At 34.3% G+C, this 72,089-nt stretch overlaps 1 protein-coding gene across 1 annotated transcript; it reads left to right on the forward strand.

The window, feature by feature from the left end:
- Nucleotides 1–13,663: 13,663 nt before the first annotated feature.
- On the forward strand, nucleotides 13,664–41,403 carry MED30 (mediator complex subunit 30). The gene is made up of 4 exons (XM_051971012.1): nucleotides 13,664–14,126; nucleotides 21,594–21,752; nucleotides 26,719–26,829; nucleotides 40,889–41,403. The coding sequence occupies exons 1-4, from the start codon at nucleotides 13,953–13,955 to the stop codon at nucleotides 40,982–40,984; spliced, it is 540 nt and encodes a 179-aa protein (XP_051826972.1). The 5' UTR covers nucleotides 13,664–13,952; the 3' UTR covers nucleotides 40,985–41,403.
- The last annotated feature ends 30,686 nt before the right edge of the window (nucleotides 41,404–72,089 follow it).

A 72,089-nucleotide genomic window follows, 5' to 3' on the forward strand; every position in this document is an offset into this window, starting at 1 on the left:
CATGGAAACTCTTTTCCTTTGAACTGGCCATGCCCATCTACAATCTCATGAAGACTAGGAGATCTTTAATAGGATCAGGAAAATGTTGCAGATATAGTTTGTTTAAATTTTAGTAAAGCATTTGGTAAACTCTTTTATTAGAAAAAATTGTGCAAGTAGGAGGATTTAAAATTGTTGATTAGCTAGATCCCAAGCATAATCATTTATGATTTGATGACAACTTGCATGGAATTCTTTAAGGAGGTACCCTAGGAATCTGTGCTTGTTCCTGTGCTGTTTAACTTGTCTATCAATGACCTGAACAACAACAGAATAGCATCTTTATACAACATGCTAATGATGCATATCTGGGAATCAAAAGCTAAAATGTTGTTTGAAAAGTCAGTTGTCAATAAAATCTTATGGGGGACAAATGTAATAAGATAAAATTTGTAGAAATAAATGCAAAGTCTCATAGGTAAGTTTTAAAATGTCATTTGTATGAGTACCAGAACAAGGAGACAAAAGTAGCTTGTGGGAGAAAAATCAGGTTTTTTTTTTTTTTAATAGCAAATTCAATATGAATACATAGTATCAAATGGCAGTCAAGAAATTTAATGTACTCTTTCAGTGGCTTAAGGGAGAAACAATTGATGGCCATAGCTAGAGAGATGATTATTTCTGTGCTTTTTCCTGGTCAAATATATTTGAAGTATTATGAGCAGTTCTGGATAGCAAAATTTAAAATGGATATTAATTAGCTGGGAAACATCCGGAGTAGGACATCTAGGACACTTAAGAACCTCAAATTCATGACATTTGAAGATTGATTAAAGAACCTAAAAATTACTTATTTTTCTCCACTATCTCTAACTAAATTCTGCTACTTATTCTCTGTGATCTGGGAAAAGTCACTTTCTCTTAGCCTCAGTTTCTTCATCTGTAAGATGAGAAATGCTACATATAATGAATTCTGCCCTTCTTTCTTTGAATAATAGGATTTAAGATCTCTATTTTTAAGACAAATTGAATTATTAGTTGTCCCTCAATCTTTTCTTGTTATCCCTGGCCTTTGTGTGTTTATCCCATGCCTAGAACTGACTCCCTCTTAGATATTACTGATTGTAATCCTCTTTTTCCTTAAGAAACAGCTTAACTAACACTTGCCTCTACAAAGTCTTCTCTGAGTCCCCTCAAGACCAAAATGACCAATCTTTCCCCAATATCTTGTGTCTTCTGTCTTTTTTTCCCCTTTACCTTTATTACATTTTAACATGTCATATCTGTAAATGTTATGTTTTATCCTTGTACTATATTATGTTTCTTAAGAGGAAGGCCTATGAACCAATAACCAATATTAATATAAGCTTTAAAATTTGAGAAGGTTTTTATGTTATGTCATTTGACTCTCCCAGCACTCTGGCATATAGGTCTTATTATTTTCCCTATTTTATGGTGTGGAACTTGAGGCTTAGTGCCTTATTCAGGGTAACATAGCTAGTAAGTGTCTAAGGCATGATTTAAACTCAAGTCTTCCTGATTTCAGATCTATGACTCTATCCATTTGCCACCTCAATGCACAGTTACTTTTCCACCTCTGTTTCTCTAGTACAATGCCAGGTAGATAAATAACAAATGTTTGTTGAACTGGATTGAAGAGAATCTCTGTTTGTAAGAAATATTGCAAAAGAAACAAGGAAAAATGCTTGTAAGATAATGCAAGTCAATGGGCAGAAAACAAGCCAGTAATTAGTTTCAGGCTATTACAATGTCTCCCAAGAGGCACAATTTTAAGTGTTAAATAATCTACCAAGTCCTATATCATTCGATTCACCAAGCATTTATTATTGAATTATTTGTTGACATGAATTTCTTTTTGTTTACCCTAGTTACTCTCAGTCTTCTCTTTATCAGTTGAAAAGATTGTGAGTGTGCTTTAGGGACAGATGTTATGAGAATGTTCTACATCCCAAATGGTTCCCAAAGTCACTATTAGTTATAGTAGTAGTACTAATTACAAATATCTATTCAGCATTCCCTGTACAAGAGACTGTATGATATAGACAATCAGTTTATAAACATTTATTGTACCTATTTTATACTAGGCACTATGCTAAGTGTTGGGAACTCATATAAAAAAAGAAAGACAAGCTTACATTCTAATGGACAAAAGCAAAACACAAAAGGAAGTTGAAAAGGGGAGAAGAAAGTGGATGAATATAATGGACACTGCTGACACTTGGCTATGTGACCTCAGTGGGCATTTTATTTAGTCTCTCTGTGCCTTAATCCCCAAAATGGAAGTTAATAATTCTTGTAGGAATGACCTCCCTGGGCTACTGTGATACATGAAAAAATCTATAAAGTACTTTGCAACCTTTAAAACATAGTATTATTACAAGCATCATGTTGGGTGCTGAAGATACAAAGATATAATCTCTTCTTTTAAGAAGTTTAAAATCTAGGGCTACAGAGTAGCTTGTACATAAGGATAGAGGGACTGAACCTGTGATTTTATTGGAAATCCCAGATGAGCAAACACTCTCTACTGGTGGAAGTTGCCATGTTCTCTACAATACATATTCTCAAAGGGTTGTCTAAAAGTACCCTGTGAGATTGTAAATTACCTAGGATGACACAGTATGTGTCAGTAGCAAGACTCAAAATCATGACTTCCTGGCTTTGAAGACAGTTCTCTATTCAATATTCTATCATGTACTTAATAATAATAAAATATGACATATACATCTAATGAATGGCACAGATAGTCAATGCTATAATCCCGAAGACATCTCTTAGGATGTTCCATAATGTTTCATGAAAAGTTAGGTACTTAAATGCATCTTGAAGGAAGCAAAAGACAGAAGAAAATGTGGGAAATCTATTTTTGCATACATATGTGCCATGAGAAAAGTTCTGGATTGGAATATTTATGGGGCTAAGAGATGTTGACTCTATCTTATAAAACATGAGGAAGCACTAAAGATTCTGAGCTAGGGCAGTGAGAGTGGGTGACATGACTATAGTCAGTCACAACGTGATTAATATTGTGTGTGTGGGGAAGAATCTAGAGGTAGCAAAATCTCTAGGTGAAACTTGGATTAGGGAAAAGAAAGAATTCCCACAATCCTTCCCCTCAAGGACCTTTCAATCTACTTTCTATCTTATCCCAGACAAAAGCAAGTTAAATCACAGCATTATAGAATAGCAGAGTTGTAATCTCATCTGATCTAATCAATTTTTTTCTCTCCTTTGTAAAGAGGTGACAGGGTGTAGTAGATAAAGTACTGGATTTGAAGCAGGAGGACCTGGGTTCAAATCCTGCATCAGGCCCTCACCAGCAATATAGCCCTCAGCAAATTATTTAACTTCTTTGGGACTCACTTTCCTCATCTGTAAAATGAGGGGTTTGGGTTTTATGGTTTCTCTGATCCCTTACAGCCTTAAAGTCTATCATCCTATATTGAACATATCATATTTATTCAGCTTGTATCAGAAGATTTCTAGTAAAGAAAAAGGTATTTGCTAGCTTCTAAAAGCAGCCCATTTCATTCATTTTCTGAAATTGTTTGAATCAATTAACCATTTTGTGATTTCTTCTGAGTTTTCCTACTTCTAGCCTCTGTGAAGTAACTAGAAGACTAATCCCTCTTCCACATTTCTGATAGAAATATATTTTAAGACAGTTCTCATGTCACCCACATGTCATGTCTTTTCATTTGCAGACTAAGCATGATCCTTTCAATGATCCTTGTAAGGACAAGTATGAAGCCTTTCACCATCCTGATCATTTTCTGAATCCTCTTTACTTTATCAAGGTCTGTCATCATCATCTTCATCACAAGCATTTATATAATGCGTTAAGACTTGCAATTTGTTCAATTATTAAGTTGTATCCAACTCTTCATGACCCCATTTGAGGTTTTCTTGGCAAAGATACTTTTGTGATTTGCCATTTTCTTTTCCAACTCATTTTACAGATGAGGAAACCAAGATAAACAGTGTTAAGTGATTTGTCCAGAGCCACATAGCCACAAATCTGAGGCCAGATTTGAACTTGGGGAAAATGAGTTTTCTTTACTCCAGGCTTGGTGCTTTATCCATTATACCACTTACCTAACCCAAGGTTTGCAAAATGCTTTGCAAGCATTATTGTTTGATCTTTATAATAATCCTGGGAAAGAGGTGCTATTATTCTCTCTGTTTTAAAGACAAGGAAACTAAGACAGACAGAAGGTAAATGACTTGCCCATGGTCATACAACTAGTACGTATCTGAGGCTGGATTTGAATTTCTCACTGAAGGCCCAGTACTTTATGCATTACTTTTATTTTTCTGGGTAGAGAAAACAAGCTAAATAAAACACAGAAAATGCTAAGTACATATGAAATAATGCTTTGCAATGTAATAGTTAAATGCATTTGCTATTATTATCGTGATTATGCAATTGATTATTTGAGAAGGCAGAGATTACTAACAAATCTGGGGATAGAAAAGGATTCCATAGAAGATAGCATGTGAGTTGTTCTGTGATGCAATCCCAAGGTTCTCAGAAGGAAAACCGAAAAGGGAAAGCATTTTAGACATAGGAGATAGAATGCTGACTTGGGGCAGCAGCAAGTAGGCTGATTTGGCTGGAACATGAAGTGTATGAAAGAAAGTTATGCGAAATAAGCTTGCAAAAGATTATTTCTGGTATCTGGGTTGAATCCAGATTGTGAAGGACTTCAAATATCAAAGATGCTATATATTGGATTTTCACTTAGTGAGTCATGCTTAGCTACTGAATTCTATTTATTGTAATTCTTAGCATATTAACAACTATTTCATATAACCTTTAAACCAATGTGCTTCAAACACTGCAAAATAAGTATAAATTAAAATGTTAATAGAGAATAATCTCCTTAAAATACTCAATTTTAGAAATGTTTTTCTTTTAAAAAGGAGTGTGTTAATTAATTTAGTGATAATCAGATTACTATGATGTTTTATTGTCCCCACAGTAAAGACAGCAATCTCTATTTTTTTCATTAACACTTTAAAAGTTATATCCAAATCAATTCTGTCACCTTTCTGGATGCCTCTTGTGATTAATTAATTTCTGAAAGAGAAAGATGTAGCATTGAAATGTCCAGTCCTGGAATAGTCCTGTTATCTTTTCTAGGGCTTTTACCTGTAAAGCATCATCTAACAATTGATCTAACCTGATCCAACCTGATCTAACAATCAGGAAATTGAAAGATTATTTCCAAATTGACATTTTGTTCCAGATGAGTGGTTTTGTTTATTTGATGTCTGTGTCTTCATTAATACACACCAAAAGGTTAATGTCTTGAATCTTGCACTGGGTTTGTAGTTAATATTAGCTAATATTTGTATATCACTTTAAGATTTTCAAAAAGCTTTTTATACAGTATTTCACTTGGTCCTCAAATAATCCAGTTATGTAAGCAATATTTTTATTCCCATTTTATATATGAGGGAAATGAGGTTAAGTGACTTACTTATAAAAGATGGATAATTAAGAGGTGTCTAAGGCAGGATCTGAACTCGGAAACTGTCTCATCTAGAAATGGGGGTGGGCTGGGAACTTGAGCTAAGCTTTGAAAGAAGGTAGGATTTTTAAGAGGCAAAGCCAAGTGTTTTCTAAACCTGTTCAGAAGCACAAAAGTGATAAAAGTATTATGTCCAAAAAGCAAGAAAGTTTGGCTAGATTTTAGAGTATATTTAAGAGGAATAATGGATAGTGCACTTAGAAAGATAGGTTGGAGCCATATTTTGAAGCGTTTTACATGATAAAAGGAGGATTTATATCCTATTCTTTAAGCAATAAGGAAGCAATGGAGTTTATTGAATGGAAGACTGATGTGGCCAGACCTGTTTTAGGAATATTAATTTCACAACTATACGGAATATGGATCAGGGAGAGCAAAGTAAATGGTTGATTCTTATGTCTGGTCATACAACCTGTTCATGAACCCATATCTTCCATCCTATCTACAATAATAACACAAGATAGAGTTTTTTGAATTGTGAAGTGCTCTATCTCCTCTATCTCATACATCCAAGATGTATGAGACCATCTTGTGGGGCACAAATTATTAGATGTTTTCTAATACAAAACTTGTATAAATGAATTACTTTTTAGTGAATACAGAGTTCAAATCAAAGTCAACAAAAGTGAGTCTAACATGGCCTATTAGCGTCAACTGACAATGAGCACAACTGCATAACAGAGTATTCTAACCCTTGCAATTGTCTTCTGGCCCAAATAATATATGCAATACATTCCAAGGTATGAAGTTATAATGGGGGACTGGTCTGTTCTGACCCTGGAGTCTTTCCCAGTGCAGTGTTTGCAATTCACTGAGGATCTGAGGAGCAAGTCTTTGGCCTTTGGGATTCAGCCCAGCAGTAGCTGAGATAAAGACTCACCTAGCACTGATACTATATTTAGGTGTTCCCTTGGTGGGATCAATGCTATGTAAAAAACTGCTATGTCTGACTCTGCTACTCCCCATGAACTGAAACACAATAAGACTGCAAAGTATTGGGGTTGCAAAGGAGAAGAGAAGGCTAACTTCTGCTTTTTCTGTACCTTGGGAGTAAATGACTTTTTGTAATAACTAAGTAATGTTAATTTGTTAAATGGAACTAGACTCCTAGGTAAATGGCAACTGCCACTGCTGGGGAACATACTGGAATTAGTGCTGAAGCTGATACCACTGTAGAAACACTGTAACCACTGAGAAGTATCTCTAAAATTTTGAGTGAGAGATGTAGTTCGTCTTGCTCAGTAAGTGAGCCCAAAAAGTATTTACTATAAAATACTTTTAAAAAGTCAGAGAGTCAATCTTATCTTGTTCTTACCACTCTGTTTCAGAAACCAGAAAATGGCTCATTTAAGTTAGGAAGAAACTTAATGCCAGTTGTTTGTATTGTCATTAGACCTTTTTAATGACTAGTTTTTTGAGGGATGAGCTCTTCTGCTTTAGGGATGGTTTCATAGTTCAATCAAGGCCGCGAAGATGGCATCTATCTTTATGAGGAGCCATTCAAATTTAGTCATGGTATGTCACACTTTCTCTTGTCCCCTTTCCCACCACCACATTTTCTGCTGTTCCTCCTTCACTTCTTAAATGAATCATAAAGTTGTAGTGTAGATTTCTGAAAAGATATAACAAATAATATCTCATTCCCCACCAATCATTGCCCTATACAGGGGTCCTCAAACTTTTAAAATAGGGGGCCAGTTCACTGTCCCTCAGACTGTTGGAGGGCCAGACTATAGTAAAAACAAAAAGTTGTTTTGTGGGCCTTTAAATAAAGAAACTTCATAACCCTGGGTGAGGGGGATAATCATCCTCAGTTGCCGCATCTAGCCCACGGGCCGCAGTTTGAGGACCCCTGCTAGTAGAACCTCTGATAAATGATGAAAATTGACTATCACAGCCAGAGATAGGACTTATACTGAAGAAAAGGAGATAATTGGGAAACCAACTTTGGTAATATTATTGATATTACTATACCAGCTTACTATTCACTTCCTCCACATAGCCACAGAAATTGTCCTTGACAATAATTTGGAGATTTGCAGTATCTACTCATTTTCCCATCTAAATTCATTTCTATATAAAGAATATCCTTTAATAATTCTCATTTGGACATATTTATGTATCTATATATTTTTTCTTTTCACTTAACAGGAATGCTAAATTCTTATAAATTATTCATTTGGAGAAGTATTTGGTGTTAAATGTGGAAGTAAGATGTGTGAGAAAACTTGATCTTTTTTTCTTTTCTTTTTCAGAAAAATCCTGTGAAATTAAATAAGTCCAATTTGAATTAGTGCTCCTTTAGTGGGGAGTGATTCTGCTGTGCTACTATCTGTAGATAGCATGAAACTTAATACATTAAAATGGGACCTTGAAAGTGGATATTCAGAAGATGTTGGCAAGACAAGAGAACTTTTCTACAGAAAATTAAATGCTTTTAACAAGCAAAAACAAAATTTTTCAGGAAGCATATCTGTGCCATCAAAAGGATGACTTGAGTCATTGGTTGCAGAATTGTTAAGTATAAAAGCTTCATTAGATCAAAGAAATGTTAGTGCTAACTACAACCTCTGTAACCTTATTGAAATAATGCTCAACTAATCATTTACAAAGTGACTTCAAATGATTCTTTTTTCAGACAATAGAATAGAAAGGAGAATGGCTTATATATCTAAAAATGCTATTGATCAACTGAGAAACAAAAATCTTATTTTGTGTAGCAAAGGGATGAAAGACACAGGTGGGTAAAATTTCTCATCTGATTACATATGTATGACATGTTGCTGAAATCAATGTTTAGAGATCTGTTACTTGGCAAATCTATTGTTGACAATGACATGTGAAGAGAAATTTTCTATAAGATTGACAGATTTTTAAAAAATCAAAATGACATAATAGATTAAACTTGCACTGACAGAACTCAATCAATGTCAGGAAGAAATGAAAGTCTATAGCAGTGCTTTAAAATGTGGTTCTTCATTTAATCTGAAATCACTGCATGACTCAGAGCCAATCATCTGTTTAAAAAAATACATATAGTTCAAGTTTTTACAACAGTAATAAACTTTTTCTTGTTTTAATTAGTGTATTAAAAGAAAAACTCCTTGTACATTTTAACAATGACATGAGGATAGAACATGGGCTGTTTTTATATTGGAGGGAATATACTGACTTTCATGTCAAAGTACTTCAAAGAATGTTTGAGTTAAGAGAGAAATCATTTTGTTGACAATAATAACAATGATGCAAATACATTTTAAAACAAAAATTTCTTCCTAAAACTTCTGTATATAGTGAAAATTTCTGAAAAAATGAGCACTATATTCTGCATAGATCACAATAAGTTCTTAAAATTCATAGTTGGATAAAAAATGTAAAGTGACTACATATGAAAAAGCTGGATTTCAGAAAATAATTAACTTTCTCAATTTAGAAAATATTTTCCCTGAAAATAAAGTAGAAGAATTTTTTTTTTAATTATTAACCACTTGGCTGACTTACAGAAGCAATCTTGTTTTTATTTCAAGTATCTAGATATTTCTAAAAATGTTTTGTATGGTCAAACAACATTAGTCATTTTAGATCATCTAAATAGAAATGCTAAGTGTTTGAACCTGAAAATCTTATTTCACTTGTAGGCAAATAAAAAGTTTTCTGGTTTATGAAGCAAAGTGAAACAAATTTTCATTTAATTTTTAATATCGTTTGTTTTGTGGGACATGGTTTTCTGATGTAACTATTATAAAGACAAAATATCCATCTTGAGTAGTGTTTGAAAGAGAATTACAACTAGCACTATAATCAATTATACCACATTCTGAGAAACTAAATCCCAAATTAAGTCCAGTCTGCAAATCATTGCATTTGTATATATAAAGCATAGTAATCTTAATAAATAGTGATATATTGCATTATTTTACTATGTTCCCGATATTTTTGTGTTGTTATAAAACTAACAAATTCATTTTATTTAAATACAATGTATATGAAGAAAGTTATTTTTATATATTTTCTTAGGAAAATAAAGTGACAATTTTAAGTAATAAAAAAAAAGACATTACTACATAAAATTTGTAAATCACTTTACATTGTGAAATGCCTTGTTGCAATCTAGGGATACTATATTCTTCCCATGGAATTCATTTTATTTGGTAACTGTCAAAAAAAAAGTAATAAAATTAGACTTATTACCTGTTTTAGATAAACAATTCTGGCTTTTGGGGATCATGGTTAATTTATTTTTTCCTTTTTAAAGGCCCACACCATCTTTTTATTTACATTATAAATTTCATATTTCCTGGTTCAAAGAAACTGAGCTGTAATTTTGAAAACTCAAGACATCTCACTATACCTTTAATTTTGAACCACCTCCCTCTTTCTCTTTTGCTCCAAAAGACAAGGGCGGGCACACACACATAGATAACCTTTTAAATAGCTTTCCCATTTTTTCCTTACTGGAATTGTTTCTGTTTATGTTATCAGAACTTAAAGGAAAGATAAGAAACAAGTATTAGTGTATTAAGAGTTATGTTCTGGTTTAGGCTAAGCACTTTACATTTATTATGTCAGTATAATAAGATATAGTTCTTTTAAATATGTTGATTTCCTCTTATTGAGGACAGCTAGATGCTCCTATCTTATTCACCTTGAGATTCAATGTCCTGTTAACTATTTTCCCCTGTTCTTCCAAGTTCAATAATAGATATATGTGTATGTGTTTTCAAATATATATACAAACATATATATATACACACACATGTGTATAAATATACACATATTCTACATATATTTTATTAAGTATATATGTATATACAAAATAATAAATCAAATAGCTTTGCTTTCTCTTTCTCATTTATAACCATCTCACAGAAGAAAAATTTCATACTCTTCAATTTTTAAAGACAAATTCAGTAGAGACCTTTTTATTATCTTCAATGATTGCTACTTAAAGGATCAAAGGATAGAATGCTCTTATTGAAATTCTCTCTTATAACCAACATTCTCTTGAAATTCTTAAGAACCAGGAAACAAAGACAAATTAAACATCAAATTAAAGGTTAACTTTTAGTTTTCCCCCCTGTCAATTTGCTTTTTAAAAAATAGCAATGATAATATTAAGAGATGATCTATCTTATTCCAAGCTTTAATTGTAGAGTTAACAGAACTTGAGAGCTGGGAAATATCCAAGCAGCCCTCTAGACCCTAGATCATTATGTGACAATGAAAATATTAAGAGAGATAAAGACTAGCCCTGTATGTTTGAGAATATCTTCAGAGATGATAATTAATGGGAGATGATGAAAGAGAAAAAAAGAGGAAGGATGAGGAGGAGGAAGAAAAGAGAAGAAGAGAAAAAGACACGGGTTTTGAAAACACTCGTGGTTACGTTGGAAGAGGGAAGATGAAGGATAATTTAGAAAATGGGACTCATACATAGCCAGATAGACAACTAGAGAGACAAAGAGAGAAATGTTCCAAAGGAAAGCAAATATCTAGCAGCAGGTAGAGTCAGAAGGGAGAATTGGCTATGTGGGGTTAGGGAGAATAAGTTGGGACAACGATGTCAAAAGCTGAAAAGGTTAGAGGAATTAGAATTGAGAAGGTCATGTGATTTAGGAGTTAAGAGAGCATTTGGTAACTTTGATGAGAGTAGTTTCAGTCATTTGGTGAGGATGGAAGCCAGAATACAAGAGACTGATAATTCAGGGAAAGACAGAAATGAGAGAAAAAGATGTGATAGCTGAGGGAGAAGGATGAATTGAATGTTTTCTTAAGGAGGGCAGAGACCTGGTAATATTTGAAGGCAACAAGGAAGGAGCCAATCAATAAGGAGATATCAAAGACTGAAAATGAAAAGACAGGGTTATTAAAGGATAAAGCCTTCCAAAAGATGGAAAGAGGAATGGAATATAAAAGTAGAGAAAGAAAAGGACCATTTCATTCTAGAGCAAAATAGAGTATGGAGTTTGTTGAAGAAGGATTCTGAGTAATGGAAAAGAGATTCATGACAGGTATTCTTTATTTTCTCATTGAAAGATGTAAATTCTTCTGCTAAAAGAGAGGGGAAAGGGATGATGAAGCAAGCTTGAGGGAAGATGTGAAACAGCTTCCATGGAGAGTTAACGAATCAATACCATATTTAGTTAACTCATTTCCACTTCTCTGGGTTTCAATTTTCCTGTAAGTATAATTGACTTTATTCCTCATCTGTAAAATGTGAGTTAATACTTTCATTACCTCACAGGATTGTTGTGAGGAAAGCACTTTGAAAACTGTGAATCACTATGTAAATATTAAGCAAGTTATTGTCTGTAAAGTGAAGGGATTAGATCAACTTTTAAGCTTCTTCCATGATTATAGATGTGCACATCTCTTGTTAGAAAGTACAATTATACAACTTAAGCACAAAATAAATAACAGCTTTCAAACAAGCACAATCTTGAGTATCCACATAAGTGTTAGAGAAAATTGCTGGGGTTGTAAGATCCTTTTCTTTTTGGGAAAAAGAAGGAAAAGGAAGAGCAGGAAGAGCAGGAAGAAGAGCAGGAGGAGAAAAAGAATAATCTACAAACTGGAATTAGATATAGTAATCCTTAGGGTCCATTCCTACCTTTATGTTCAAACTGTATGTTTATATACTTGTGAAAATGTACTATCCTCAATATAGAGTTCACCCTCATAAGAAAGCACTTCACAAATCAAACACCCTGGGGAAAAAAAGTGAAACTACTGTAGTTAATGAAATGGTTTAGTGTGGTTAATTCCTGTAGTCAGGGACTTGAGTTTACATTCTGCCTCTGCCATTTAACTGTGTAGTCCTGGAAAAATCACTTAACTGCTTCAGCTTCCCCATCTGTTAAGTGGGGAGATATGGGTGTATGATAATAGCATCTCCCTCCCAAGATCACTGAGGAGAAAATGAAATAATATTAATGAAGCACTTTCCAAACTTGAAAAATATTACATAAATGCTATTATTACTCCATGTTTTTGGGTCACTAATTTCAGTTCTCAAGATTTAATTTTCTTATCTATAAAACAATTTAAAAATTTTATTTTATTTTTTTTTATTTATTATATTAAGATCTGCGTTCAAAATTTATTATTATTTTAAAAATCCACACAGCTGTTGCTGGATGATTACTCTGTGAATTATAAAGCTTGATATAAAGGTTGCTTTAGAGTCATTAGATATTGCTTCAAATCCCATCTCTGCCATTTACTAAGTGTGTGACATTAGACAAGTCACAACTTCTCCATGGTTCAGTTTATTTAAATGTAAAATGGTGCTGGCATCAGACTGGCAAAGTTGGAAAAAAAAAAAAAAAGGAGGGAGGGACATGACAAATGTTAGAGAACGTTTTAGTCCACAGAAAGTCATTTAATTGTGCATATCCTTTGACCCAGCAATACTACAAGGACTGCTAGTAGTATTCAAAGCCATCAAAGAAAGGGAGCAAAGACCCCATGTACAAAAATATTTATAATAGCACGTTTGTAGTGACAAAGAAGTGAAAATTAAGGAGCTCATTAGTTGCTGAATAATTGAAGATTTATGGTATATGAACATAATGCAATTCCATTGCGATATAAGAAATGATGAGGGGGACAGTTTCAAATAAACTTGAGAAGCTTTGAATGGACCACAGCCGAGTGAAGTGAGCAAGATCAGTAAAACAATTTATACAATAACTACACTGCAAAGAAAAACTTTGAAAGACTTAACATTTAAGTCAAGGCAATGATAGATTCCAAAGGACAGGTTACGATACCTACTGCCCACCTTCTAACAAAAAGCTCAAGACTGAGAGGTATTTTTAGACACGAATAAGGTGGTAGCACAGTGGATTAACTGAGGAGACTGAAGTCATTTACATCCGAAAGTTAAATCGGGCCTCCGTCTTCTTCAGTTTCCTCAACTTTTCCTATCGCCTTCTTGATGCACGTTTACTAAATGCTCATCGATGTACTGGTCCCCAAAGCTCCTATCAGAGCCAGCCCCGGAGCCGAATCCGGGCAACCCACTCTCACGCTAGTCCAACGCTGACGCCCCCTTCTGCATCCTTTGCTCCGCTACGAGTCAGTTTCTCTTTACCCATGTGCGACGCTGACTACGACGTGATGACGTCACTCGGACGTTAGCGTCCCGAAAGAGCGGAAGCCGTGGTAATTGTTTGGAAGTTGTTCTCGAGCTGCTTTTGACTCTCCCGCCATCTGTTAACTCCAACCCCCCGCGCTTCTCCGTACAATTTTGTTTAACCCTTCGTTTAAGGGAGGAAGGCCCTGAGGTGAGGTCGCTCCCCGGCGCCTGGCGGGCCACAGTTTAAGAAAGCTGAGCGTTTCTCCCTGCGGCGCTGCCAGGCGTGGGCCCCGCCGCTTTCCGTCCTTCCTCTTTAAAAGGGGTCCGCTGGGGTCAGCATGTCTACCCCGCCCTTAGCCGGGGCCGGGATGCCTCCCGGAGCCTTTACGGGTCCCCAGGCCCAGGCTGCCCGCGAGGTGAACACTGCGTCCCTCTGCCGGATTGGCCAGGAAACCGTGCAGGACATCGTGTATCGCACCATGGAGATCTTCCAGCTGCTCAGGAACATGCAGGTGAGGGAGGGCGGGGAGGCCCACTGATGCTGAATAAAACCTACTGTTTATATAGCGTTTTAAGGCTACCAAAACGCTTTACAGATATCTGGTGTGATCCTTTGACCAACGCAGGTGGGTAGGTATTATTCTAGTCCAGACTTTCTTAAACTTTTTCTATTTGCCACTCCCCTTTCTCCGAGAAATTTTTAGGAGACTTCTGTATGTAGATATATAAAATTGGCATACTAATCAAACATTTATTGATAATAAATCACAATTTCGTGACCCCCATATTCAGTTATATGACCCAATAAAGGGTCGAAACCCAACACTCTTAAACTTTGTTCTAGTCAACGACTTCATTTAGTTTTTTTAATTTAATAGTATTTTTTTCCCCAATACATGCAGAGTAGGTTTTCAGCATTCACTTTTTGCACAATCTTGTGCTGCAAATTTTTCTCCCTCTTCCGGGACTGAACAATCTGATATAGGTTAATTAAAGGGGTGCAGTTCTTCTAAACACATTTCCCTATTCCTCTTGGATATTTAACATTTATTAAGGGCCTGCTGTATTCCAGGCACTGTACTAAGTGCTAAATGCCGCAGGTGCAATTAAAGAAGTTTAAAATTTACACAAAACACCAAAGGAAGCTGAACCGGAGTATTAGGTGGAAAAGTCAGCATATCCCGGTGAGGAAAAAAAAGATATTTGGTTTGTAGTTGATGGACCCACTCTCCAATCAGAAGCAGGGGTTACTTACTTAAATCCAATTCTCACACATCCCAATAAGGAGCTTCCTGGCTAGTTGGACAGAGCCCCAGACCTCGAGTCAAGAAGATCTGAGATCAAAATCCTGTCCCAGACACAGCTGGGCAGGTAACTAAAACAGCATTCTGATCCCTGTGCTACTTACTTAGTTACCTAATGTTTATCATGTGATAGACTTTTAAATGCTGGACACACTCAAGAATTCCCAGTCGAGTAAGCAATATATTCAAACCATATACATATGGCATATATACAGAGGAAATTGGTGGTAAGCTTAGAAGTACTGGTATGGAGGGAGTCCAGGAAAAGCTTAAAGAAGGTAAGATTTTAGCTGGGATTTGAAGAAAACTAGAGAAGTCAAGAGTCAGGGAAAGCATTCCAGTCATGGGGATAGTGGAAAAAAATGTTTTAGTTGTATTATATGTTGTTTCCCTGTGATACTGATACTAGCTTTAAAGTTTATGTAAATTATTAAGGATTTAATATTCTACTAAAGCACTTTACATATGAAAAAACTTCAAAATTTGACATCTTATTTCATCCATAAAGCTTTCAAATGACATTTCATTTTTTCCCCATGCTTTGTTTTTATTTTCTTGTGTCTGTTACTGTCTGTCATCCAGTTTAATTCCAAGAGTCTTCCTTTTAGTACTTTTTGTTTATCCTGCAAATATTTATCATTTTGTTGCTCCTTCATGACAGTATATTTGCTGTTCAAGGAAGACTAGCACCTCTGCTATGAGAGATTGCTAAGCCCTTTTCAGGGTGCTTATCTAACTTTGGTGTCTACCAGCACCCCAGCTGTGGGACCACTTGTGGTCCCAAGCCACACCCTGATAAATTATCTCAGCAGATATGAACCAGATTAAAGGTAACTAACAAGCCTCAATTCCCTTGGTGAATTAGGGGATATCTACCCAAGCATGTGAAGATTTCCCCCAGCAAAGTGGGAGAACAATTTGTTCCTATAACCATGTAGACAGCTGAATCAGGCACTGTGGAGTGCTTAGAGCTTGGTCAGATAATGAAGACGCCAAAGTCATCTACTACATCTGGGGCTATTGCTAGTCATCTTGACTTTTTTCTTGTCACTGGACTTTGGTGACTCCAGAGAGAATGAATGCAACTCTGCCTCACTTAAATCCAATTCACACATAAGTCAAGACATGACCTTGTGAAACAGAAGCAACCTTCTCCAAAGTTACCAGTGGGTCTTTTCTTAATCCTTGTCTTTTTTTTATCACACTATCCCTCTTCTTGACACTTATACTGTTATTTCTTGGTTCTCCTATCTTTCTCACTTCTCTTTTGAATCTTCATCCAGGTCACATCTATTAATTGTAACTGTTCCCTAAGGCTTTATCCTGCCTTCTTTTCTCACAATATATTGTTTTGTTTCTTGAACTCATCATTTCCCATGGATTCAATTATCTTTATGCAAATAATTCTCACATGTATTTATCCAACCCTAATCTCTCACTTGACCTCTTCCAACCAGACATCATAAATTCATTGTTTAGTATTTAAGCTCAACATGTTTAAACTTGAACTCATATTTCCCCTTAAGCCCTATCATTTTCCTAACTTTCCTATTACTATCAAACAGCACCTTTTTCCCAGTCACTCAGGTTTTCAGCTTAAGTGTCATCCTCAACCATTCTCTTTCAATCTCTACTCTCCTCCCCTTGGTGCAAACCTTCATCACCTTAGGTCCAAACTATTGAAATAGCTTACTGTTTGCTCTCCCTTCTTCTAAGTCACTCTCCACTCGAGTCTATCTTTCACTCATCTGTCAAATTGATTTTTCTGATGGCACTTCCCTATTCAGTTAACTTCAATGCCTCCTTTTCATCTCCATGACCTGTTTGTTTGACTTTTAAAGTCTTTTAAAGTCATTCATTTCTAGACCTCTTCTTATATTTCCAGTCTTCTTACACCTAATCCTTTTTATGTACTCAGCACTTCAATAACATTTGTTCCCTTGATATTCTGTGCAGTGACTCTCCTTCGGATTGCATTTTCACTGGATGTTCTCATACCTGTGGTTCTCTCCCTCATCTCCAAGCTTCCTTTAAATCCCAGCTTAAAAATCTCACCTTCTATAATAATTCTTTCCTAATTCTACTTAATGCTAGTGTCTTCCCTCTGATTATTTCCAGTTTATACTGTCTGTATATCTTGTTTATACAAAACTATTTTATATTGTCTCCCCCATCAGACTGGGTTCTTGGAGAACAATGATTGTTTTTGCCTTTTTTTTTTTTAATTTCCATTTTTTAGCAAGATAAATGTGTGCTGACTTGAAAATAGGAATGTAGGGAAAATGGCACTTTGAGATTTCAGTTTTTATTGTCACAGAATAATCAAAAAGATTTGCTACTCTTTTAGAAAATAGTAAAGTAGATGAATGGAACAGCTTAGATAATGATGGTTCAGTATACCAGTGTTTTGATCAAGCTAAGAATATGATGTATTTGGGATAAGAACTCCTTATTTGAAAAGAACTGTTGGAAAAATTGGAAAGACTTTTGGCAAAAGTTTAAGTTGAAGCCAACATTGTACACCTCATACTTTAATAAACTTGAAATGTGGGCTGCATATTAATGATCGTAGTATTTAACATTTAGTTAAAAAGAGCAGATCTTTTTCATAACTCTGGTCAGAATATGGCTTTTTAATTAAGTTTAGGATGGAGTCAACCACAAAAGATAACGTAAACAACTGCAATTATGTACAATTAAAAAGCTTTTGAAACTGATAAAGTAAGCTCATCTTTAACAAACAAGAAAATATTATATTTGGGGGGGGAAGAATTTGTATTTAATAAGTTTCTGATATCCAAGGTAATTGGGAACTAACATTGACATGTAAATATGTGTGTATATATATTTATATGTGTGTGTGTATACACATACATACACATATACCCACATAATAAAAACTATTCCTCAAATGAATAAATGAACAAAAGATATGAACAAACATTTCACAAAAGAAGAATTATAAAACGTGTTGTTAAGTACAAAACATAGGTTCAATGTTCCAAGTAAAGTTCAGGTTTTAAAAATCACTTTCACCTCTAGCCCCAGCATATTAGAAAAGACAACAGGAGAAAGGGATAGGTCATGTTTGAGAAGCTATGGAAAGGGAGACACATTAATATGCTCTTGATAAAGTAGTGAATTTGTCCAACCACAATGGAAAGTCATCCAGAATTGTGCTGTAAAAGTGATTAAAACATCCATATTTTTAAGCATATATCCCAAGGAGGTCAAGAATAGAAAGGTTCTTAGAATATACCAAAATACACACACACACACACACACACACATGTATGTACAATTAAAAAGCTTTTGAATATATATGTATATGTATATGAATATGTATGTATATTTTGGTGGTAGCAAAGAATTGGAAACAAAGTAGATAATCTTTAATTGAGGGATGAATATAATGGAATATTATTGTAATCTAAGAAAGAATAAATATAAAGATGTAAGCACATCCAGGAAACAGTATACACTGTAACTATCTTGTTCTTCAATCATATTTAACTTTCCATCATCCCACATGGGGTTTTCTTGGCAAACATACATGTTTGCCATTTCATTTTCCTGTGGATTAGGATAAATCGAGGTTAAATGACTTGCCCAGAGTGGGCAAAGCTAGAGTGTCTTGAGACTAGATTTGAACTTGGGTCTTCAATACAGTGCTCTCTTCACTGAGCTATCTAGCTTCCTCATACACTATAATTAGAACAAGAACAATAATAGAAGTTAAAACTGAATGATTGGCCCCAAAGGAGACTGTGGAATACTCCATATGTCAGACTTTTTCATGTGTTTAGTTTTGCTTTAAGCATCTTGTTTTTCATTTACTCTGCAAAGAATAGCCAGAGAGGGAGATATGTTGAGAAATGTAGACAGTAAAAAATTAACATACATTCATTCGTTTGTTTGTTTGATTTTAAAGATTGATCAGACTAATTCACAGCTTCACCAGCAGGAGAGTGAACTTATCTTCCTTCAAAGTAATTTTTATTTTTTGCTAAATGTGAAATGAAGCTTCTTGGTAGTGGTTGTTTCAAAATTTGAATTTCATTACTAGTAGTATGGATCAGTCTTCCTGTGGTTGTAGTTTGCAATTCTTTTGAGAACCATCCATGAATTTATTTTTTCATGTCTTTTGCTCACTTACTCATTCTCAAAGTGTGATCTGTAGACCTCTGGGGGTCCTTATAACCTTTTTAGCCGCTCTGTGAAGTCAGACCTATTTTCATAGTAATACTGAGATAGTTATATTTCTAGTGTGATATACATAAAACTTCCTTGGGTGAGTAGATTCTCAATAAATTATAAAAGTTAAAGGGGGTCTTTGAGAACCTCTATATTTGAGCATGTTCTTGGTCACAAATATTTGTGTTAATTTTTTTCTCACTATAAATTTCCTTATATTTATTTTATATATGTTCTTTGTAGACTTACATATGTACATGGTATCTCCTACAATAGAATATCAGTCAGCATCTTGAAAGTAGGGATTGTTTTTTTTGTTTGTTTTTGTTTTTGTTTTTTCATATATCCTCTGGTCAACACAGTATCTGGCATGTAGGAGGAATGTGATAAGTTATCTTATTGATTGATTGTTGAATACTCTATATATATGTAGAGTATTAGACGTTTATTTAAGACATTTTCTAATCAGAATTTTCCCTTTATCTTAGTTATATTTTAGACCTGCAAATGCTTTCAATTTCATGTAATTTTAAATGTGTGTATGTATATATATTTCCATTTTGTTTTTAAGATCAGTTCCAACATTTATTTAGTTAATAATTCCCATGACCATAGTTACTAATGATATTGCCATCCATTTTTTGTATCCATTTGCAACTTGAGATGATAAGATGCTTATTTTTTTTCCAAACATAAATTTCTTGTCACATAGTGAGTTTTTCTCCAAGGATTTTGTGTTATAAGATTTATTAAATACTGAATTATTTATTTTTTGACTAGCTTGTCTTTTGCATATATCTACTTTTGTCTTTTTAAACTAATTTTTTACCCAACCTTAATCACTGAATAGGTGATTGCCTCAGTCAAACTAAGTTAAGACTTTAGCTTAAAAAGGCCAAAGTCTCCCACTGCATCCCAGACCATCTCCCATCTTCCTGATCTATATCTGTCCACTAAATCCAGATGGCTTTAGAGAAGAAAATGAGGTAATGATCTCGAACAGTCTTCCCTCAGCTAAATCAAGTTGACTTGCATGTCAAGGCATCACCTCTATGATGTCCTTGGTTGTCTTTGAGAACTAAGGACAAACAAGTACCAAGTAACTTTGATGGTCATATTTTCTTAAGTAATTTGAGGTAAGAAAGTTCTTTTCTCTTTAATTCCTCCTCTTTTTTCATCATTCCTCTTGAGATATTTCCCTACCCCCCCATTTGTTCATGGTAAGAGTTCCATTTAATGTCCATATCTGTATTTTATTTTTCCTTTTATTTCTTTTGCTAGAAATGGGTATAATAAATATATAATATAGCTTTGGGGTACTTAAAATTGATATGAAGTTTTAAGTAGCAGACTTTACTGGGTATATTTTTAAAATAAAGTTGAACAAAATGTTAAGGTAAGAACTACATTTTATTGTCTTCCTTGAGCATCTTAATTGTCTCATTAGTTTTGTCTGGATATTTGTGAATTGGTATTTTTAGCTACACATTTAACTTTTAAATAGAGCCAAGTATTTTTCAGCATTTCCAATTTTAATTAACTTGGTAGAGCAGCTACATGTATATGGAGAACTCTATGTAATGTTAAAATAGTACTTTTTCAAACTGATTTACTTCAGAAGTTACAAAATACAGTGCAATTGAATGTAGAATATCATCTTACTGCTGAGTATGGTGGTGCATGATCATAGTAGGAGGCCCCCCATGGGGAGATCAAGGATAATGGACTAGAGATTGGACATTCTGAGTTGTAGAAGAGTTAAAGCCAAATAAGTGTTTTCAGTAAGGCCAGCACCAATACTCTCAGGCCTGAAGGACCACTAGATTGCCTGATGTAGGCAAAAAAATAGCTGAAGTTAGAAATAGAGAAAATCAAAGCTTCCATGCCAACTAGCAGTGGCATCAGGCACATGCATGACCAGTTTACAAAAAAAAAAAAAAAATATGTTGTATTACCTAGGAGTTTTACTACAAAGTTATACTTCATGACAAATGTTTATCATTTGAAGCTCATTGATTTTAGAGTTGACATTATAATAACATTTTATATCAATATCTCTTACTAGGCTGTAAGTTCCTTGAGAGCAGCAACCATATTTATTTTCTTATATTCTTCCAGCACTAAATAAATGCATTAAGAACAAGAATGTATGCCAGATAAATGAGTTGCTTCTATGGATAATTTATAGAAATAAAAATATGTTGTAACAAAAGTTTTGTGTCAGGTCAAAGGGCTAATGAAAGATCTCCCTATTTTATTTATAGGAGCAAGTTGACTTTTAAGTTTTCATGGAGCCATTATTTCTTTAGGATGGTTATTCCCTTCATAGATGCAAATGGTAATTTCTCCATGTCCTTTTATCCTATATGATAATTGTAAGAATGGTTCTATTTTATTTAATGGCTTTTTTGAAGAAAATATTTGGAATTTCAATGCATTAAGTATTTATTCTGTTATTTTTGTTTTTTTCTAATTAACCAGTTACCAAATGGTGTCACTTATCACACTGCAACATATCAGGACAGGTTAGGCAAACTTCAAGATCATCTCCGTCAACTCTCCATCCTCTTCCGGAAACTAAGATTAGTTTATGATAAATGCAATGAAAACTGTGCAGGATTGGATCCTATCCCAATAGAGGTAAGTTTTAGTGGTATAGAATGGAGGCAGTTATCAGAAAAAAAAGATGTTTATGACTTAAGTATTAATTGGAGTAATTATTTTTCTGTATCTATTATTTCAGTATAAACTATTGAAATATGCTGATTTTCATCTTTATCTAAAGAAGATTAATGTTATATTTAACATGGTTGCTATTTGTGGCATATGGGTATATATATTTTTAATTAAAGCTTTTTATTTTCAAAACATATGGATGGGTAATTTTCAACATTCATCCTTGCAAAACCTTGTGTTCCAAATTTTTTCCCTGTCTTCCCCCCACTCCTTCCCCTACATGGCAAGTAATTCAATATATGCTAAACATGTGCAATTTTTCTATACATATTTCCATAATTGTCGTGCTGCACAAAAAATACCAGATCAAAAAGGAAAAATAAATGAGAGAAAACAAAATGAAAGCAAACAGCAGCAAAAAAAGTGAAAATGCGCTGTTGTGGTCCATATTCAGTTTTCATAGTCCTCTCTGGGTGCAAATGGCTCTCTTCATCATAAGATCATTGAAACTGGCCTGAATCATCTCCTTGTTGAGAAGAGCCATGTCTATCAGAATTGATCATCATATAATCTTGTTGCTTTGTACAGTGATCTCCTAGTTCTGCTCACTTCACTTAGCATCAGTTCATGTAAGTTTCACAAGCCTCCCTGAAATCATCCTGCTAATTGTTTCTTATAGAACACTAATATTCCATAACATTCATATACCATAACTTATTCAGCCATTCTCCAATCGATGGACATCCATTCAGTTTCCAGTTTCTTGCCACTGAAAAAAGGGCTTCCATAAACATTTTTTAACCATGTGGGACCCTTTCTCTCCTTTATGATCTCTTTAGGATATAAGCCCAGTAGAAACATTGCTGGGTTAAAGGGTATGCAGAGTTTGATTGTCCTTTGGACATAGTTCCAAATTGCTCTCCAGAATGGTTGGATCCATTCACAACTTTACCAACAATGTATTATTGTCACAGTTTTCCTGCATCCCCTCCAACATTTGTCATCATCTTTTCCTGTCATCTTAGCCAATCTGAGAGGTATGTAGTAGTACCTCAGAGTTCTCTTAATTTGCATTTCTCTGATCAATAGTGATTTAGAGCACTTTTTCATATGAATAGAAATAGTTTCAATTTCTTCATTTGAAAATTGTTTGTCCATATCCTTTGACCATTTATCAATTGGAGAATGGCTTGAATTCTTTTAAATTTTAATCAATTCTCCCTTTTTTTTTTTTTTTTAGAAGTGAGGCCTTTATCAGAATCCTTGAATGTAAAATTTTTTTTGCTAGTTTATTGCTTCCCTTTAATCTTTTCTGCATTGGTTTTGTTTGTACAGACACTTTTTAACTTAATATAGTCAAAATTATCTACTTTGTATTCAGTAATGTATTCCAATTCTTCTTTGGCCACAAATTCCTTCTTTCTCCACAAATCTGAGAAGTAAACAATCCTTTGTTCTGATAATTTGCTAATAATATCATTCTAAATCATAACTATGGCTCCACAATATTCGAATTGTTTCTTTCTGTCTGATTGCAATATTTTCTCCTTGAACTGATAGTTCTAGTATTTAGCCACGATATATTACTCAAGTTTTAATTTTGGAGTCTCAGGAAGTGATCAGTGAATTTTTTCAATGGTTATTTTATTTTCTGATTCTAGGATATCAGGGCAGTTTTCCTTTATGATTTCCTGAAAAATGATGTCTAGGCTTTTTTTTCCCATTATGTTTTTAGGAAGCCCAATAATCCTTAGATTGTCTCTCTAGATCTGTTTTCTGGATTGGTTATTTTTCCAATGAGGTATTTTACATTTTCTTCTATTTTTCATTTTTTTGGTTTTGTTTGACTGATGCTTGATGCCTCATTGAGTCATTCACTTCCATTTGTTCAATTCTAATTTTTAGTGAATTATTTTCTTCAGTTACCCTTTTTAGCTCCTTTTGCATTTTGCCAATTGGATTTTTAAATGTGTTGCTTGTTCAGTGGATTTTTTTTCTATTTCACAGATTATGTTTTTCAAGTAATTATTTTCTTTTTCCATTTCACTAAATCTATTTTGTAAGGAGTTTTCTTTAGATGATTTGTATGTATTCTTTTCCAAATTCTCCTTCAATATTCTCATTTCCTTTTCCCATTTTTTTCTATCTCTTTTAAGATTCTGTTTTAGTTTTTCCAAAAGAGCCATGTGAGATGGGAACCAACTCATATCACTCTTTAGGGCTTCATGTGGAGGTGATTTGCTTTTAATGTCCTCGGGGTTTGAGGTCTGTTCTTTTTCTCCATTAAAAACTATCTATGGTCAGACTTCTTTTTGGTTTTTGGTCCATTGTTTTAAAAAGGTTGAGTGTAAGGGTCAGAGGAGTAGTCAGGCATTGCACAATCAGGAAGTAAAAGAGGCTTTGAAGTCTGAGACCCTGTAAGTGGTTTCTATGAATAAACAGAGACCTCCTCATGGGTGGGAACTCTGGTGACATTGAGATCTGCATCAATAATGGGAGCGTCTCCTGTCATTGGCTATGTGAGTGACTTCACAGACCCTATTTAAGATATGGGGACAAGGAAGTAGCTCTCTTTGACCCAGAGTTCATCAGGAGTTCACTGGGAGTCAGCAGGAGGTCAACTAGGGGCAGGATGTGAATACGTGAATAAAAGATCTTGAGCTTGCACATGGCTGTTCTGATGTTCTACTGTGCATTGAAACCATTGTTCCATGAAATGATGGCCATAGATCTCTGAAGACCTCAGACAGAGGTAAGCTTGGTAAAATTGGTTTAAGCACTGCAAAAAAAAACTGACTGGAGATTTCTCTGAGGGCCTGGGTTTTAGGAGAGACTGGGAGTGGTGAATGCAGAGTGGACATTAATATTGATATTCACAAGAGTAGTGAATGCCTTGTGGGCATTCACAGTGGAGATCTGTTCTTAAGGCAAAAGGGAGATTGTCCCAAGTTTCCTCTACAGAGACAGTGGCTGCACTGGTCTTTGATGCTGATGTATGGTGCTAGATGAGCTTGACCAAGTCCTGCATCATTCTAGGATTCAGAGGCTCCTGTTTGCCTTTTGTATTTGTATTTGTATCACAGAGAATCTGCTGATCCATTAGCTTATGACCAGGACAGAGGACTGTTGTATTTTGGCTAAGTGTCCCGATAGATTTCCCAGCTGTCCTGAATCTCTGCACTGCATACACTTGACCACCTCTATCTTGCCCCTCCCGCCCCCCAGCCCAATTGAAACAGACCTTTTTTGAAGTTTGTTCAAAATATATTTTGCTGGAAATTTGTTACATTGCAAATGTTTGTAGGTTCTGTCACTCCAAAACAAATTCAGAGATTTTATTTGGTGTTGGTGAGGGATGTCAGGAAGAGTGCAAAGATGGGTCTTCTCTCCACCATCTTGGCTCCACCCCAGTGTGTGTGTGTGTGTGTGTGTGTGTATTTAGTTATAAGCATTTATTTTTTTAATTCTTCATGTTCTATAAAACTGTGACCAAAAGAAAATTCAAGTGATAGTTTATTGATTTGTTCAATTTTTTTCTTCCCCTGTTAATTTCTGGAACGCTAATCATTCAGCATCTCTATTCCTTCTTCATCCAACCCCCCTCACTCAGGTAGTTATATCGCTATAATAAACCTGTGGATAGCAATGAGTACCCCTCTAGGAGCATATAAGCACTTATTTCTAATAAGAATGTTGAAATACATTAGTCAAACAACTTATTATATATCATGTGACCTATATATAAGACAGGATACTCTGAATTTTGAACTTAAGCCAAATCTAATTTCATCTCTCATATCTATGATTTTTAAAATCACTTTATCCACAGTCTTACCTATTCAGCAATAGAATTGTAAATGTTTTTAGAAATGTTTAAAAATGCTTCTTTTCATACAAGTTTTTTTTAATTTTCAAAGTGGCGTATAAATGTAGTTATTTTCCTCCTCGAGATTTTTATTAGTACTAATTCAGATTTAAAATTTGTATTATTTCTCTTTTTTATAGTGTAAAATAATTGTTTAAATATATGATAAAATTGAGTAATAGAGATATGTTTCAATTACATTGAGTATATACTTCTCTTTGGTAGCTCTTCATATTAATTTATACTTTTGTTTTCAAAGGTAAGGAAGTAAATTTCTCAATATCCTTATTTTCTTCTTCAGTAAACATTTATTTAATACCTAAAAGTATGATCATATTGATTAAATTGATTGATTTTATTTAAATGGAGATTTATAAAATTCATAATGGAAACTAAGTTTATTTTCAGAGGTATTCTGTTCTGAAATTTATTGAAAACATTTAGAGCTTTTCTTGCAAAATCCTAATTTTGCGATTTGATTATAACTGGTTCAACTAAGCTTCAACTTCAAATTGTCCTTAACACAACTTAACAAAAACAAGACATAGATCTTTTTGGTGGAAAAAATCTTCGACTTTGGGATCAAGACTAGAGTTTCAATTCTGTCACTTCAATTACTGGGTGACCAAAGGAATTGGACTAGAATGACTTCTCAAGGTTTCTTCTAGCCAGCTCTAGTTTTATTATCCTAAAAGTGGTTTTTTTAAAATAATAATTTTGGGAGGAGCTAGATGGTGCAGTGGATAAAGCACCAGCCCTGAAGTAAGGAGGACTTGAGTTCAAATTTGGTCTCAGACAGACACTTAATACTTCCTAACTGTATGACCCTGGGCAAGTCACTTAACACCAATTGCCTCAGGAAAATAAATAAATAAATAAAATAATAATTTTTAAACAAATTCAATATTTTTAAACTCATGAAAGTAAAATTTTTCTATGTGCTATTTTAAATAAATATATTACTTTACATACTGCAAAATATCAACATTATTCTAAGCTTTTGAGTTTTAGTTGTATTCTACACATTTTATCTAACCCCTTCCCTTCTCTCCCTCCCATATCTAGCAACTTATTCCTTATGTGGAAGAAGATGGCTCAAAGAATGATGACCGTGGTGCTTCTGGCCAACTTCGTTTTGCTAGTGAAGAAAGAACAGAAATAGCAGAAGTAAATAAAGTGAGTGATTATTTTACATTTTCTTTTTGTATTTTAGAATTATTAGTAAAATATTTAAGTGGTTTCAAGATGGCTCAAAAATCTTATTATGGAGTCATTGAAAGGAATATCTTATTTATCCAAAGATCATTTACCAGCTACTTTATTTTTATCATAATAGAAAACAAGAAATTTGCAAAAACAGTCCTTAAATTGACCAAAATAGATAATAATCAAAATAGATAATTCTCACAGGTCAAGATATGCACTTAGCACAGAAATTCATGTAAAACTTCTTTTCCTATTTGTTTTAGAAGCTTTGTCAGGACATCCACAAGTATTTTTTAAAGCCTAACATCTTAATTGTTTGGTTTTACAGGAGAATGGAAGCGAAAAATAGAAAATATCTTTTTAGAGGTGGTGGATAGCTGTAAGAAAATTCCTGAAAATGGAAAGGAGATAAAAAAAACTATTATAACACATTATAATAGTTGATGTTTATAATAATGACCTTCAGTTATTTAGAAAACATTATGAGTTATACTGTATAATATTTGAGATGTCAGGGAAACATTTTGCATTTTATTTATTTCTTCCTTGATTATTCAGTAATTACTTTTTTAAAATATCAAAAACATTTGGAACAAGCAACATAAAATGTTTTACTTCTTTTTTGCAGTGGGAAAATTAAAAGGTTTTAATTGAGTAGAACTGTTTTTTTAAATAGCTAACAAAATGATTAAAAGCTTTTAAAAATATATGTTTTAGTACTTGAGAGAATAAGCATCAGCCATTTAGGAAACTCAGTTATATAAAGTTAGTTTGCATGAATTACAGTTACTTTGTATCTACCACCATGACTATCAACCACATTACATGTTCAATAAATATTTGTGAATCTGTTTTGTTGATAAAATTGGAATAGAATCTTGAGACCATAAGTCAAAGTGCCTTTAATAAACTAAAGTTCTAAAAGAAAAGAGGTTTAGAACTCCTGGTCTGCAAAACTTCCCAGTGCTACTTGAACCTGATTAAAATATACTTGGAAAAGGTTTAACAGTTTTCATTTTTTAAGTCAGTGTGCAAGCTTTAGGGATCCAGTTCTATTTCAGTTTGACTCAACCATTCTAAATCAGCTCACACCAAAATCTATTTAGTGATCTCATCTAGATTTCATTTCTGTTTTAAAATTGTGACTTTCATCTACTCGTATTGCTGTTTTTGAAGTCTGTTTCTCTTCACAAAGACTTGTCAAGATAGTTATATTTTTTCAAGACTTTATATTTATTGCTATTAAATTTCTTTTTAAAATTTCTTTTGTTTTTGGTTTATGAAATAAAACAAGTCTTTTCATAACATAATAAAATTTAAAAAAAAAACATGATTGCATATGTTATTCCTTTTAAATATATAATTATCATATAATTTTTTTTCTTCTAACACTATCTCCTCTTACATACCCCATTTTACAGATAAAGAAACTCTTGAGTACCTACTAGATATAGACCTTGTTGATCAAATATTTCCTTTAAATGGAGAGGCTTGATCAGGATCTCACATTAGTCCAAGGCAAGATTTGAACTCAGCACTTATCAATCTGTCCCTAACCTACATTTTCAACTTTGTCTCCTGCTATTCTCTGCTGCTATGGTTTAGCTGTTCTCCTATGTTCAGAATAGATTTTAAATATTCTTCTTCCCATGATGTTCACATTGCTCACTCCCTTCATCCCTTTCTCCAGGCAGCCCAATTGTTTATCTTTCAAACATTGATTCAGAGTATGGATAGAGTAAGGGACTTAGAATGCGAAAGATCTCGGTTCTAGTATTAATTCTGACATTTGTGTAAGCAAATAGGCAAGTCATGCTGAGCCTTAAATTCTTTATATGATCTATATCTATAAAAAATGAGGGAATTAAAATTATTCTGTTTCAACCTATTATCCTCCCTAGCTCTTCTGAATTACTATAGCCTTTATTTTCCCCATCATTCATTTAGTTATTTATTATCATTGATATTGTTAGTACTGTTACATTTCAAGATAGCATACTTAATTGATAAGTACCTCACCTGACCCAGTATTTCAAGTGGGCCCCTTCACTACTTAATCTCCCAGAATTTTCTCATAAATCTATCTTCCTCACTGCCAAATATGATCTCCATAGCCCTCCCTCCTCCTTTCCCCTCTCCCCCCTCGTTTTACTTCTTTTATGGAATTATATTCAAATAAACTGCCATTTCATTGGGAAGGAATGTGCCATTTTACTCACCCTAGGCAATACTCACACCACTGTAATTTTCTGGGCTAAAGTGCTCTTCCTTGACCACCCATTCTCCAATTAGAACATAAATTCCTTATATTTAAGGATTATCTTTACTTTTACTTTTGTATTCTCTGGTCTTATACAGTGTTTAGCATAGGGTAAGCACTTAATTAATGCTCATTTATTCAATCTTCTCTCATCAGACTTTTCATTGAAATTCCTTTTTGTGGTTGAGAGTTTGGGCTAGATTTTTTTTTCCCCATTGTGGAAACCAGGAAGCACACCACCCATCTTTGATACTACCCTTAATTTGTAGTATGTTGAAGTCTATTCACATCCATTACATATCTCTTTATTTATTTATTATTTATCCTTTTTTCAGTTTCATCCTTAAATTCCCTGAAATTATTTGACTTAGATCTCCCACTATACTTTACTGAACTTGTTTTTTCCTCCATTATGAGGCACTACTGCTCATACTCTTCCACCATACTACTCTTTAAAATTTTAATCTGTAAACCTGTGTTGCTCTTGGTCTGCTAAATCCCTTCATTGTCAAAGGGATTAAGTGTGGGTTGATTGAGGTAGCATCTAAGCTTTTATTTTTCCTCCTTATCACAACAAATCAGACTTCAGAAGTCATGATAGATTATATCAAAATTTGTTATTTTATCCAATTCCCATTTTTCCTTCTCACAAACTTACTTGAAGGAATGTCACATGTTAGAATTGCTTCATATGTTTTCCATACCTTTTCATTTTCTAATTTGGTATTGGTTTTTTTCTTTTTTTCTATTGTGTCTGATCTGATTACAAATGTCTAGTTTGGAAAAGATTCCTTTTTTACTAATATGTTATCTGTTTATTATTTTCATTTTTTGTGGTGTTATTTGGTATTCATAGTATCTAGTACCTCTTGACTCTTGAAAAAAGCATGTATGATGTAGAAATGTAAGGTTTCTGTATAGTTTCCAACATTAGCCTCTTATGCCTCCTTTGTAAATCCAATTTTTCACTAAGTAGTAAAGTATATGAAAATTTGGTGGGTCTTGTCAAGTTCTTAGAAGAATTTTTTCTAATTAAACTATGAGTTTCTGCTAATTTGTTTTTAATCAAAACATTTTACATATATATGTTAGTTGCCTCTTTCCTTCTGTAAATATTTTATTTTCTCCTTTTTTTAAACATATAATAGAATATTGTCCTTGTGAGTAGGGATTGTTTCATTTGTTTTTGTATCCTTGAGGCTTAACAAAGTGCTTGTCACATGTTAAATGCTTTTAATAAATGCTTGTTGATTTGATTGTGTTTAAACCTCTGGATTAAATGCTTATTAAATATTTAAAATTAGGGGAAAATAAAGTTTGAAACAAACTGCTACATAATAACTCCAATGTTAAATTATTTAATATCACCTTGTTCTTTCCTAAATAAAATATAAAGATGTGAATTTTAAAGGTTAGGTATTTCAGTCATTAACACTTATTAAGCACCTTTGTGTGTCAGGCACTATACTAAGTGCTGGAGATATAAGGAAAGCAAAAGGCAAAAGGATTCACAGCTCTTGAGGAGCTCACAGTCTAATAGAGCCTACATGTAATCCACCATTTAATAAAAGGTAAAGATATTGGCTATTAATCTATATTAACCTTGTTTTTCCTATTCCATATTCTTCACTAGGTTGAAATGAAGCTAATCTTAATCACATAGATGAAGGCAGTTTTTATTTTACAAATTCTTTTAAATTGCTATTTGTGATGGAAAAGGTTTGTGAGTAGTTTTTATTTTGTTGAGGTATAATTGAAAATATGTGTTTAAGAATTAAAGCATTTGGATAGAGTGTCACATTTGGCATAAATATCAAGTAGCTTGCTGTGATTTTGCATACATATATTTTAAAGTATCTTCTATACTTACACATTCACCTGTGAAAGTATCAAATTAAGCACAGCTGATGAATTTTGAAAATAGCAACTGTCAAGCTCTGTTAAATCAATCAATGGCAAGATTGTATATTTAAATCATAGATAGTCATGAAAATGTATTTACATTTTCTAACCACTAATAAGCATAGCTGTCAGTTTCACTTTTGATAGTTCTGTGACATGTTTTGGCTCTTAATATTTTACTTGTATGCTAATTTGTTTCTTGACACTCTTTGCCATAATCATATTTTGAGAATCACACTTTGAATGTATGATAATATAAGCCTCTTTTTAAAAAACAAGGTGTAATATGACTGAAATTAAGTGTTATCCTGAAAAATAAGTCAATGTGAGACGCAAAATTGATCATCAGCAGAGTATTATTAAAACTTTTCTTATAACATTAGATAACAAACACTTATTAAACACTTACTATGTGAAGTGTGCAGGAGATATGAAGGAGAAAAATATAGGGTACTTGCTCCTAAAGAATTCTCATTTCTAACGGGGGAAAGCAAGGGTGGATGGATGGACAGACACATACACAGATATATTTGTTTGTTTATAACATACACACACATACACACACACACACACACACAAAATAAATTGTAGGTAATATCAAAGGAAAGGAATTAGTATTTGGAAGGAGCAAGAAAGAAAAGCCTCTTGAAAAGGTGAGATTTGTGCCAGGAGACAGATGAGGAAAGGGAACTTTTCAGGCATTAGGATTCCCAGTAAAAAGATAGGAGTATCCTGTTTGAGGAAAAGCAAGAAGGTTAGTGTTCCAAGTTCATAGAGTATGTAGAAGGGAATAATGTGTAAGAAGACTTGAAGGTAGGAAGAGACCAGACTATATAAAGTATTATAAAAGCCACAGAGAAGTTTAGATTCATCTGAATCCCCTATAGTCCAAAGACTATAGGGAACCACTGGAACTTAGTCAAGAGAGTAAAATTGTTAAGCCTATGCTTAGAACATTCCACATTTTCTAACACACACACACACACACATATATATATATATATATAAAATCATGAGTATGTTTCCTCTAAATGAGCATTTTGTTTTTGTTTTTTGTCACATCAGTAAGAGTTTAAGTGACTTGCTCACAGTCTCATAGCTAATAATTGTCAAGTGTCTGAGGCCACATTTGAACTACTCATCTCCAGGGCTGGTGCTCTATCCACTGTACTCAACTAATTACTCCTGTTTTTCAAAGTAGATAATTTTTAAGGTCCTTTTTTATCTCAAAAGTTTTGATTCTATGACTTTGATTCCATATCCTTCGATGACAGTACTGCCACTATTAAAATATCTTTGGAATAGTCTTTGTGAACTGCTTTTAGAATTAGTTTATGCTACACAAGAAATTGTCTTTTTACTTTAAAGCTCATACTTCAGTCCAAAATCAGTATCCATCCCACATGATTGCTCTCTTTATTGCCTGTTATTATAGAGTTCACAAACTCAGAATGTTTTTTACATTTTTTTATGTAAAATTTTATTGTGTGCCAACCCCTGCTTTTCATGACCACTTAAGGGCTCCATGATTTTATGATTATATTTCTTACTTAGAACTTGAGTTTAACTTTTTTTTAAAGAATGGAAAAGGAGTTCTAATTTTGGAAAAAGGTTTTATTTTGAAAGGTTCTTGATGTTTCACCTAACTTGGAAAAGATTGGAAACAAGGTAATAAACTCATGTTAAAAGAATTTCATTCTTCCTGACAGTATAGAAAGCCTTTTATTAGATACGCAGTATATTTTTATACCAAAAGTAGTAGAAACAGCACCAGAATAAAAATATAACAGTTTGATGTGCCTTTACTGTGAATCATTATGCCTTTCATTTAGATATACACTGTGTAGAGTGTTGCTCAGATTGTTCCATATTCATAAGGGACTAAGGAGAGCAAGAGTTCCCAATAATTTTTTGGCAAATGAAGGAAGAAAAGAAAAATTTTAGAGAAGAATAAGAAAAGTCAAAAGATAGTTCATGAGAAATTGTTTACAAATTTATCTATTCCTAAGTCAAAGGTAAATAAAGTATATAATTTATGGCCATAAGTTGAATTAATCAACATTTGTTAAATGCTTACCATGTGCCAGGCTCTGTGCTAAGCACTGGGAAGACAGAAAAAAGGCAAAAGACAGCCCCTGCCCTCAGGAAAATAACAATCTAATGAAGGAGATAGCATGCAAGTAAATATATCCAAAATACCTTACATACAAAATAAATAAGAAATAATTAACTGAGGGAAAACCCTGGAATTAAGAGGAGTTAGGGAAAGCTTTTTGTAGAAGGTCAGGTTTTAAGAGTTAGAGGATACCAGGGAGTAGATGGAGCAGAGAAAGGAGAGCATTCCAGGCATGGAGGACAGCCAGAGAGAATTCTGGAATCCTAAAGATGGAGTATTGTTGGATAGCCAGCAGGTCAGTGGCACTGGATCAAAGAGTATGTGTTGGGGATTAAAGTGTAAAAAGACTGGAAAGACAGGAAGGGTCTAGATTATAAAGGGCTTTGAAAAAGAGCATTTTGTATTTGCTTCAGGAGGCAATAGGAAGCCACTGGAGTTTATTGAATAGTAAAGTGACATGATCAGACCTGTGCTTTAGGAAAATCCCATTTAGTGTCTGATTAGAGAATAGATTCAAGTGGGAAGAGAGTTGAAGCAGGTAGACCTACCATTAGACTATTGTAATAATCAAGGTGTGAGTTGATGAGGGCTTATACATACTAGATTGGTGGCAGTGTCAGGTGGAGGTGAAAATGTTTGAACAGTGAGAAAGGTGAAAACATCAGCATTGGCAACAGCTTAGATATGTGGGGAGAGAAATAGTGAAGAGTTCAGAGTGACTTGTACTTTGGGAATCTGAGGGACTGAAAAGATGATGTCCTCTCAAATAATAGAGAAGGTAGGAGGAAGGAAGGATTTAGGGATAAAGATAACAACATTAAAATATAAATACTAATTTATTTTAAGATTTCATTCTGTTTAGTGCTAAGCTTTTGCAGCTTGGCCTAACATACACAATTTCTATATAGCAATTTTTTTTCTTTTCTTTTTCATCCTTTTCATTTAATAGTAACTGGGTTGTTCCCTTGATAGAGCACTTAGGAGTCAGGAACTCCAGAATTCAAATCCCACATCAAACTAACTGTGTGGTCCTAGGCAAGTCATTTTAAATAAAAAATCCCTGATTGCCTCAGAGTCTTCAGTTATAAAAATGGGATGATAAATGTACTTGTGTCAAAAGGTTTTTGTGAAAATTAAATATTTGTAAAGTACGTAGCACGTGAAGAACCTCATCATGATAGGCCCTGTATAAAAGTTTTTTTTTTTTCTAATATATGGGTCTGAATCCATCTCCTTCCATAAATTTTGTGCAAACTGCAAGAGTTAATCTAATCTCAGCACAATGACATTTTTTCCCTAGCTATTAGAATTATCTACAGATAAAAAGGGTTGCTTTGAAAGATAGTAGGTCTGCTGAACTTGAGTTCATTAAAGAAAAACGGAATTTGGGGAATTCTTTGGGAATGTTGTAGATGGGATTCTTATTTGAGTATGTTGATCAAATGAGATAAAATTTTAAAATGACAATTAATTTTTAGTATTTTTGCATGTTACTTTTATTTTTTATATGGTCTATGCAGTCCTTTAAAACTGTCATTCTTTGATCAAATGTTATTTGTGTTTCTTTAGAGTTTTCAGAATGTTTAGGTATGATCCAGTGAAAGGGATGCGACACTTGAAGCCCATGGGTCTAATTCCCAGGTCTTAGCTCTGACACTTAATTTTGTAATGTTGGACAAGTCAATTAACTTCTCTGGACTTCAAGCCTCCTCATCTTGCAAAATGAGGGGAATTGTAACTATATTAGAAGAAGACTGTCAGGGTCCTTTCTGCCTTGAAATCTATGATCTGTATTTTATCTGTAGTCACCTATTTCTTCTTTCTCCCTTGTGTTACCATGTTCCTTCTTTACTTTCCTTTACTCCCTTTTCTTCAACTCCACCAGTTTATAAAAATTATTACAAAAATGAAGAGAATATCAGTACTTGGAACGATCCATTTCTCAGGGAATGATCTGTCAATGGTAAAATACGGATTTATGGGCAAGGAGCAACCAACTCTGAAGTAATTTGATAACATAGAAAAAGCAGATAGAAAAATTAGCACTTCCTAATGGTTTTTACCTTGGTATATTAAACCCATTGAAAAGCTCATTGTCATGCTTAATAACTGAAGGAATTGCTGGTTTATTGGTTTCTATTATAAGAGGCTTCATGGATTTAAGGTTCAATTTCTAGTTACCATCCTTATCAAAAATTCTAATATAGATAGAAATTCATGCACTCAGCCTACTTTATATACAGGTAAAACATAACAAGATCGGTATGATAAATGTAAAAATTATAAGATATACTAAAATTTCACTGTACTTTTCACTAAAGAAAAAAATAAACAAAACTGGAGTGGGGTTGGGTCTAGGATTATGAGTTGAAATGGACTTTAAACTTCCTTATTTTACAAATGAAAAAACTAAGGACCAAAGCATACTCAGTGCAAGCCAGTTTGATGTGAGACATTGAACTGTGATGATGATCATATATAATTGGATTCTTCTGAAGAGTTTCAGATTTAATTTATTATAGATTTAGGGAGAATATAGTTAGTAGTTAAGTCATGGTTGAAATCCAAATCTTTTAAGTGGAAAATCCTGGAGAAGAAACAACTGAGGTGAGGTTATTTTAGTTGTCTTCCAAATACGACAAAATATGAAAGAGAGACTACATCATTCCAAAAGTCAGAATTAGGAGCAATGTATGAAGTTGTGGCAGGGAAAATTTAGATTTGATGTCAGAAAAAAATTTTTTTAACATTTAGATGAAAAAGATTCCTCTGAGATGACTAAGAACCATTACATAGAATTTCCAATCCCTATATTTTTGCCCACCTGCATTTTTGATTTCCCTCACAGGCTAATTGTACAGTTGGTACAGCAAAATAATGGTTTGGACATGTATACTTATTTTGTATTTAATTTATACTTTAACATATTTAACATGTATTGGTTATCCTTCCATCTAGGGGAGAGGGTGAGGGGATGGAGGGGAAAAATTGGAACAAAAGGTTTGGCAATTGTCAATGCTGTAAAATTATCCATGCATATAACTTGTAAATAAAAAGCTATTAAAATTTTAAAAAAATTCCTCTTAGAAGTAATAGGTTTTCTTTCAGTGGAGGTCTTTTAGCAGAAGCTGAATAAGCATTTGTCATGTATGTAGCATTGAGGATGTATCATCTGCTTCCATTCACCCCAAAAGGCTACTTTTTTTTTTTTTGGAGAGGGTTTGTTTCTTTGTTTTTACATTAAATTGACATCTAGAATATCCTTGGCTAAGAAGAAAGTTCTCTTATTCATTTCATTCATAGTGTCTTTGAAAAGTTCTTATTCAATGTAGTCTGATAGAGCTACCAGTCAAGGTTATTTGAATTATTCTGGAGAGTTTTAGATTTAATTTACTACAGATTTGAAAAGACTACTCATAGAATAATGTTTAGTTTAGGGTAGAAAACTGTCCAAGACAATTTTTTAAATTGCTCTTCTACAATCAGCTGATTAATAGAATCCTTCATTATAATTAGGGAGATGTCTGTTTATTTAAGATACATCTGCCTGTAATTGCACAAGTATAAGCAGTTTTAGTTTTCAGGAAACAATATGGGGTACCACATTTTAAGTAAACTCTTTAAAACAGTAGTCTTATTTGAGTTAAAAAAATGTTTTTCTCTCTTGTTCATTTCATAAACATTTATAAAGTACATTAAAAAAATTTCCAAGGTGATTAAGCTTGAAAGTGTAAAAATCATGAAGTTGTATGCCCTACAGACTTTTCTAGAGGTTTGTGAAAGGGAAATTCAAGGGGTTCTCATTTATTGAGTTTCTCTTTGGCATAGGGAATATGAATTTACAGTAGTTCTACCCTTGTCCACAATAGAAGACCTCTCTTGTTGGAGTGAGCTTCCTTTAAAATATAACAGGAGCAAAATATGAAGAGTAGAGATTAAATTAAGGTACAGGTGGAAGAAGTTTCACAGCTTCTGGGGATTAGGCACAAGTGAATAAGCTTTTGGCTATTGTACAATATTTGTCAAATAAACTCTTTAGAACAATATTTCTAAAACAAACTTTATTCATAATAATAGAAGCTATTACATTACAGTAATATAAAATAATCCACTATTTTCTCATGGATTCCTTTCATGTTATCTGATTTTAAATTTACATTTTTCTGTCTGTCATTCTAAGACATATTTCTACATGCTAGTATTTTAGTTTTATTTCTGACAGTGTGGCTGACAAGTCTAAAATGTAACTAAGCCGTCAAGATACATGCTTAAAAATGTGTCAGTAACTAAGGAATAAATTAAAATATTTCTAGGATAGTGTCTTTTTGCCATGTTATATTAAAATTTTGTCTTTATATAGCTTATGTAGGAAGAGGCAGGTTGGCTTAGTAGACACCATTGGCCTCAAAGCCAGGAAAGCCATGGGTCAAAGTCCTGCTTCTGACATGTATTTAATATGTATTCCTGAGCAAGTGACTTTAATTCTCAATGCATCCGGCAACTCTCTAGCACTGGATGCTGCAAAGAAGGTACTATCTGAATTGGTACAGGAATCATCTTCACCAGGGAGTTCCTTATACTAGTGACATTACGTGTCCAGGCCTTTTCTTTATATAAGAGTATAAGTCTTTGTTTTTGATTCTTTTCTACTAGGTAGAATCCATTTAGAATTTAGAAATCCGTGAGTGGGACAGTTAGTAGGACATATGTCAGTATTTGCAGTCAGTAATAATATTTATTTATTTTAGTACTTAGTATTTTCCAGGTGCCTTCCTTCACAGCTCTGAAATAAGCAGTGCAAATATTATTATTCCTATTTTATAGATGAGATTCTTTTAGATGAACCATTTATTAAAACATCATCTTCAATGTAACCTAAGTACCTTTTTTTTTGGGAATGAGCAGAAGAATGTCAGTTTATACTTTGTAACAGATGGTTTTTATTATGCATGTTTAAAAACTCATCAATAGAGTATAATATGGACTGAAAATCTTTGTTCTGAGTCATATTCTGAGCACAGTATAAGTTATATTGAAGCCAACCCTAACATTTTATCACCATGTGGGTATTTCTTTTTGCTTTTCTAGCATTTGACCTGTCACTTTCTATGAGTACTGATATTACTACTCTATCAAAAAAAATTTGTTGGGAGCAGTTTTTAAACTGCACCTTAAAAATTTTAAGCATATAGAGCAGGGCTTCTTAAATTGTTTCTATTTGCAACCCTTTTTCACCTGAGAAATTTTTATTTATTCTGAGTATAAAAGTATAGGTATACAAGTCAAACATTTACTGAGAATAAATCATAATTTTGTGATTTCACACACATACACACATATACACATATTCAGGTACATGACTTTATATGGAGTCATGACCCACAGTTTAAGAAGCTTTGATCTAAACTGCAGGATGGACACATATCTTAAAGAATAGTTGCTTGACATGATGGATTTATATGTTTGATGTTCTATGTCTGGATGCCTCTAGCCTAAATTTTTGTCCAGGTTATAAATAAAAATGATTTTATTTCAAGAGTTGTAGAAATATTTCTTTATAAGAAAGAAACACATTCAGATTTTCACAATTTTGCCCAAGGGAATAGATCTTAAAAGATACAGTTCTCGTAGCTGGAGTAATATAAATAAGTTGTACAGGGATGATTATTCAAGAGATCATTGTCAACCCATCCTTCTCAAACCCATGTGTCACACCAGTTCTTCTGCTTCTCCACTTTGTCAGGTTTATATTTCCTTCTGCTTTCTCAGCTTTCTCCAAATGTTTTTGAGAATCAACTATAGGTGTAGTTAGTTGATAATTGATATATATATCAAGATAGTTGATAAAAATATGCAAAGAGAAAAAACATTTTTGTAAGTGATTAGCTACAGCAGATGAAGTTTTTACAGTCAAACATTTGACTAAAAGGTCCAGAAAAAAAATAAAAGTCTTTTAGTTTTATGGTTTAGTGATGATGAAAAAGTATTTGATAACAACTAACATTAAAAGGTCTTCTCCGCAAGAAGTATCTCATTTTTTATGTTAACATTCCTCAAATGCAATCACAAAGATAACTATTCAGTGACTCTGTTAATATCAAATGAAGCCTAAAATAGGCATGTTTTTACCAAAAATGTTCATCACCATGAAATCCTCCATGATATCTTGTTTGTAGGTGATAATGTGCCGATTGCCTCCGATTCCAGAATTTCATAGGGCCTGTGCACTGAGATTGATGAATTAAAGAAAATCAACCTAATAATCTAAATAGGAAAAATAAAATTAGAAAGAAAATTGTCTGTTGCTCATATTATAATACATTGGCAATAGTTAGTCCATTGAATTTGTATCTCAATATATGTGTCCTCTTAGGGATAAGCAGTGCATGTGGATCATGAATTAGGCTTAAAATCGAGTAGATGGAAGAAATTGGATTGATAATACATAGAGAATTTCATGATTCTGAACTGCTTTCTGTTATATGCATGTGCATACTTTAAAATATTCTACATAACCTTTGAAATTGCGGCAATGCCTCAATCTTTGAGGAATTAAAATTGTAGACAACCCAAAAGAGACATATGATAGTTACAGATTAAGCTCTAGCCTATTTCCAATGATGACCTATATTCAGAAAGTCGTGTAAGGGATACCATAGAGGAAATATTTCGTTAGAAAAGAGAATGGATTGATTATTTGGTGTGAATGAGGGATAGCGAATGAATAACCCTTGTGTTCCATTAGTACTTTTGGCATATTGTTACAAGACCAAGAAGATTCCCAGAGTATTGAGTGGATCCTTGGAGAGTAGAAGATAGGGAGGTAAAGAGGAAGGATAATATAGATGAGAAGATAGACAAGAATAGCACAGGATTCAGCACCAAAGCAGGGTGTATCCACACAAATGAAACCATAAATCCAAGTATTTTAAAAGTGAAGTGTTGGAAAGATTGATGTGTCACTCATATTTGTGCTATTTAAGTGTGTATGTATTTTTTGTATAAACTTTTTTAAATATGAGAAGTGTGAATATCAGTTTGACATAAGAGGACAGGAAGTATAAGTTCTGCCTCAGACTTCTGACTGGTGCCATGGTCAGCATAAATTCCTTCACCTTGTAGAGTTACAGGTGAGTCAGAAGTAAGATAAATGCTGATCTGCAGTTGTTGGTAGAATGTCCACATCAGGAAGTGACTCTGCCCAATGAAAAAAATAACAATCTACAACAAAAAACAGTGCAAAAATTTGCTTGACCCTTATAGTGATACTATTTCCACCTAATAAATGTTTAATCTTTAATTGATTAGATATAAGTAATCCAGTGATTTTAGTGCCCCAGAGGTAAGTTATTGGCCTAAAACCAAGACTACTAATTTTATTCAATTCTCTAGAGGGGAGAAGTGTGACTCAACATATTTGCCATGTTATATACACTTAGGGTATTCAGGAACTCTTAATTGATAAAGAACATTGTATCATTTGTTTCAACTTTTAAGTTGCTGTTGATAGAATATGTTTAGTTGTATAAGGAAATATGTTGTGCCATACTTAGTTACTTATAGTTTCATCATTTATAATTTATAGTTTAATTATGTCAGGTTCTGTTTGATTTTTCTCTATAAACAAGTAAATATCATTTTACCTAGTTGTTATCACTCATCCATATCACTCTAATTAAATTAATGTCAAAAGTAAATGATGCATATTTCATTAAACATTTCTGATGAATTTTATCTTTTCTTTTCTATAGAAACTCAAACAGAAGAATCAACAGCTGAAACAAATTATGGACCAATTACGGAATCTCATCTGGGACATAAATGCCATGTTGGCAATGAGGAACTGAACTGATTCTTAAATTTGTATGATTTACATATTTATGACTTCCATAACTATTTTGTTCTCTTTGGTTTAAATTTCTTTTTTTTAAACTGTAGCTTATTTACAACTTCATCCCACTATTGCAAAAATTAATTTAAATTATTATATTATCTCAAATATTTGCTTTCTAGGTAAGAAACCACTGTAACATCTCTCTATTAAGTAAAAAAAAAACTTACTGACAGCTCTTAACTTTTGTTAGTTTTCTGATTCAGCAATTACGTGAAAAGATCTGAATCCATTTTTATCATTAAATTTGTTTTTCTTGGTTTTGTCATTTTATATTGCAAAGATGAATTTGCTAAACATTTGTTAATATTCTGTATTCAAATAACTTAAAATGTTAATCCCTTATTTCTAAATTGAAAAAAAAATTAAGCCATATTGCGTGTGTGTGTGTATACTGAATCTTGAAAATTAATATAAATGTAAATATGTAGTAATTTCTGTTGGAAACTTGCTTATGTATCCAAACGGTTTATTCAGAATTATCATTATATGAGGGTTTGAATATTTAGTTGGTCTTTTATTGAGCAGAAAGGGTTGAAGGGGATATTAGTCTACATTTTAGAACATCTCTAAGTATCTAAACCTATAAGGCTGATTTAGTTTTTCTTTTGTCAAAGAAATTTTCTGTTTTTTGTGAACTTTATATGGCTTGGTGAATCAAGAAAAGAAAATGATTGCAAAGAATATGAATGGCTTCATAAAGAATAGGTCATACCAAACTAATCTTAGTTCAGTGTTACAGTCAGTGCTATTTAGTGAGTATTAATGGTTGTAGTGGTCTAAAGGTACCTTTAGGAGATGTAACAGGAAATGAAGTGGCTCCAGAATCTTTACTTGACTCAGAATTGTTAAACACTTTGTTAATGACTTGGTTAGAAGCATAAATTACATTCTGCAGATGACAGAAGACTAGAAAGGATAATTAACATACTGGCTCATAGACTCTCAAAAAGATATAGCCTAGTGGATATATATTTAGATGGAATGTAGTAAAGTTTACTAGGAATAATAAACCTAAAGTCTTAAACTTGCATTTAAAAATCAGTCTACAAAGTGCAAGATGGAAGAGGATTGGTTAGATAACAATTTATCTGAAAAAGAGTTGGGTTTTTTTAGTGGATTGCAGAGTTGTGGATGAACAGGATGGGGGCAGAGCCAAGATGGATAGTACAAGAAGCAACTTAGTTGAATTTTCATAGTGTTTCCCTCTAAACAACTATAAAATAACTCCTTTAATTGAATTCTGGAGTGGAAGAGTCAGTAAAAGGTGGAGTGAGCATTTTTTCCACTCTAAAACAACTTAAGGGGTGACAGAAGAGCTCTGTAACACCAAGGTAGAAGCCAGTCCAGAGCAAAGAATATACATAGTAGCAATGGCAACAGCGGGCCTTGGAAGTGATTGCATAGCAACAGCAGCTTTGCCAATTCTTAGCCCACAGACAATTAAGAAGATTAGACAACTGGGCAGAAAGAGATTGCAGGGGACTGCGACTGGATGAAGGATCCTGTTGCATTGTCTATATACAGTTCCAGAGCAAAAAGGAGCATTAGTGCTTGTAACTACAGGAAAGCATGGACCCTGGTTATAATTCCAGAGCAGAAAAGGGTGCAGTGACAAGGGAATAGGGCCCCTGGTTCAGTTCCAAGGTAAAAAAGGAACATTAGTGCTTCTGGCTGTAGGATAGCAGGGATCCTACTCAGTTCCAGGTCCAAGAGAAAATAAGCATTCCAAGTTGCAAGGCAGCAAGATCTTTACTACTTAATGACTAGAACATAGTCCAAAAGAGTGGTGATCACACCTCACCTTGGCACACAATCTTGAAAGAATAGACAACTGAGGAGATCCTCAAGAAGTACCTCTGAAAACAGCACAAATTAACCACATATTAGGGCATAAATATCTCTACTAAATGCAAAAAAGCAGAAGCATTAAATGTATCCTTTTCAGGCCATAGTGCAATAAAATTATGTTTAATAAAGGATCATGAAAATAAAAGAAATAAGAAAAGAAACAACATAATCCTAAAGAATGAGTGAGCCAATGAACAAATCATAGAAATAGTATTCATTAAAAAGAATGACAGTGTGAAACATAAAACTAATGGGATGTAATCAAAGCAATAAGGGGAAATTACTACCTCTAAACAATAAAGAAGCAGATCAATGAATTGAACATTCAGTATTTTAAAAATAATCAAATTTTAAATCCTCATTTAAGCACCAAATTGGAAATCCTGAAAATTAGAGGACTTAATAAACAGAAAAACAAAAATTTGAACTAATTAAGGACTAGTTTAATGAAAAAAAATAGATAAATCATTGGTTAATTTGACTTAAAAATATTACCAATATAAAAATTAAAAATGGTGAGTGCAACATCGATGAATATGAAATTAGCAATTATTAGGAATTATTTTACTCAATTAAATGCTAATATATCTGACAATATAAGTGAAATGGATGGATATTTACAAAAATATAAAATACCCAGATTAACAGAAGGGAATACTTAACCCTATCTTAGAAAAAGAAATTGAACAAGACACAAGATTTCTTCATCTTCTGTTGCTAATGGTTTCATATATGGATGGGGTGGTGTGGGCTGGTGGGACTCTGTATTTTCTTGGTGTTAATTGTCTGGCCAGAATTAGCACAACTAATAGAGAATCAATCCATATTCTTGCATTTCATCCTTAGAGGCTGCCCAATCATATACAAACAAAAAAATGCACACCAATTCTCCCTCCACTTTATTCTTGGTTTGTAGCCTTTTCAAATTGAATAATTTATCATCAATGCAATAGCTAACCTTAACTCCATTTCCATCTTCATTGAAAGTGTCTGACAGCATTGCTGAAAATATAATGCTAGAAAGAATGTGAGCAAGCACATAGCCCTGCTTCTCTCCATTGTTGACTGGAAAAGCCCAAGAGGATAATTCATTATCCAGAACCTGATTAAAGAAAACTATCAAGAATCTTTCTGGCAAAGACTAAGAGAATTGACCTCCATGATTGTCACTAGAATTACCTTTTACCTTTATCTTGGTGATGGATGGATGATCCCCTTGCCACAATTTGTAATATTTTGTAATATTTGTAATATTTTGTAATATTTTAATCAGTTTACTAAGAGTAGTGGACTCTCTGCCTTGTAAATTTCAATTGGAATAGAATCAGCACTTTACAACACAAGAAGAGTATTCAAAATTCATTTGTAGATTCAACTTGAATGGGATTGATTTCAACTAGGGATATATGATCAGTGGCTTCAGTAGTGGTTGATGATGGTCTGTTGATGGTGCTATGCAAGTGTTTAACCCATTTTTCCAGGATCATGCCCTTATATCAGTGTTGCTCTATCAATGCTGAGTAATTGATACAATACTATTAGTCTTTGGGGCATCCTACAGGGCATCATAAAAATGCTTTGGATTATTGCTACCAGCTTAAAACTTAATTCCATCTGGTTTCTTTCTGAGCCAAGAATCTTGCATCTTTCCATGCTTCACTTGTACTTTATTTTTGATGGAGTTAAATGTTGTCTTCATAGTGACAGATAAACTATCCTACTGGAAAATCCTGTGGAACTCTTGTTTTTCATTTAGCAGTTTCTGAATTTCCCCATCATTTTCATCAAATTAATCTTGATGTCTGTGAGTATTCTGGCCCAGATAAGCAAATTCAGTCCTATATATCAACTCTCTGAAAGCTGTCTACTCCTATTGAGCTCCATGTTTGCTAATTTATTTGCTCAGCTTTCCCTTCAAGTTAGTAACAAACTGTTCACAAATGGAAGAAGCTCTAACCAGTGGTCCTCAAACTTTTGTTCTCAATATCTTTATCCTATTAAAAATGATTGAGGATCTATTTGGAGGGCTAGTTTTTTGTTTATGTGGTTTATAGTTATAGATATTGATCACATTAAAAATAAAAACTAATTATGAATTTATAGACTCTCTGAAAGGATTTCAGAGATTCCCAGGATGCTCTGGACCAGAACTTTGAGAACCACTGCTGAGTCTAACCTGTTGACATTAAGTCCTCTGGTAATTGTCTTCCTTGGGGCCACCACTTTAGTTGAATGCAAGTACTTATTTTGGAGAGGATAAGTCTATGATCGATCCAGCATTGTGAACCACATACTGTGTTTATCACTTTCACATCCCATCAATCTCTTCTTATAATAGCATAGTTTATTAAATGCCAGTGTTTGCTGTGAGGGTGTATCCACAAAGTTTTATTGCAAGTAAATGAAAGATAGTAAGTAGCTAGGTGGCATAATTGATAATGCTGAATCTGGAATCAGGAAGACTCATTTTTCTGAGTTCAAATCTGGCCTCAAATATTTTCTAGCTTTGTGATTCTAAGGCAAGCCACTTTACCTTGTTTGCCAAAGTTCCTCGGTTGTAAAATGAGCTTGAGAAGGAAATGACAAACCATTCCACTATCTTTGCCAAGAAAACTCCAAATGGACTTACTAAGGGTTGGACATCACTGAAGAACAACTGAATAACAACAAAAAGACAGTGATGGTAATGATACACAAATCTTCAGTAGTAAATGGGCTTTGCTGTTAGCATTTTCAAGTCCATTTCTCCCAAGAATTCCCCGCTATGTATCATAGTCTATGACATTAAAGACATGATGAACTATAAAGTTGTCATCTTTTGGCACATTGATAAGGATCTCCAGGTCTTCATAAAATTTTTCTTTGACCACATCAAATTTCATCTTTGTGGGAGCATATACACTAATGGTGGTATGACACTTTCTTGCAAGCAGCAGTCTTAATTATCATTCTGTTTTGCTTTTTTTTTTTTTTCCCCCAAGGCACACAAGCTTTTTGACTAGATTAGATTTGAATGTAAAATATATGCAATCTTCATGCACTCCTCATCATGAAAATAACTCCAGAAAAACGTGTATCCTTCTTTGACTTCAATAAGCTGGACTTCATCTGCCAGCCTTATTTCATTCAGGGCTGCTATTTGGACGAAATGGAGAACTTCCTGAGTTCTCTCACAAGAGCTGTTTGTTTTTCAAGTCTACTGGATTTTGTTTTGTCCATAGACATGCACTCATTCTGTGAATTAAGTGTGATGGAATCATCTTTGCAAAAGTTTTTGTTCAATTTTTTTTTTTTTTTTTGGAGTATGTATTTCAACTGTAGAATAGGAGTAAGCAGATAGGGTTTAGGTGAAGTAGAAAAATTTTGTCTTCTAGTCCCAGGAAGTGAGCAGTGTTGTCTTTTTTTTTTTTTAATTTAATTTTATTTAATAATAACTTTGTATTGACAGAATCCATGCCAGGGTAATTTTTTACAACATTATCCCTTGCACTCGCTTATGTTTCGTTTTTTCCCCTCCCTCCCTCTACCCCCCCCCCCCAAGATGGCAAGCAGTCCTATATATGTTAAATATGTTGCAGTATATCCTAGATACAATACATATTTGCAGAACCGAACAGTTCTCCTGTTGCACAGGGAGAATTGGATTCAGAAGGTAAAAATAACTCGGGAAGAAAATCAAAAATGCAAATAGTTCACCTTCGTTTCCCAGTGTTCCTTCTTTGGGTGTAGCTGTTTCTGTCCATCATTTATCCATTGAAACTCAGTTAGGTCTCTTTGTCATAGAAATCCACTTCCATCAGAATACATCCTCATACAATATCGTTGTCGAAGTGTATAATGATCTCCTGGTTCTGCTCATCTCACTTAGCATCAGTCCATGTAGGTCTCTCCAAGCCTCTCTGTATTCATCCTGTTGGTCATTTCTTACAGAACAATAATATTCCATAACATTCATATACCACAATTTACCCAGCCATTCTCCAATTGATGGGCATCCATTCATTTTCCAGTTTCTAGCCACTACAAACAGGGCTGCTACCAACATTTTAGCACATACAGGTCCCTTTCCTTTTTTTAGTATCTCTTTGGGGTATAAGCCCAATAGAAACACTGCTGGATCAAAGGGTATGCACAGTTTGATAACTTTTTGGGCATAATTCCAGATTGCTCTCCAGAATGGTTGGATTCGTTCACAACTCCACCAACAATGCATCAGTGTCCCCGTTTTCCCGCATCCCCTCCAACATTCATCATTATTTTTTCCTGTCATCTTAGCCAATCTGACAGGTGTGTAGTGATATCTCAGAGTTGTCTTAATTTGCATTTCTCTGATCAATAGTGATTTGGAACACTCTTTCATGTGAGTGGTAATAGTTTCAATCTCATCCTCTGAAAATTGTCTGTTCATATCCTTTGACCATTTATCAATTGGAGAATGGCTTGATTTTTTATAAATTTGAGTCAGTTCTCTATATATTTTGGAAATGAAGCCTTTATCAGAACCTTTAATTGTAAAGATGTTTTCCCAGTTTGTTGCTTCCCTACTAATCTTGTTTGCATTCGTTCTGTTTGTACAAAGGCTTTTTAGTTTGATATAATCAAAATTTTCTATTTTGTGATCAGTAATGGTCTCTAGTTCATCTTTGGTCACAAATTTCTTTCTCCTCCACAAGTCTGAGAGATAAACTATTCTATGTTCCTCTAATTTATTTATAATCTCGTTCTTTATGCCTAGGTCATGGACCCATTTTGATCTTATCTTGGTATATGGTGTTAAGTGTGGGTCCTTGCCTAATTTCTGCCACACTAATTTCCAGTTATCCCAGCAGTTTTTATCAAATAATGAAATCTTATCCCAAAAGTTAGATTCTTTGGGTTTGTCAAACACTAGATTGCTATAGTTGACTGTTCTGTCTTGTGAACCTAACCTTTTCCACTGATCAACTAATCTATTTCTTAGCCAATACCAAATGGTTTTGGTGACTGCTGCTTTATAATATAATTTTAGATCAGGTACAGCAAGGCCACCTTCATTTGATTTTTTTTTTCATTAATTCCCTTGAGATTCTCGACTTTTTATTGTTCCATATGAATTTTGTTGTTATTTTTTCTAAATCATTAAAATATTTTCTTGGAAGTCTGATTGGTATAGCACTAAATAGATAGATTAGTTTAGGGAGTATTGTCATCTTTATTATATTTGCTCGGCCTATCCAAGAGCACTTAATATTTTTCCAATTATTTAAGTCTGACTTTATTTGTGTGAAAAATTTTTTGTAATTTTGCTCAAATAATTCCTGACTTTCCTTTTTTTTTTTTTAATTTTTATTTAATAATTACTTTATATTGACAGAATCCATGCCAGGGTAATTTTTTTTTTTTTTACAACATTATCCTTTGCACTCGTTTCTGTTCCAATTTTTTTCCCCTCCCTCCCTCCACCCCCTCTCCTAGATGGCAAGCAGTCCTTTATATGTTGGATATGTTGCAGTATATCCTAGATACAATATATGTTTGCAGAACCGAACAGTTCTCTTGTTGCATAGGGAGAATTGGATTCAGAAGGTATAAATAACCCGGGAAGAAAAACAAAAATGCAGATAGTTCACATTCGTTTCCCAGTGTTCTTTCTTTGGGTGTAGCTGCTTTTATCCATCATTTATCAATTGAAACTCAGTTAGGTCTCTTTGTCAAAGAAATCCACTTCCATCAAAATATGTCCTCATACAATATCGTTGTCGAAGTGTATAATGATCTCCTGGTTCTGCTCATTTCACTTAGCATCAGTTCATGTAAGTCTCGCCAGTCCTCTCTGTATTCATCCTGCTGGTCATTTCTTACAGAACAATAATATTCCATAACATTCATATACCACAATTTACCCAGCCATTCTCCAATTGATGGGCATCCATTCATTTTCCAGTTTCTAGCCACTACAAATAGGGCTGCTACAAACATTTTGGCACATACAGGTCCCTTTCCCTCCTTTAGTATTTCTTTGGGATATAAGCCCAATAGAAACACTGCTGGATCAAAGGGTATGCACAATTTGATAATTTTTTGGGCATAATTCCAGATTGCTCTCCAGAATGGTTGGATTCGTTCACAACTCCACCAACAATGCATCAGTGTCCCAGTTTTCCTGCATCCCCTCCAACATTCATCATTATTTTTTCCTGTCATCTTAGCCAATCTGACAGGTATGTAGTGATATCTCAGAGTTGTCTTAATTTGCATTTCTCTGATCAATAGTGATTTGGAACACTCTTTCATATAAGTGGTAATAGTTTCAATTTCATCCTCTGAAAATTGTTCATATCCTTTGACCATTTATCAATTGGATAATGGCTTGATTTCTTATAAATTTGAGTCAGTTCTCTATATATTTTGGAAATGAGGCCTTTATCAGAACCTTTAACTGTGAAGATGTTTTTCCAGTTTGTTGCTTCCCTTCTAAACTTATTTGCATTAGTTTTGTTTGTAGAAAGGCTTTTTAATTTGATGTAATCAAAATTTTCTATTTTGTGTTCAGTAATGGTCTCTAGTTCATCTTTGGTCACAAATTTCTTTCTCCTCCACAAGTCTGAGAGATAAACTATTCTATGTTCCTCTAATTTATTTATAATCTCGTTCTTTATGCCTAGGTCATGGACCCATTTTGATCTTATCTTGGTATATGGTGTTAAGTGTGGGTCCATGCCTAATTTCTGCCATACTAATTTCCAGTTATCCCAGCAGTTTTTATCAAATAATGAATTCTTTTCCCAGAAGTTAGGGGCTTTGGTTTTGTCAAACACTAGATTGCTATAGTTGACTATTCTGTCTTGTGAACCTAACCTTTTCCACTGATCCACTAATCTATTTCTTAGCCAATACCAAATGGTTTTGGTGACTGCTGCTTTATAATATAATTTTAGATCAGGTACAGCTAGGCCACCTTCATTTGATTTTTTTTTCATTAATTCCCTTGAGATTCTCGACTTTTTATTGTTCCATATGAATTTTGTTGTTATTTTTTCTAGATCATTAAAATATTTTCTTGGAATTCTGATTGGTATAGCACTAAATAAATAGATTAGTTTAGGGAGTATTGTCATCTTTATTATGTTCGCTTGGCCGATCCAAGAGCACTTAGTATTTTTCCAATTATTTAAGTCTGACTTTATTTGTGTGGAGACTTTTTTATAATTTTGCTCATATAATTCCTGACTTTCCTTTGGTAGATAGATTCCCAAATATTTTATGCTATCAACAGTTATTTTGAATGGAATTTCTCTTTGTATCTCTTGCTCTTGGATTTTGTTGGTGGTGTATAAAAATGCTGAGGATTTATGGGGATTTATTTTGTATCCTGCTACTTTGCTAAAATTATGAATTATTTCTAATAGCTTTTTAGTAGAATCTCTGGGGTTCTCTAGGTATACCATCATATCATCTGCAAAGAGTGATAGTTTGGTTTCCTCATTGCCTACTCTAATTCCTTTAATCTCTTTCTCGACTCTTATTGCAGAGGCTAGTGTTTCTAATACAATATTGAATAATAATGGTGATAGTGGGCAACCTTGCTTCACTCCAGATCTTACTGGGAAAGGTTCCAGTTTTTCCCCATTGCATATGATGCTTACTGAAGGTTTTAAATATATGCTCCTGACTATTTTAAGGAAAAGTCCTTTTATTCCTATGCTCTCAAGTGTTTTTATTAGGAATGGATGTTGGATTTTATCAAATGCTTTTTCTGCATCTATTGAGATGATCATATGGTTTTTGTTTAGTTGGTTATTGATATAGTCAATTATGTTAATAGTTTTCCTAATATTGAACCAGCCCTGCATTCCTGGTATAAATCCTACTTGGTCATAGTGTATTATCCTGGGGATGATTTTCTGTAATCTTTTTGCTAATATTTTATTTAAGATTTTAGCATCAATATTCATTAGGGAGATTGGTCTATAATTTTCTTTCTCTGTTTTCAGCCTACCTGGTTTAGGTATCAGTACCATGTCTGTGTCATAAAAGGAGTTTGGTAGGACTCCTTCAATCCCTACTTTTTCAAATAGTTTATTTAGCATTGGAGTTAATTGATCATTAAATGTTTGATAGAATTCAGATGTAAATCCATCTGGTCCTGGGGATTTTTTCTTAGGGAGTTGATTGATAGTTTGTTCTATTTCTTTTTCTGAGATGGGAGTGTTTAGGATATTTACTTCTTCCTCTGTTAGTTAAGCAAGCTATATTTTTGGAGGTATTCTATTTCATTTAAGTTGTCGAATTTATTGGCGTAAAGTTGGGCAAAGTAACTCCTAATTATTGCTCTAATTTCCTCTTCGTTAGTGGTGAGTTCTCCCTTTTCATTTTTAAGACTAACAATTTGATTTTCCTCTTTCCTTTTTTTAATCAGATTTACTAAGGATTTGTCTATGTTGTTGGTTTTTTCATAGAACCAACTCTTAGTTTTATTAATTAATTCAATAGTTTTTTTACTTTCAATTTTATTGATCTCTCCTTTTATTTTTAGAATTTCAAGTTTAGTGTTTGACTGGGGGTTTTTAATTTGTTCCTTTTCTAGCATTTTTAGTTGCAAGCCCAATTCATTGACCTTCTCTTTCTCTATTTTATACAAATAGGCCTCTAGAGATATGAAATTTCCCCTTATTACCGCTTTGGCTGCATCCCATACATTTTGGTATGATGTCTCGTTATTATCGTTTTCTTGGATGAAGTTTTTAATTATGTCTATAATTTGCTGTTTCACCCAATCATTCTTTAGTATGAGATTATTTAGTTTCCAATTATTTTTTGGTCTACTTTCCCATGGCTTTTTATTGAATGTAATTTTCAATGCATTGTGGTCTGAAAAGGATGCATTCACTATTTCTGCCTTACTGCATTTGAGTTTGAGGTTTTTATGTCCTAATATATGGTCAATTTTTGTATAAGTTCCATGAATTGCTGAAAAGAAAGTGTACTCCTTTCTGTCCCCATTACATTTTCTCCAGAGATCTATCATATCTAATTTTTCTAGTATTCTATTTATCTCTTTGACTTCTTTCTTATTTATTTTGTGGTTTGATTTATCTAATTCTGAGAGTGCAAGGTTGAGATCTCCCACTATTATAGTTTTACTGTCTATTTCTTCTTGCAGCTCTCTTAATTTCTCTTTTAAGAATTTAGATGCTACCCCACTTGGTGCATATATGTTTAATATAGATAGTGCTTCATTATTCATTCTACCCTTTAGCAAGATATAGTGCCCTTCCTTATCTCTTTTGATTAGATCAATTTTTGCTTTAGCTTGATCTGAGATCAGGATGGCTACCCCTGCTTTTTTGACTTCACCTGAAGCATAGTAGATTTTGCTCCAGCCTTTTACCTTTAACCTGCATGTATCTCCCCGCTTCAGGTGTGTTTCCTGTAAACAACATATTGTAGGATTCTGGCTTTTAATCCATTCTGCTAACCGCTTCCTCTTTATGGAGGAGTTTACCCCGTTCACATTTATGGTTAAAATGACCATTTCTGTATTACTTGCCATCTTGTTAACCCCGGTTTATGCTTTTCTCCCTTCTTATCCCCTTACCCCCTTTCCCAGTATTAAGCTTGTGAGCACCATTTGCTTCTCACAGCCCTCCCTTTTTTAGCATCCCTCCTCCCCCCCTTAGAGTTCCTCCCCCTATCTTACCCCTTTCCCTCCCAGTTACCGTATTCCCTTTCACTTAGCTTATTCCTTCCCTTTTCACTTTTCCCTTCTCACTTTTCAATGAGGTGGGAGAAGTTTCACCATAGATTGAATATGTCTAAAATTTTTCTCTTAAAGCCAATTCTGAAAGCAGTAAAATACTCACTATATTCATCCCTCTCCATTCTTTCTCTCAGATATAATAGGTTTTCTTTGCCTCTTCATGAGATGTAGTACCCCCACTTTCCCCTTTTTCTGGTACAATGTCCTTTCCACATCTAGTTTCTAGAACAAGGTATATCTGTATTCTTTATACATCTTTATAGCCGAAATATAGTTCTCAAGATTAATCTTTACCTTTTTAGATTTCTCTTGAGTTCTGTACTTGTAGATCAAATTTTTTGTTAAGTTCTGGCTTTTTCATCAAAAATAGGTGAAATTCACTTACTTCCTTGAATGTCCATCTTCTTCCCTGGAAAAAGATGTTCAATCTCACTGGGTAAGTTATTTTTGGTTGCATCCCAAGTTCCTTAGCCTTTCGGAATATCATATTCCAGGCCCTTCGATCCTTTAATGTGGATGCTGCCAGATCCTGGGTGATCCTTATTGTGGCTCCTCGATACTTGAATTGGGTTTTTCTAGCTGCTTGCAGTATTTTTTCCTTCGTCTGAGGGTTCTGGCATTTGGCCACTATATTTCTTGGTGTTTTGATTTTAGGATCCCTTTCAGTAGGGGATTGATGAATTCTTTCAATGTCTATTTTACCCTCTGTTTCTAAGACTTCTGGGCAGTTCTCTTTGATAATTTCCTGGAAAATAGTGTCCAGGCTCTTTTTTTCATCATACTTTTCTGGGAGTCCGATGATTCTCAGATTGTCTCTCCTGGATCTGTTTTCCAGGTCTGTTGTCTTCCCCAGAAGGTATTTCACATTCTTTTCCATTGTTTGATTTTTTTGGAGTTGCTTGACTGATTCTTCTTGTCTCCTCGAGTCATTCAATTCCAATTGTTCGACCCTGATTTTCAGTGAAGTATTTTCTTCACTCACTTTTTTAAGATCTTTTTCTAATTGTCCAATTGAGTTCTTTTGTTCTGTGGAATTTTTTCCATTTCGCCAATTTTGTTTTCCAGTTCACCAATCCTATTTTTCAAGGATTTGGTTTCTTTATCCACTTTCTCTTTAACTGACTTCTCCAGGCTCTTTTGCCAAGCCTCCCTCTCTTTTTGCCAAGCCTCCCTCTCCTTTTGCCAAGCCTCCCTCTCCTTTTCCCATTTTTCTTCTAGCTCCCTTGTGAGAGCCTTTTTAATTTCCTCCATGAGATTCATCTGTGCTGAGGAACATATGATCTCCTCCTTTGGGGATTCACCTGGGGACTGTTTGTTTTTAGTCTCCTCAGGATTTGGAGTCTGCTCTTTATCTGTATAGAAGCTGTCAAGGGTTAAAATCTTTTTCAGTTTCTTGCTCATTCTGTCTAATAATCAAAGACAAACTATCAAAGAAACAGAAGAAAAAAACCCTTGAATGGAGGCTGCTTTCTTTGGGGGAGGGGCAGGGTAGCCGTGAGGTACGGGTCCTACTGTGCTGCGCCTGCGCGCTGAGATCCGAGCGCTCTGAGATCCGAGAGCGTGCTGAGACACTGTGGGGGAGGGGTGGCCAGGTCCCGAGAGACTCCAGCTGTTTGGGGTTGTATTCTTCACCCTCGGTGTTTTTAGCTTCTCTGCTGGGCTGCTGACTTGCTGCCGGAGCAAAGTATCTAATCCTGTAGCAAAGCTCTCCCCGCAGAGATGGCTGCGATCACGCCCCACCCCCTCTCCGCTCTGCTTGGCTCTGAGCCGCCTTCCGTGCTCTCGCTGCCGTTGTTGCCCGCAAACTGCTTCCGATCTAATAACCGTCCCCACCCTTGCGCAAAAACAGACCTTTCTTGACGAGTCTCAAGGATGGTTTCTCTAGGTAACAAATTGTATTGTTTTTTTCAGTCGAGCATTAATTCAGAGGCATGAAATGAAATGGATAGTGAGAGAAAAACGTGGAGGTTACACAGCAGTGTGCCTCCTCTCCGCCATCTTGGCCGGAAGTCGGCAGTGTTGTCTTAAAAACAAAAAAAGAAAGACACCCCCCCCAACTCCTCCCCCCACAAAAAAACTGCTTAGACAATTAGGGAACTGCCAGATTCCACAACTGCTTTAGTTGTGTGATGATCCTGTGTTCTGGGCCACTTGTGTGCAGGACCAAAGCTCTTAATTCATCTGCTTCTTTATATCACTTGCCCAGCATCACATGACTTTAGGTAAAAATGATAAAATGGTTTAAATGATGTCTTTTGACTTGCGCATAAATTGGGTTTAAATGAGGAATAGTTGACATCCTTAGGCTTCAGAGTCCAATGACAAGACAAAAATCAAATTAATAGGTGATGATTTGATGACCTTGCCATCTTAGATGTTTAACCATGCTCTACATAGTCTGTGATGCTTGCTTCCATTGCCTTTTTGGCCTATTGGAACAAATTGTTCACATCTATTTGGCCAAGAAATTATTGACATGCTTGGAGTAGACACTGCTCTAACTCACAAACAAGTTTAAAGCCCCTAGGTTCCTCTCATTCTGGTATAGTCTGTCTGTCAAAATGGTTTAGTGGGCTGTGGCTGCTGTGCATGCTATATATTTTTGGAGCCAAAGTTGGAAGTTGAGTAGTAAGTGAGCACCAAATGTAGTCCTTAAAAAAGAGCTTGGTGGGGTAGGCACGGTGGATAGAACACCAGCCCTGAAGTCAGGAGGACCCGAATTCAAATATGACCTCAGACACTTAATATTCCCTAGCTGTGTGACCCTGGCAAGTCACTTGATCCCTATTGCCTCAGAAAAAAAAAAAAAAAAAAAAAAAAAGAGCTTTGTACTCCTTACTTAGGCACTAGTCTTCCATATAGTATGTCCCAATATTGTCATGGAGTATTATAAAACATGATGACAAAAATCTATGAAGACTTTTATGTACTGATAAAAAATAAAGTCAGTAGTACTGATAGGAAAATCTACATAGCAGGAAAATCTGTAATGATCAACTATAATTGACAACTATTATGATCAATACAACGATTCAAGACTATTGTGGAGGGCTCATAATGAAAAGTATTGTCCATCTATAAATAAAGAATTGGTGGAGTCTGGATGGAAATTGAAACTTTTTTTTTACCTCCTCTTTTTTCTGCAACATGGCTAAAATGGAAATGTTTTGATTTATTTCATATGTATAATTGATAGCACTTTTCTTGCTTTCTTAATGGGTGGGAGGGAGAAATGGAGATAACTTGGAACTGAAAAAATTTTTAAATGTTAAAATTATGATCTGGCAACCAAAAAATAAATGTGATCTTAGGCTTCATTAAGAGAAGCATAGCTTCCGTGAATAAGGGAATACCAGTACTTCTATAACCTGTCCTGCTGAAACTACATCTGGAATATTACGTTTATTTGGTTCATACAATTTTTAAGTTGAGTCCCAATGTTTGAAAGTTAAAAAACACCCATGGCAATTAGTATCTTGAAGGGCCTTTCATCCATGTTTATAAATTATCAATAGAAGGACCTAGGTTTTTTGATGGTAACCTTTCCAAAGTTGATTTAAACCTAGTGGAATAGTATACTGGCAATAATGTTGTCTTTTAGATTATTTGTAAATTGAGTTATTTAGTATTCAATCACTAGATCTAACATTTTAACAAACCAAAATAAGTTAACCTTTTCAAGCTGAATAATTCAATATTTTTCCCCAAAATTTCCACTAATGCTTAATAGTTGATGAAGTGCTATAGAGCTTAACATTTGTTAGAGGAATGTTTTAGATCCTTAGCTAAATTATATGTGATCTGAAATTTGACACTAAATTATGTTGGCTATATAGTTTGCTATCTTAATTTTCTCAAGTTTCTAAAAACACAATAGAATGATTTTCAAGAAATTGTCAGTTCTTGAATTAAAAGAATAGTTTTAAAACTATTTTGTATTCTTGGAATTTAAGTTTAAACATGATAGTAGGTTTCTCTCATTTCATGCACATTGTTTAGTTAAATAATTTCAGAGCATTTATATTTAACTTTGAAAAGAACCTCAGAAGTCTTTGTCTGATATGTCCCTAAATAGGACTGCCTTCCACATATCTTCAACAAGATGCCATCCAGCTACTATTTGAAGAATTTTTAGAGATGAAGAAACTCATTAAGGCAGTTCATTCAACCTTGGAATATTTTTAATCTTTAGAAAGTTGTTTTTTGTTATTTTTTAACCTATTACAGGGTGAATGTATCCTATTCTATAAATTAATAATGACTATAGATACCATGGTGCTGTGTGACTCAGGAATAACCTATGACACCATTTTCCTATTAATGAGTGCCCATCCCTGAAAGTTTCAGAAAAACATCAGCTAGCTAAGCTTCACTTCACTTCTTTCTCTTCAGATACCTCCTCCCTAACCTTTTCACCAATTGCCTCTTTCTGAATTTTTTCTCTTTTGCCCAACTCCATCACCCCCACTCAATTCTGGTATCATAAACTATGATCAAATAGACTTTCGTCATTGTTCCTGGATAGTACATACCAATCTACTTCCCTACGGCCCCTACTCATCATCCCAGCCATCACTTCATATATGGATTGGTTCCCCCCCATTAGAATGCAAGGACAAAAACTGCCTTTGCTTTTGTATTTTGTGTCCCCAATGCTTAATAATTTTTTTTTTATTTATACATATAGAGTTTTTAATTTACCTACCCTCCGTTCCTCTGGGCATATAAGTCTTCCGTTGGAGCCAAGAAGATTAAGTTTAAGCTCTTCCAAAAAACAGTTCTTCAACAACTTGAAAATGTTTGTTTTCAATCCACTTTCTAAGCTAACTATCTTCACATCCTTCACCCAGCCCTTATATGACATGGTTTCCAGTTCCTTCACCATACTGGTACCTTCTTTAGGATAAGTTTCAAGTTGTCAATGTTGTTCTTTAAACATATTTCCTAGAACTGAAAATAGTATTTCATATGTTGTTTGTCCTAGACAGCATATACCAAGACTTACCTGCTTTATATTAATGCAGTGTAAGATCATAATTAGCATTTGTGGCTGTCATAATATTCTGTTGATGATAATGACCTTGCAGTTCAATAAAATCCCTAAATATTTTTCACATAAACTATTTTGTAGCTATGCCTTTCACTTCTTTTATGCACAGGATATGTTAAATCCATGTGTTTAAAATTTAACTTTTATCCCTATTAAGTTGCCTTTTAAAATTTTTTAATACTTTCAGAAGTAGAAATATTTGAGGATTAGTGTGGATCAGTTTCTTAACCATTTCTCCCATGTTTGTATCACCACACACCTCTTCTTTTCACTTCAACTATTAGGTTAAACGTTCTATCAATGATTTCATATAAATCAAACTCCATTGCTTCATCCACCAGGTTCTTTGGTGTATGTAGTTCACCTGAAACTGGTGATTTGATTCCTCAAAAATGTGAGTATATTGTACTGTGATATACTGCAGAGTACTGGGTTTGGAATATGGCAAGACCTAGGTTCATATATATATTACCTCTGACATTAAATTGTAACTTAGTTCAAGCCTCAGTTTTCTTATCTATAAAATGGAAATAATAACTGCAATCTGGCTATCAATAAACATTTAATATTTAACTATTTGCTATTTTTAAAATTGGAATGCAAATACAGAAAGATCATGATTAATATAAGTTCAAATAATAAAAATCTAGAACAATAAGATAACTACATAAAATAATTAATTTAAATTATTAATATTAATAGAATATATTGATATCAATATAACTATTGTTCTTATGTTCATATTATTTATCATAATGATAATTATATCTTAAATAAATATCTATTAATATCTGCTATGTGCTGGGCAATGTGGTAAGTACTGAAGATACAAAAAGAGTCAAAAGACAATCTCTGTTTTCAAGGAGTTTACAATTTCAGGAGCAATTATGTGGCATAATGGACTGAGTGCTTGGCCTGGAATCCAGAAGACCCGTGTTCAAATTTTGTCACAGACAGTAAATATATACAGGTCACTCTGAATTTCCTCAACTGTAAAGTAAAGATAATAATAGCAGCTCCTAGGGTAAGCTTTAAGGATCAGATGAGATAATGTAAAATGATGAACACAGTGCCTAGAACGTAGTAGGCTCAATATAAGTGCTAACTATCATTATTGTTGTTTCTATTAGTCATAGTAACTAAAACAAGACAAGATTTTAGAATGCTTGACTCTGTGGTTGTAAAACATATGCAAAATAAAAAAAGTTTCATTAGTTTTGTGGTTTTTAAACTGCAAGGCATAAAAGTATTACTGTGAAATGGCCTATCTTTTAGCTTTATGTATTAAAGATTACAATCAAAAAACACATTACTCTTAAACAGAGCATCCATTTAGACAAAAGCTTCAAGTTGAAGGTAGTGAATGAAAATAGGAATGAATTGAATAGCAAAGAAAATTTGCTGCAAACTTGGGGTTGGTCTGATGGCTTTAATAATTAAGTTCAACTGCAGATGAAAACAGAACAGCTAAATATCTAGATGTCTTGAAGAAAATAACCAAAGAAGGTAGAGACACTGATCAATAAGAAGCCATTTCTGGAAGGGATGCCTTTCAGAACTTTAAGGCAAAATAAAAGTTCAGTCTGATTTTAAAGGATCTGTTGTTCGTGTTGTTGTGTTCAACTCTTCATGATCCCATTTGAGGTTTTCAGCAGAGGTATTGGAGTGGGTTGCTATTTCCTTCCCAAACTTATTTTACAGGTAAGGAAACAGAAAAAAAAAAGGGTTAAAGGACTTACACACAGCTAGGGTCTAAAGCCTGATTTGAATTCAGGTCCTCCCGAGGCCAGGGCAAACAATCTGTCCACTGTACCACCTACCCACTTACAGATTACCTGACAATTTTTGGAAGATAATGCAAAAAGCAATTTGAAATGAAAACCAATACTTTTGGGGGTGTAATGCCAAGCTAGGAAATTGCCTGAACTCTTCCCATTTTTCCTCAGAAACAACATTAAATCAAACAGGCACAACTAGGCAACAACTTAGAATCCAGGCCACTACTGTGCAGTGGGCAAGCCACCAGCTTCAGAAGCCTCAGAATAGAAAGCCAGTGACCAAGCCCCTAACTCCAGTGCAAGAAACTTGGGACAATGTCCATTGTTCCCCATGAGCAGAATTCAGCTTTGAAAAATGAGCCAAAAACAAAAAAGAGACCAAAGAAAGATATGGTGACAGGGAAGATCCAAACACAAATTAAGACAAGGACAACTGTCTGGACCTGCTCACTGAAAGATTTCAGTACCAGCCCAAATCCTGATCATGAGTGAGTAGTGAAGAGGCAGAGCTCACAAAGATGGTCAAACAGAAATCTGTTTATTCAAAAAATTTTCAGCCTTATTTACCCTAATACATTTACATAACTATAGCTCACTGTGCATGCACTAACATTGTTAGGTTACACAGATTGTCAAGTCCCCTGACTTCTCAGGAAGGTCTAGATGCCCCTAGGGGGATGGAGAGCCAACTAGACACCTCAGCAGGGTTCCTTTTACTGAACTAAAGCATCTTATACCTTGCCCAGGGTTCCCCACTGTCTCCAACCATCTACAGTCAAAATACCTACATGAAAAGTCTCAAAGGGAAAAACAAATTGGTTTCAAGTCCAAAAAGTCCTCTTGGGAGAGTTCAAAAAGGACTTTAAAAATCAAGTAAGAGAAGTAGAAGAAATTTTTGAAAAATGAGTTACGTGAGAGAATTATGAAAAAAAAAGATTCAATAATTTGGAAAACAAAGTACAAATATTAACTGAAGAAAACCACCTAAAATATAATTGGCCAAATGGGAAAAAATTCACTGAAGAAAGCAACTCTGCTTTAAAAGCAGAATTGACCAAGTGGAAAAAGAGATATAAAAGCTAGCTGAAGAAAATAATTCCTTTAAAATTAGAATTGGGCAAGTAGAAACTATTAGACATCAAGAATTAATCAAAATTAAAATAATGAGAAAACAGAAAATGTAAAATTTTCATTGGAAAAAAACAACTGACATGGACAATAGATTCAGGAGAATTACTTAAAAATTATCGGATCACCTGAAAACCATGATCAAAAAAGTGCCTGGACAGCATCTTTCAAGAAATCACAAAGGAAAACTGCCTTGATATACTAGAATCAAAGGGTGAAATAATCATTGAAAGAATCTACTGATTGTCCTCTTCAAAGAGATCTCAAACTGAAAACTCCAAGGAATGTTGTAGCCAAATTCCAGAACTTATCAAATCAAAGAGAAAATACCTGTTTCTTCCTGAAACAATTCAATATCAAGGAGCCACAGCACTATTACACAAAATGTAGCAGCTTCTATAGTGAAGAATCAAATGGTCTGGAATATGATATCATAGAAAGCAAAGGAGCTTGAAGTTTTTTAAAATAAAAAGCTATTATTAAAAAAATAATAAAAATTAAAAATAATTAAAAAATTAAAAAATATATATTTTTAAAAAGCCTCTCCTAATAGATAATTAGCTGGATCAAAGAGTATGCACATTTTGATAGCCCTTTGAGCATAGTTCCAAATTGCTCTCCAGAATGATTGGAGCACTTCACAACTCCACCAACAATATAGGTTAATATACTTTATTAAAAAAGACTGGGAAGATAAGAGGAGCCTAGTTGTGAAGGGCTTAGAGTGCCAGAAGAATTTATATTTGAACTTGAGGTGATTCAGAGTGAATAAAAGTTGGACTGGAATAGGAAGAAAATGTGAGTCAGAGAAATTAACCACTACACTATTACATAATCCAGACATGAGGTGACAAGGGCTTGTCCTATGATGATGCTGATGTCAGAGAGAATGGAAACATAGACTAAAGATGCTATAAAGGTAAAACTGACAAGACTGGTGTGGATGAAGATTAAACAAAGGAGACTGGGAAGGAGTAGTCAGATAAGAGAACAGGAGTTACAAAAACCTAGGGAGAAGAGTGTACCAAAAAGAGGGTGATCAATACAATAAAAAAACCTGCACAGAGATCACAAAAAAGGGTGAGAACAGAGGAAGAAGCCATTTAGTTTGGCAATTAAGAGGTCGGTATCAACTTTAGAAAGATCAGTTTAGGCTGAATTTTGAGATAGGGCCATTTTAATACCAAGGCATTTTAAAGAACAAAGAAAATAATGTATACAAAGGACCAACAACACAAATATACCCTTCCCACCTCTCCTTTCCCCATCCTGCCTCAGTCCCCCTCCAAGAATGTAAACCCTTTCAGAGTAGGGACTATTTTATTGATATTTAAAAAGAAAATGTGTTTTTCCCTTTATTATCAGTTCCTAGCACATACTAGGTACTTCATAATCTAATTGAACTGAATCACGAGCAGTAAATGCTTTCTTCCTATCTCTTTGTTTGTTTCAAGTTTCTAACCTCAGTTACTAGATATTTTTGTTCTGTTTTCCAGCCAATCATTCCACTTGATAGGAAAAAAAAGGAGCCTAAACAAAAACGGAGGGGTTCTGCCCTATCTCCATTGTCATTTCATGGACTGAATAGCAGTTATATCTCTTTGCACTGTGCAGTGTCACTATTCTTATCCTTCCTGAATGTCACTGCCTATTCTGTGGTCTTTTCTTTCTTCTTTCACCCTATAAATATAGCTTTAAAAAAAAAAAAAACAAACCTCCAGTTGTGTTTTCCTTAACTTTCTACACCAGTCATTCTGAGTTTTAGCACTTCTGACACTATTTTTGTAGGACTTTGCCATCCTTTTGTATTCATACCCTTCTATTTTTTGTACATGTCTTTTTAAAATTCAAAGGTGGCGGGTATAGTTACTCATTCAATTAGCCCTGCATCCACTGTTATCCAACCCACTTTTTTTTTTCTTCTAGTCCACAAAGATATAACATGAGAAACATTCTCAAAAATATCTTTGTGAAATCCAGATACACTGTGCTTGTAGCATTCTTCTTATCTACCTGTAAAATAACAGTGTATACACACATATATTAATACATATACACATATGTATTATGCCCATATATAATACACATATGCATATAAATGTACATATATGTATGTATGGAAATGTTAATTTATGTGACATGATCTATTATTAAATAACCAACATGGATCCTCAATGATCACCATCTCCCTTATTGTTGTTCTTCAGTTCTTTCTGATTCTTCCTGACTTCATTTGGGAGTTATCTTAGCAAAGTTACTCGAGTGTTTTGTCATTTTTTCAGCTCATTTTATAGATGAGAAAACTGAACCAACCTTGCTTAATGCCATACACACTGAGACCACTTTGAACTTCTGAAGATGAGTCTTCCTCACTTCATGCCCAACACTCTATCCTCTGTGCCATCAACTGCCCTAAAATAACTTGTTACAATTCATACCTGTAATGAATATATTATTGAAATTTGCCACAAATTGTAGATTGTCTATTGTAAGAAGAATCCATTTTCCCATTTTAAAATTTCATTACAATTATCCATCTCTAGTCCTGTAGTAATTCTCATTTTATGGAACTTTTCAGAGCGCTACCCACAGCACAGTGCCTGGCATACAGTAGGTACTCAATAAATGCTTATTGACTAACATCTACAGATTCTTTTCATGCTGTAGATGTTCATTTTTCTAGAGCTGGTACCCTGGGAAGAAGTACAGTATAATGGAAAGAACATTGGAACCGATTCCAGTCAAGAAAAGACCTAGTTTTGTATCCTTCTCCTGGCACTAGTTGTGTGCTCTTTGACCCTTAATGGCTCTGTCTTTAGAATGGAGATAATACCAATAATATTTTTACATGTGTTTTGGGGAGGACATATAAACATTAAAGCAGAATAGAAATTTGAGTTAAAGAATTATTATTGAAACAGCTGAAAGCAGCTAAATGCTACTTTGGCATCTCTTCACATATTTTGAGTTTCTATTTCTTGCTAACCACATTTATCTTATCCTTCCCAGGCTAAAAATCATTTTCCTGGATAGAGAAAACAAGCCAAGTGAGAATTTTGTGCCTCTGCCTTCCTACTATCTTGTCTATCCCTATTTCCTTTTTAAATTCTCTGTCCAACATAGCTTTAAAATAGGGGTTCTTAACCTTGTTTGTGTGGTAGATCTCTTTGGTAGTATAGTAAAAGCTATGGACTCCTCAGGGGAAAAATGTTTTTAAATGCATAAATACATAGGATTATAAATGAAACCAATTATATTGGAATAAAAGTGTATTTTTTCTATCCAAATTTATGTACTCCTTGAAATCTGTTTATATATGGGGAAGTTCAGGTTAAGAACTCTTTGTTTTAATTAAACTATCTCAGGGCTAAAAACCCCTATTTTAAAAAATCCCTGCTTTTTGAGGATAAAGAAAGTAAAAAGAATAAATATATAAAAGTGTATTTTAAGGGAATATTGTTATGAGGCTTTTTTTTGTTAAAATATAAATAATCAAGCCTGTTTTTACATATGTAAGAAGACTACCATGGAACTAATTGTAGCCTACATGCTAACATTTGTAACAAAGGTAGGAAAGAAAATCTATGAAGATTTGAATTGGGTTCCCCCCACACCAAGTCAATCTGAACTTTGATACTTGGGAACTTTAGTACAAAGGAACAATAGTGAAAAGAATATTGGGGAAAATGGTTTGGGATTCAAAAATTAACAAGTCCAACATTTTATAGGCTACTCAGATACCTGGTGCCTTTATGTGAGATTCTTTTTGTCAGAAAGAGAGTTGGAAGGCACTAGATATAGTACACATGAAGCATTCTCTCGTCTCTCTCTTCCTCCCTCCTTCTCTCTTTGTCTCTGTCTATCTGTCTGTCTCTTTCTCTGTCACTGTGTGTGTCTGTCTCTTTGTCTCTGTCTTTCTGTCTGTCTCTCTGTCTCTGTCACTTTCTCTCTTTCTTTCTCGTGTGTCTCTCTTTCTCTCTCTGTCTCTGTCTCTGTCTGTCTGTCTGTCTCTTTCTTTCTCTCTCTCTCTGTCTCTCTTTCCCTCCCCTCTCTCTCTTACACACAAGCACATAGGTATACACACAAAATAACAATCTTATAAGGTTTCCCTTATAGCAACTCTATAAAGTAGATAATATAAATACTATTCCCATTTTGCAGATGAGGAAACTAGGCTTTGAAATTGTGAATTTTCTCTTTGGAAGCACCTGGCATCAACCTCAGTGACACCTTCTTATCCCTTCCTCTAATTCATGGCCCTGGGCTGCCCAATTTTCATCTGGGCAGTGGATAGACTCACCAGGGTATTCCTTATCCCCTTGCCTGATCTTTGCCCCTTCCCTTGCTCTGACTGCTTATATCTCATCTGACCACTTCTACCCCACGGATGAGATGGAGTTCACCTCCTCTATTCCTTTCAGTGAGATAGGGAATTGCCAAGCTTGACATCCTAAAGCCCTCCATGCCTTTAAGGTCTCTGCTTTGCCTCTGTGTCTTCCAGATTCCTGGGAAATTGTCATCTAATATAGTGTAACCTAATGATCTTTGGGGCTTTACCATCCACCTTGTCAGTGGTTCCTTAGGACTTCACAGTCTCCCCAAAACTTAGCATGATGCATGGCCCATAGAAGCCTTATAAGAAATGCATCTATAGGAAGACTTTTCAGATCTTCTTTAATGCTATATCCTTCCCTCTGTGGTTTTTTCCTATTTGTCCAGTATTTAGGTGCACATAATTGTTTGTGTTTTCTCTTCCATTAGACTATGAGATCCTTGAGAGCAGGAATGTTTTTTGGTTCTTGTTTGGTTTTTGCTTTTTTTGTTGTTGTTTATTTGTTTGTTTGTTTTTTATTCCCACAACTTAGTATAGCATCTAACACACAATAGGCATTCTTGTTAACTTGTTATCCTTATCAGCCCAGACTGAGTTTACTTTTATGTATTGTTTTCCCCAGTTAGAGTGTGCTGCTCCATGAAAGTCTGGATTGTCTTTTTTTTTTTTTTTTTTCATACTTATATCCCCAGTATTTGATATATAACAAACACTTAATAAATGTTCATTTATTCATTCATGTATTTTTTTCCCTGCTTGGGACTCCTTGAGAGCAGCATTATCTTGATGTAAAAACTTGTATGTGCTGTATTTTAGCACCATGCTTGGCCATAATCAGTGTTTAATGAGTACTTGTTAATTCATTCATTCGAAATTCAAATCCAGCTTTCCCACCTTCAAATTCAGTATTTTTCTCACTTCAGCATGCTTTCTCTTATGCATATCTATGCAAATGAATGCTGCTGAGCTGTGAATAATTTCTAAGTCTATTATAGATAATCAGTGGACTTACTAGTTAAGGTAAAGATAAATATCAACTGTATAGTAACTCCAGTTCGATATATTCAAATAAATCCTTAAAAAAATTTTAATAAGTGAATAGATATTGATTAAGCACTTATATACCAAGATCTGTACTAAATGTTGGCTATATAAATACAAAATGTGAAATTCTCTGCCCTCGAAGAGCTTCCATTATAATAAGGGGAAACAAGACATTTGGGGATTGTTGGCCAGGGAAGTGGGTTTTTGAACCAGGAAACAGCCAAAGGAAGATCTCTTTGAGAGGCCTTTTTCAGGAATAAAAGTATATTTATTGGATTACCATGGCCAAAGCAAGAAAAGAAAAATGGAAGGGTTAGTGCACCTCACCAGGATTAATAACAAAACAGACATTCTATCTAAATTGATAAAATTGATAAAAATCTTAAAGATTGCCCTAAATGAAAGTTTACTGGAAAATCACAAAAAAATCTTGGATTGTAATTTTATGAACAGCTCCTAGTGAATTTAAGGAACAAAAATGTTAGGAAAGGACTGATGAAGATTAGACAGTATAGTGGTTTCTGAGTTATTTTTCAATCATATCTGACTCTTTGTGACCTCATTTGGAGTTTTCTTGGCAAAGATATTGGAGTGGTTCGTCATTTCCTTCTCCAGGTCATTTTACAGATAAGGAAATTGAAGCAAACAGGGTTAAGTGACTTGCCCAGAGTAACATAGCTATTAAGTGTCAGAAGTCAGATTTGAACTCAGGAAGATATTTTCCTCATTTCAGGCCTGGTGCTCTACCCACTATACCAGCCAACATCTGATTCCTAAAATAGCTCCATGGAAAAGGTCCCAAAGACTAACATTCAAATGTACTAATTCAAATGATACATATACGTGAAGTTTGCTGTATGGAAGATCATAGCTTTTGTTGAATCCTTAGGGAGCACTACAGCGATAAATTCCCAATAAGTCACTGCTTGTGTCTAGTAAAAAAAAAAAAATTTAAAAAGGAAAATAAAAAAAAAACTTGACTTGTGATAGAGATATAAGACAAATTTTAAGTGTTTAGTGAGGAGAGATGTGATTGCAGCCCAGCTTTAACTGTAATAAGGTAGGGAAATAGTTTTTGAAACAGCTTTAGCGGAAAGAAGCCATTTGTGATCACTCAATATTGCATATCTACAGATGGCAAGCCAACAAATAAATCAATTAAAGAATGCCAAGTGTGAACAGAAACATAAATGTGAATTAAACCCATACAAGTTCGAAGTTATGTATGGAGCAAGTATCTTAAGAGCTGACACTAAAATTTTAAATTGAATTCTCTGATGAACAGAAAACTGATCTAATTGCATGAAAAGAAAGTAGTAAGAGAATTACAGCAGGTGGGGGAAAAATAAATGTGCTTCAGTGTTTTGAATAGACTGTAAAAGCATGATAGATTAACTGAAAGGGTTTGCCAAGCTCTAACAATAGTCCAGGTGAGAAATTACTAAAGCAGAAAACAGAATCTTAGTGGTAGAGTTTGAATTAAATGGTAACAAGCTTTTCTCCAAAGATGCTTACCTTGATAGATTCCTACATATGGCTAGTTTTTGGGTTTTTTTTTTATTTTTTTAGCAACCTATGGAGAACTATAGCTGCATAGCTTTCTTTATGGCAAGTGGCCTGAGAAGGCATCAAGATTTCCAGCTGATTCCTGAGCTACAGCCTTCCTCTTAATCTTCTGTTTTTTCTGGCAGTTTAAAGGAGATTGTGGGTTTCCAACTGTTTGGCTTCACTGTGTCTTGGATTCATGTTTTAAGTTTTTGGATTTGTTTTGTGTCATTTATGCTTAATTAGATTGGAGTTCTTTTTCCTTACCACTTAATCTCAATTCAGAATTTCCTTTGACCTAACATTTTTATATAGAGTCCTTTAAACTCTCATATAAGATTGTCGTTGATTTTCAGCTGCTCATAAACCATCCCTATTAGTATTTCTTTTTATAACCTAAAAAAAATTCCAAGCTATTAAGTGGCATAATAGATAGAATATTGGCCCTGAAATAAAAAGACCTGAATTTGACTTGCCTCATACATGAATTTTGTGAGAAAAAGTCATTTCTTTCAATCTCAATCTCATCATCTGGAAAAGGGAGATAGTAATAGAACCTTTCATACAGGATTGTTTTGAGAATCAAACTAGAAAATATATGTAAAATGCTTATAAACCTTAACATCTTACATAATAACTATTGTTGGTTATTATTTCCATATTATATTATTACCCTTATATTATTCACCCTTCTAACTTTTTTATTTCTGTTCATGATACTGCCATTATCCTGGTCACCTAAATTAAAATCGTCAAAGACGACTCTTTATACATTTTATCCAATAAGTCACCAAATTCTGAAAATTCTTACTTCAAATAGTATCTTACAGTTATCCTTTTTCATTCTCACCATCTCTATTCCAGTCCAAAAATTTATCCTCTCATTCTCTAGATTCTCTATTTTTAGCCTTCTGCCTCTGCTCTCCACACTTCCTCCAAGTATCTATCCTTCCAGGACTTCAGTTTCTTCCTCTGTCAAATGTAAAGGAACATTAGGTGTCTCCAAAGGGTCTTCTTAACCTTATCTCAAGTGCTATAAAACCACATATTCCTTTTGACCAAGCAATTCTCCTGCTAGGTCAATACCCCAAGATATAAAAACCAAAAAAAAAAAAAAAAGAACTTATATAAGCAAAAATATTAATAGCAGCTCTTTTAGTGTTGACAAAGAATTGGAAATTGAGGGAATGGCTGATCAAATTGTATTACATGATAGTAGTAGAATACTATTGTGCTATAAGAAATGACAAGTGGTGTCTTCTCAATGAGTGGGTTTGCAGAAGAAGGAAAGGAGAAAATTGGAAACTCTAAAGTTCTAAAAGTGAATAAATATTAAAACTTGTTTTTACCTGTAACTGGGGGAAAAATAAAAGACTAATTTTTTTTTTAAATGACAAGCAGGTGGAGAAAATTGATCCAAATCACTTCCGTTGCTTTCTCCCCACATTTTCTCAATCCTATAAACCACACATCCCAAGGATGAGGACCCTTCTTTAAAGTGCTCTCTCTCCATCTTTCCCTGCCTCATCTTGTGAGCTCCCGCAAATATAGGATAACTCTTTGGACAGGAAGCCCCTATCAAAAGAAATGCCTCCAAATGGGGACCCTTTCAATTAGTCATTCTCCTTACCCAACATCTTTTTAATAATCCTCTGCTTATTACATAGGAGACTCTGGCACAGGATTTCCCAGAATGATGGGCCCTCATCAGAGAAGGTGTTGTGCTCTATGAGCAAAGCAGAATTGAATTACTCCCCCCCCCCAAAAAAAACCCATGAGATGTGCAAAATTAGAGAAGCCACCCCAATGTTCATAGAGACTATTTGTGTCTGATCTATGGCAGAGCATTTCTAGCTTATGTTGATCTGAGCAGCCACAATAAGACACATTGTAATTTGACCTTAACATAGTGATGTCATTTTGGTCCTCTTCAAGTATGAAGGATAACAACCATCAACTTGTTAGTTTTGTTCCTTCTAAGCTTTGCTCAATTCACCTTCCAAATGATGTTTAACATTGGACTCTGTATTGATTAGCTTTAGGGATCTTGATCCAGAGTCTCAGAATCCACTAGATGCTGCTTTGATCAGTTCCTGGTCCCTTGAGCTAACCCTCCAGAATGAGGCCCTGTAAGGCAGACTCAGATCTGTGCCCATTCCCAGGAGAAAGTAGCTTTAGAAAAGGAAGCCATCACTCTATACTCCAAAAGATTTGGGGTCCCATTTGTTGGAAGAGGAAACTGATTGATGGGATAAATGGACTTTAGCAAAATATTACTCAGCACCTCATTTCTAAAATATATAGGGAACTGATTCAAATTTATAAGAATAGAAGTCCGTCCCTGATTGATAAATGGTCAAAATAAATGAACAATTTTCAGATGAAGAAATTAAATTTCTAGCACTATTGATTCTAAATATAAATCACTATTGATTAGATAAATGCAAACTAAGACAATTCTTAGATATCACTTTATACCTCTCAAATTGGCTATGACAGGAAAAGATAATGATAAATGTTGGAAGAGGGGATGTAAGCAAATTGAGACACTAATGCATTGTTGGTAGAGTTATAAACTGATCCAATCATTCTGTTTCTTGTTATTTTCTTTTTTTCTATTTTGTTACTTTTGCAGTTAAATTCTGCTCCTGGGGATAGGAAGCTGTCCCAAGCTTCTTATGTAGCTCTTAGATTTGATTTTGAGCAGAGAGGCCTCTTTTATTTGGTATCTTGCGTACAACAGGGAGTAGTCCTACCTGCTTTCCCCAGGCAACAGCCTGGTTTCCAGGCCCTTCTGTGCTAAGACTGGAGGCTGTCCCACTGATCTGTTCTGCTACTGAACCAGAACACTCTCAGTTGCTCATTTGCTGTAATTAAGACCTTCTCACTGGCTTTCCCAGTCACCATCTGAGCTGGACTAAACAGTCTCTCCCTTCACCTCTGGGAAACTTTCTTAAAGTCCTTCTAATCTATTTTGAGCTGGAGAGTGGTTTCATATCATCAGACTTTGTTCAGAAGCTTGGTTTCATGTGGTTTTCAAGGGAAAGTGTGAAAGCTCGAGCAACTTCCTGGCTTCAATCTATCATCTTGGCTCTTTCCTGGAACTCCTGAGAGCTCTAGAGAGCAATTTGGAACTATATCCAGATGTTTCTAAAATTCTAAAGTTATCTTTTGATCCAGCAGTGTCTCTAATGGGGTTGTTTCTCAGAGGTCATGAAAGAGGGAAAATGACTCACATGTACTCTTTTTGTAATGGCAAGGACCTGGAAATTGAGTGAATGTCCATCATTTGAGGAATGGCTGAATAAGTTATGGTATATGAATATAATGGAATATTATTGTTTTATAAGAAATGATAAGCAAGTTGATTTCAGAAAAGCCTAGAGAGACTTACATGAACTGATGCTAAGTGGAGTAGGACCAAAGGAACATTGTACATAGTAACAACAAGATTATGTGAGGATTAATTGTAATGGACTTGGTTTTTCTTAACAATGTGGTAATTCAAGGCAATTCCAATAGATTTGGAATGGAAAATGCCATTTCCATCTAGACAGAGAACTTGGAGACTGAATGTGGATTGAAACATAGTATTTTAATCCTTTTTTGTTTGTTTTTTCTTTTTTATGTTTTTTTTCCCCTTTTGATCTGATTTTTCTTGCAAAAAAATGATAAATATGGAAATACTTAAAAGAATTGTTATTTAACCTCTATCAGATTGCTTTCTTCTTGAGGAGGAGGAGGTAAGGGAAGGAGGGAGAAAAAATTGGAACACAAAGTGTTACAAAAATGAATGTTGAAAATATCTTTACATGTATTTGGAAAAATAAAATACTATTGAAAATTTAAAAAAAATACTATCAAGTTCTGAGTCAACCCCACTGAAGATCAAGCTGACCCTGTAGATATTTTGTACTGACATTATCATGTACAGATACTGTGGTGCACTGGTAACCAACACCACTTTGTACCCCTTTAACATCACTAAACTTTGATCTGAATTTCTCTCTAGTACCTGTAATACTTCCTCCCCATAGTTCACTATATTTCACTTCTAGCTTCAGAGCACTTATTTGGTATCTCTGGATTTAGTCTCTAAAGAATTTTGAAAAGTCTCCTAGTTCCCCTCCAGTTTAGGAATGAACCTCAACCATTTTTTCCAAAGATTACATAAACATTTGAAAGAGGTGGAAATGTTGTGGAACAGGAACCTTAATCAGCCCATTTGGCCTCCCTCCTCAGAGCTTTTAATCCACCCATTCTGATCTCATTGACTATCTTCTTTGTATGTCTAAAACATACTCTAATTCTTCTACTCTTAGAATGCTCTGGTGAGTTTGTGCTCTACCAGGCAGCATTATGGCCTTTTCCCCATCTCCTCCCTAATTCCTCCCCTTATTCCCTAGACCTGGCCATTGTTTCCCTCCCCTTTTTCCTTTGACTTTACTCACTCAGAACATATTGCTTAATCATATATAGTTCGGCCTTGTTTAATCATATTTGGTTTAGCCCAAGTGAGCTGTTTGACAGAATAAATGGCTGTCTTTGTCTTGTGGGGGAAAATAAAGAAAAAATTAAAGTGACAAGCAGGAT

The sequence above is a fragment of the Antechinus flavipes genome, chromosome 1, assembly GCF_016432865.1.
Source record: "Antechinus flavipes isolate AdamAnt ecotype Samford, QLD, Australia chromosome 1, AdamAnt_v2, whole genome shotgun sequence".
NCBI classification, from domain to species: Eukaryota; Metazoa; Chordata; class Mammalia; order Dasyuromorphia; family Dasyuridae; genus Antechinus; species Antechinus flavipes.

Bases quoted from the DNA above. Each gene is read 5' to 3' on its own strand.
- MED30 (XM_051971012.1), top strand. From the start codon at position 13,953: ATGTCTACCCCGCCCTTAGCCGGGGCCGGGATGCCTCCCGGAGCCTTT. The intron at 14,127-21,593 runs GTGAGGGAGGGC...CTAATTAACCAG, and splicing joins AGCTGCTCAGGAACATGCAG to TTACCAAATGGTGTCACTTA. The intron at 21,753-26,718 runs GTAAGTTTTAGT...TCCCATATCTAG, and splicing joins TGGATCCTATCCCAATAGAG to CAACTTATTCCTTATGTGGA.